This window comes from Tauraco erythrolophus, chromosome 5, assembly GCF_009769465.1.
Source record: "Tauraco erythrolophus isolate bTauEry1 chromosome 5, bTauEry1.pri, whole genome shotgun sequence".
Classification (NCBI taxonomy): Eukaryota; Metazoa; Chordata; class Aves; order Musophagiformes; family Musophagidae; genus Tauraco; species Tauraco erythrolophus.
In genome coordinates this window covers 85,363,226-85,430,250 of record NC_141469.1, presented here as the reverse complement: position 1 = coordinate 85,430,250, position 67,025 = coordinate 85,363,226, and the positions used below count along the sequence as shown (strand labels likewise).

General features: G+C 61.6%; 4 protein-coding genes across 10 annotated transcripts; 1 reads left to right on the top strand and 3 right to left on the bottom strand.

Annotated features, from left to right (window-relative positions):
• Positions 1 to 8,862: 8,862 nt before the first annotated feature.
• LOC147528779 (transcription factor COE3-like) lies at positions 8,863 to 26,813 on the bottom strand. Of its 7 annotated transcripts, XM_086612437.1 has the most exons (17): positions 26,561 to 26,813; positions 25,790 to 25,901; positions 20,971 to 21,127; positions 20,684 to 20,747; positions 20,562 to 20,617; positions 20,139 to 20,212; positions 19,109 to 19,177; positions 15,741 to 15,822; positions 13,152 to 13,269; positions 12,306 to 12,439; positions 12,093 to 12,219; positions 11,414 to 11,502; positions 10,839 to 10,904; positions 10,174 to 10,351; positions 9,912 to 10,094; positions 9,347 to 9,550; positions 9,000 to 9,070 (listed from the first exon to the last, which is right to left on the bottom strand). In XM_086612437.1, exons 1-17 carry the CDS (start codon positions 26,811 to 26,813, stop codon positions 9,000 to 9,002), a joined length of 2,037 nt encoding a protein of 678 aa, XP_086468563.1. The 7 variants fall into 7 exon arrangements, with proteins under 7 accessions (XP_086468564.1, XP_086468566.1, XP_086468567.1 ...); XM_086612438.1 differs by lacking the exons at positions 9,000 to 9,070; positions 26,561 to 26,813 and adding an exon at positions 8,863 to 8,894 and having other exon boundaries at positions 13,125 to 13,269; positions 25,790 to 25,919; XM_086612440.1 differs by lacking the exons at positions 9,000 to 9,070; positions 26,561 to 26,813 and adding an exon at positions 8,863 to 8,894 and having other exon boundaries at positions 9,347 to 9,428; positions 9,904 to 10,094; positions 25,790 to 25,919.
• Positions 26,814 to 29,940: 3,127 nt separating this feature from the next.
• LOC147528778 (RING finger protein 145-like) lies at positions 29,941 to 34,615 on the bottom strand. The gene is made up of 10 exons (XM_086611774.1): positions 34,444 to 34,615; positions 33,466 to 33,574; positions 33,304 to 33,395; positions 32,660 to 32,895; positions 32,104 to 32,279; positions 31,831 to 31,971; positions 31,436 to 31,618; positions 31,037 to 31,184; positions 30,529 to 30,885; positions 29,941 to 30,447 (listed from the first exon to the last, which is right to left on the bottom strand). Exons 1-10 carry the CDS (start codon positions 34,613 to 34,615, stop codon positions 29,941 to 29,943), a joined length of 2,121 nt encoding a protein of 706 aa, XP_086467900.1.
• A 4,814-nt stretch (positions 34,616 to 39,429) lies between these two features.
• LOC147528777 (C-type lectin domain family 4 member F-like) lies at positions 39,430 to 41,106 on the top strand. Its single transcript, XM_086612404.1, has 7 exons — positions 39,430 to 39,496; positions 39,601 to 39,711; positions 39,849 to 39,929; positions 40,193 to 40,249; positions 40,339 to 40,490; positions 40,759 to 40,871; positions 40,950 to 41,106. Exons 1-7 carry the CDS (start codon positions 39,430 to 39,432, stop codon positions 41,104 to 41,106), a joined length of 738 nt encoding a protein of 245 aa, XP_086468530.1.
• A 1,370-nt stretch (positions 41,107 to 42,476) lies between these two features.
• On the bottom strand, positions 42,477 to 43,565 carry AP5S1 (adaptor related protein complex 5 subunit sigma 1). The gene is made up of 2 exons (XM_086612285.1): positions 43,393 to 43,565; positions 42,477 to 43,029 (listed from the first exon to the last, which is right to left on the bottom strand). The coding sequence occupies exons 1-2, from the start codon at positions 43,563 to 43,565 to the stop codon at positions 42,603 to 42,605; spliced, it is 600 nt and encodes a 199-aa protein (XP_086468411.1). The 3' UTR covers positions 42,477 to 42,602.
• Positions 43,566 to 67,025: the final 23,460 nt, after the last annotated feature.

Here is a 67,025-nt window from a genome sequence, read left to right as displayed (position 1 = left end):
CCGCCCAGCAGTGCCACATCCACCCAGCGGTGCCCAGGCGGGTGGCTGAGTGCTTGGGTGCACGGCTGGGTGAGGGGTCCCAGGGCTGGGTGAGGGGTCCCCTTCCTGCCCCCCTGCCTGCAGCACCAGGCCCTTTGCCCCCTGCCCAAAACAGGCACCGTGCCCAGAGGCGAAAGGGAGGAGCTGGCCCTTTTGGGGGGCCTGTGCTGACCACAGGGACCCAGTTGGGGGGTCTGCTCTGCCACCAGCGTGGTGGGGGGTCCTGTGGAGGCCCCATGGCCAGGCTCAGCTCCCAGGACTTTGTGCTGGATGGAGGGGGAGCATCCCACTGTCCCTCACCCATCGCCTCCCACCCACATCCATCCAGGACCCCAGTCCTGAGACAGCCTGGGGACCCAAGACCACCCCCTGCACCTCCGCGGTGCCAGGGCAGCAGCCAGGGACGGGACCCGGCGCTGACAGTTTCTGCCTGGGCACAGTCTGAGCAGGGCCAGCTCCAGAATCGATCCCTCCAACCCCCGTGGGCTCTGCCCATCCTGTCCTGCTCCCCATGGGCGCCCCCCAAAAGCAGCTGTTGCATGGGGTGGGTGGGGGGCAATGGGGGGAGAGTGAGGGGAGCAGTGGGGTCCTGCCCAGGGACAGGCTGAGGGGCTGGGGGGGTGCCCTGTGCCCAGTCTCTGCCCCTCACAGCCCAGCGATGCAGTGGGATGGGGCACGAAACCCCTGGCACTCCGCTCTGTGCCGGCTCTGCTTGAACCTCTAGAATCCTGTGATGGGGAGGACTCCAAAAGGGAGCCCAGGGGACCAGTGGCAGGAGCAGGGGACACCCATGTGGCCTTGGCCATGTGCACCCTCCGGGCACGCACAGCCACTGGCCCCGGGCACACGCACAGCCTGTTCCGGACATGTGCACCGCTGGACATGCACATCCCAGACGTGCACAGCCGTGGGATGTGCACTGGGGGGACGGGGATGTGCACACCTGTCCTGGACGTGCACAACAGATGGCACCAGACCTCTGGTCTCACGCCAACGCGGGGCTGCGGTGGAACCAGTGTCCCCAACACCCCCAGCCACCACCACTCCTGTGCCACCGTGCCACCGCGGCCTCGGCTCCATCAGCAAAGCGGGAATGATTGCACAGGGAAGGGGTGTCCCTGTGCGCCAGCTGCGTGTCCCCCAATGCCATGTCCCGTGGGTGGGCACCCGTGTCTGCTGGGGGTGTGTGTCCTGTGGGTGCGCATGTCCAGGACCAGCACACGTCTCCAAGGATGAAGAAACCCCAGATGGGCTGATCCTGTGCTGGGTCTGAGCCCCATCTCCACGTCCCCAGCCCACGTCCCTGCCTCCAGGGCTCTGGTGCCCTCCCTGAGGGTGCGGTGGGTGGCCCCGTGGCATCCCCAGGGATTTTGGGTTCTAAAGACACCCAAGGGTGGCCCCGAGCAGGCGGGAGGTGCCACCTACCAGCGATGCCCCTGCCACTCAGGACAAGGAGCCTGGGCCTTTCCCATGGTCCCAGGGGAGCCACCTGCGGCACTGCCCCAGGACGGATGGGGACGGCTTTGGTTCGCTTTGCTTCACTTTGACTCACTTTCGCTCACTTTCGCTCACTTTGGCTCACTTTGGCTCACTTTTAAGCCTTTTGAGGAGTCAGGAGGAATCAGGAGCTCCCTGCTGCAGGTCCCCAGCCGGACACCGGCAGGGTCCCCATTTCCCAGGACACCAGCAGGGTCCCCATGTCCCAGGACACCAGTGCTGTCCCCCCAGCCCTGGTTGCTCTGTGGCCCCTGTGACCTCCCGAGAGCCGGCAGCAGCAGGACATGCCGAGTGCGATGCCAGCGGGGGGGATGCCCCGGTGATGGCCGGTCTGTAAGAGGTGGGGGGGTGGGACACAAGCCTGGGGACCCTCCCAAAGGGGCTGTGACCCCACAGCGCTGGCCCCGCTGCTGCCTGGGGCAGCCCCACCGGGCTGGTGACCAAATCCCATCCCGCAAGCGCACCGGGGCGAGCCGGGAGCGAGCGGGATCCAGTGCCAGTAGCATGCCCGCTGCCCTTCTGCCGGCTGCTCCGCAGGTTCCTCTCCTTTGGCCTCACAGCGGCATTCGGCAGCCTCCTGCTCTGCTCCACCTTCCTCATCCTCTTTGTCCCACTCCTGCCCCTCTTCGTGCAGCAGGACCATGTGCTGCCGGCCCTGCTCATCCTGGGGAGAGCCGCGCTCCCTGCTACCATCATCATCCTCATCCGCCTGCTGCCAGCCCTGGCCACCTTCCTCTCCCCGCTCTTCCCGCCCGTCCTCTTCTTCCTCAGCGTCACGCACCTGCTGGTGCCGCTGCCGTCGAGCCCTGCCCCGGATGCCGCCATCGATACAGCCCCCACGTCTGTGCTGTGTCCGGCACTGCCAGCCTGCCCTATGCCCCCTGCTGCCCCCTGGACCCTCGGTGAGGGCAGAGCCACTGGGCAGGCGCGGGGACCGCGGCTCCCGTGCCAGCACTGGCATCGATGGGGCTCTCGGCTCCGGGACGGACGGATCCTCCGCAGAGGCCACGGCAGGGACCACGTCCCCCAGGGAGGGGTCCCAGGGCGCTGCCCAGTCCCTAACTGGAGCAGCTTGTGGGCTGAGCCGTGTCTCATCCGGTCCTGCTTCCTGCTGCCATCCCCCTCCCCTCCTCTCCTCCGCCGCATCCGGGCTGGATCCGCTGCTGGGGGGGTCACCGGAGCCAGACGTGATTCAATCCCACCCTCGGGTGCTCCCTGCTCCTCTCTGCACCGCTCCGAGGGGGCGAGATGAGGCTGTGCCCGCGAGGGTGCAGGATGGGTGCCCCCCACCCGTGCTGCACTGCGCTTCCCTCCCTGCGCACCCTGTGCACCCCGTGCACCCCGTGCATCTTGTGCACCCTGTGCACCCCATGCACCCCATGCATCTTGTGCACTCCACGCACCTCGTGCAGCTTGTGCAGCCTGTGCACCCCATGTAGCCACTGCACCCAGTGCACCCCGTGCAGCCCATGCACCTCCTGCAGCTTTTGCACCCCGTGCAGCCCACGCACCCTGTGCGCCCCATGCAGCCACTGCACCCCGTGCACCCCGTGCATATTGTGCACCCTGTGCAGCCCATGCAGCCCACGCACCTCGTGCAGCTTGTGCAGCCTGTGCACCCACGCACCCCGTGTACCCCATACAGCCCGTACCCCCCACATTCCAGGGCCCAGGGGTTCCCGGGGGGTCACCTTGCAGCGCGGCCTCCTCCCCACTTTGTTGCTGTGAAGTTCCCAGCACAACGACGCTGCAGCCTGATGACCCTCGATAATTGGGGTAAATTAATTTATCCCGGGTGCAGCTTTTCAGCACGTGGCTCGTTCCCTCGTATGAGAGACGAGCGCGCAGCTCCGCAACCACGCTGCTGGTGGTTAGGGCTGTAATGGAGCTGGTGGGGTTGGGGGGGCTGCTGTGGGCAGTACTGGGGGCCACCTGCCTCCCCCCTTGGTCTGCTCATCCTCTGAAGAGATGCCGTGGGGTGGAGGGGGTGTGCGTGTGCCAGGGGCACCCAGGGATGGGCTGTACTGGGGTGTGGGGCTCAGCCACAGGGATGGGGCACCCTGAGGATGGGTGGGGAGACCTGGGATGCTGGTGGCAAATGCAAGGGCTGGTCCATGGGGCTGGTCCATGGCTGCACCCCGCAGCACCCCCACTGGACCAGCCCGTCCTGGGCACCACACGGCCATCCCGAGGCACTGCCCGCTCCCCGGCCCACGGGCCATGTCACTGGCCGCGGCGCTCGCAGCGGTGGCTCGATTGGAGAAGTTGAACGATTAGAAAAGTTTAACGTTTCAAGGGAGTTCATAAAAGTGTGTGCTCCCCCCACCTGCCCCGCTGCAGCAAATGGAGATAAATGGTTTCCATATGGGCCCCATAACGGCACGAGTGCCACCCGCCTCTCCCCTCTGCCCCAGCCCGCAGCAAATAAATTAAAGCAATTACTGCTGCAGCGCGTCTGGCTGTTAATGAGCCGCGAGGAGCGGCTGAGAGCTCCCGACGCGTCCCGAAAGCTGGAAATGTCACCGTCGCTCTTAAATATGGCGCGGCGGAGGCTGCCAGGTGCTGCGGCCCTCTGGGGCCACGGGCTGGCGGCTGGAAGGGAGCGGGGTGCTCCGGGGAAGGGGAGTGGGAGCGGGGTGCTCCGGGGAGTGGGAGTGGGGCGCTCTGGGGAATGGGAGTGGGGTGCTCTGGGGAGTGGGAGTGGGGTGCTCCAGGGAAGGGAAGTGGGGTGCTCCGGGGTGTGAGAGCTGAGCTGGCTGCGTGGGGTGGGTGCTCCCAGGCCGTGCTGGGCATGTTCCCCTCCCAGCATCACCCCCAGCCCCGGGAGCCCCCAGCCTCCTCGGCCCCTCCATGGGAGCCAACTGGACCCCTCGGCTTCAGGGACCCGGAGCCGTGCGGGTTGGGGTGCAGGGCTGGGGTGCGGGTTGGGACACACGGCCAGGGGTGTGGGCATCAGTGCATGGGCAGGGGTGCGGGCAGGGATTCCCGTTGGGGCGCAAGGTTGGGGTGCAGGCAAAGATACAGATTGGGGTGAAGGGCAGCGATGCAGGGCAGGGGGGCAAGGTTGGGGTGTGGGCTGGGGCATGTGGCCAGGGTGCCGGCATGGGTGCATGGGCAGAGGTGCATGGGCAAGGGTGCAGGGCCGGGGGTGCAGGTTGGGGTGCGGGCACCATCCGCGTGCCGCGACAGCCCTCTTGTGGTCCGGTGCAGCCGGGGCCGCTCCCGGGTCCGGGCTGGGGAGGGGACGGGGACCGAGTGTCCCTTGGTGGGGAGGGGGTGTTCAGCTCCAGCTCCTCCGCGCAGCCGGGGGATTTCGGCGGGCACCGGGCACCACCGGGGTCCCCCAGCTCAGCCGCCCCCTTCCCTTTCCCCGCTTGTGCAAGCGGGATGCGTGCAGGGTGCCAGCGTGAGCACGGTGCTCGTGCAAGAGGGATGTGCACGCGAGGCAGCGATGGGAGCACGATGCTCCTGCATGCAGGATGCACGTGCAGGGCCCTGGGGCAAGCATGTTGCTCGTGCCAATGGGATGCGTGTGCAGGGCACGGGTGCAAGCGCAGCGGTGAGTGGGATGTGCGTGTGGGGCGCTGATGCGAGCACGTTGCTCGTGCAGGTGGGGTGCCAATGTAGGGCACGGGTGCGAGTTGTGCAAAGCAGGGTGCGTGTGCAGGGCAGTGTTGCAAACAAGCAGCAGGCACGTGCAAGGCACTAGTGCAAGGATGTGTGCGTGGGGCACTGCTGCAAACGTGAGTGGGGCACAAATGCAAGCGTGCAAGCGGGGGTATGTGCAGAACATGATTGTGAACGTGACTGAGGCGTGCATGCAGGGCACCAGTGTGAGCGTGTGAGCATGCAGAGCACCAGTGCAGTGTGTGAGGTGTGCAGGGTACTATTGCAAGCACCAGGTGGACAGCTGCAGTGTGCGTGTGAAGGGCACGGTTGCAACATCTGAGCGTGCAAGGCACTGTTGTGAGCATCTGATGCGCCGCTGCTGCGTGTGAGCGTGCAGGGGACTGTTGCCAGCGCAGTGTGCTGCTGCAGCGTGCAAGTGTGCAGGGCACCATTGCAAGTGTGCAGGGCACCATTGCAGCGTGCAAGTGTGCAGGGCACCGTTGCAAGTGTGCAGGGCACCGTTGCAGTGTGCGAGCGTGCAAGGCAGTGTGCAAGTGTGCAGGGCACCATTGCAGCATGCAAGTGTGCAGGGCACCGTTGCAGCGTGCGAGCGTGCAGGGCACCACGCGAGCGTGCAGAGCGGTGTTGTAGGTGTCCTTGTTTCCCGTGGGATGCGGAGCGGGTGGCAGCAGCAGCTGGGGCACGGCGGGGTCCCTGCCCGGACCCCCGGCTCCAGCCGCAGGGCCTGACCCCAGTGTCCCCCCGCTTCCGCAGCCTGGGACAAACCTGGGAAAAGGCCCTGGTGGCACGATGTCTCCGAGGGTTTGTGGACAGCCCCGGTGGTGCCAGGGGCATGCAGACCCCCGTTGGGGCAGGATGCCCCACCCTTGCTGGCAGCAGCAATGGGTTCCAGAGGAGAAGCGGGAGGGATCCCCGGTGCCCTGTGGCGAGGGGCCATGGGGGGCACGTCTACCCCCGGCTCCAGCTCTCGCCCTGCGCCGCGGCTCCCTCGAATGCAGCCTGAAGAGCCATCGAGTGCTCGCTCGCCATGAAGTGCCAATTCCGGCACCAGCTGCGCCGCGGCGCTGGGCCAGGCGCCGGGGGTGGCCGTGCTTGCGGCCCCCAGCGGGTCATGGCCCACGAGGGCAGGGGGGCTCTGGGGCAGACCCCTGGCACAGGGCAGCACCTTGTTGCTGCCAGACTCAGGCTGGTCTCGGCAGCAGCCCGTGTCCCGTGGCAATGCGGCATGTTCCCACGGTGCCAAGGTGGCCCCAAACACGTGTCACTTGCCCGGAGCATGCTATGCTGGGTGCCACTGCGCTCCTGCACCCATCGGCTGCTGGAGGGCCCTGGTGGGCAGCGGCTGCCCACCGCGGGCAGGGGCTGCCGGTTCGCCCTCGGCACGGTGCCCGGTGCCGTGGCGGTGCCATGGCTGCCGAATGCTCTCACTCGGCCGGGGCTGCGCGGGTGCCCGCCGCCGTCGTACGCGCAGGCGGCCTCATTAACCTTTCTTGATTAAGGCAATTATTTCCAGCACATTATCCTCTAATCTAAACTCCGCGGCTGCGCTGCTCCAGGGGGGGTGGGAGCTGGCACTCGCAGCCGAAGGGGCCGCGTGCCACGGGGGACACTGGCAGGGTGGGGTGGAGGGTGTCCCCGGAGTCCCCATGAGGGGTCCCCTCCCTGTCTTGTCCCAGACCTGCGGGCAGAGACCTCTGTGCAAAGCAAGGGGGAGGCAAGGGGGGGCCAGGGAGGGTCCTCGGGGTGACCGCGGCTCACGGGTCCCCCTGATGGGTGCAGCCCCCCTGGGGGCTGGAGGAGACCCCCTGGTGGGGCTGGGTGTCCCAGGGGACTGTGGCACTCACCCTCCTGACTGCAAAGCCGGGTCCTGCACCCTGTCGTGGGGTCCCCTGTCCCTGAGGGAGGGACCCCCCCGGCCCAGGGAGGTGGGGGGAGCTGGGTGGGCTGTGGGTGCACCCCGGGAGCCGCTGCCTGCGCCAGGGGTGATAAACCATCGTGGGTGTTAGGGCGGGTGGTCTTAGCGTCGGTGACACAGGTGGGGGCTGTTGGCACGCTGTTCCTGAGCACCCTGGCTCCCCTGGCACCAAAATGGCAGCGGGGAAACCCCAGCACAGCTGGGGGACCCCCAATCCCTGCCTGGCCCTGGGGCTGCCCCGAGGGGTCCCCTCTCCCAGGGGTCACCACCGGTGGGACCCCCCCCCAGCTGCACCCATGGCTGGGGAGTGGGGTCTGCAGCCATGGGGACACCAGTGGGGACAGAGCGGGGGGGACCAAGTGCATCCAGCTGGGGTGGGGTGGGACCACCGCTGGCATCCCGAGCTGCCTGGGGTGGGGGGCAGGAACCCGGGGGGCACAGGGTGGGTGCTGCCAGAACAGGGCAGCCTGGTGCTGGGGACGGTGGGGGGTGGTGGGCGAAGCACCCCCATCCCCTCTCCCCAGGGCTGTACCTGGGACCCCCAGGCGCTCCTGCTGCTGCAGGGCTGGTGCCACCCTCCCCGGGGGTCTCCCCATACACCGCCCCCCCACCCTGCTCACAGACCCCCGGAGCCGGTGCCCTTCTGCAAGGCCGTTTATTTCCATCTCAGTGAGCCCCCCCCGCTCCGAGGGACCCCAGCCCGCTCCGAGGGACCTGTGCCACCGCCGCAGGGGGACCGGGACCCCAGAGAGGGTGTCCCCAAGGGCAGGCGGGGGGCTGCCCCCATCCCTGGGACACCCAGTCACCCTGGACTGGGGACATCGGGCCAGGACCCTGCCCCGAGCGAGGGGCAGCCGGGGGGGGACACGCTGACGCTGAGCAGGGCACGGCGGTGTCACGAGACACGGGGGCACACGGGCCACCCCCGCGGGGGGGAGGCGGGCGGGGGGGTAGGGTTGGGATTTTTTTCCCCTTTCCTTTTATTTACAAAATTCCTGGCGCCTCCCTCCTGGCTGGGAGGATGGGGAAAACCCCGGCAGGGGGTCCCGGGGCTCTCCTGCCCGCCCCGCTGAGCCCCTGCCCGCTGCTAAAAATAATATTAATAATAATATTAATAATAGTAGTGATGATAATGAGAAAGGAGCTGCGGTTGTGTCCTGGGGCAGCCAGCCCCGGTGGTGGATGGGGCCGGGAGCCGTGCCAGCCCCGCACCAGGGGCTTGGGTCGGTGAGCCGGGGCTGCCCAGATCCCCCCAACCCGGGCAGCACCGAGGCCCCGATCCCGCGTGGGGTCACGGGCAGAGATCCGGCCTCGGCCACCCAGCAGCTGCGGGTGGGCGGCTGCAGATGTGGAGCTGCACATCTGGGGAGGGAGCGCTGGCCACGGCGGTGGGAGAGCCGGGAAGTGTGTGTGTGGGGGAACTGGGTCCCACCGGAGCATCCATCCCTCCCGCCTGCCCCCGGCTTCCGCTGCCGCCACCCCGCACCCCCGTGGGGCTCTCCGCGTCCTTCTGAGGCTAAACCCGGAGCTTTCGGGTCATTCCGGGGGGGGTCCCCCCAGGACGCCCCCTCTGCCCCCAGGAGGGGCTGCCCGCCGAGCCGTGCCAAGCCGTGCCAGTGCTGGCCCGGGCCAGGGTCACCTGCTGCGAGGTGGCTGGGCTGGGGGGGCCGCAGGGCAGCGGGGTGGCAGGTCCCACAGCCCCGTGCGCCCCGACTCCGGCGGGACCCCCAGGAGCAGGTCAGAGGGGCTGGGGCTGCCAGACCACCGCTCCGTGTCCCGGCTCACATGGGCGGCATGAGGCGGCCGGGCACGGCTGCAAGAGAAGGCGAGGGGTGGGCACGCCGGGGCTGGGGTGCCCTGCTCCCCCTGCCTGTCCCAGCGGGATGGGGGGGCCGCCGCACCCCGGGACCTACTGTGCTTAGGAATAGGCCAGTCCCTGGAGCGGCCGTGCCGGCGCGTGGAACTTGTCTGAGTCCTCGAAAGCCGGGTCTGGGCGGCGGGATGGAGGGACAGGGAGAGTGAGCCGGGGTGAGGGGGTGGTGGGCACCAGGGGGGGACAGGGACGAGGGTGGCACGGTGCACCCACCCCTGCGGTGCAGCTCCAGCCGTTTCCCGGGGTGCAGGGAGGAGGCTGGAGTCAGGCAGGGGTGCAGGCAGGGATGCAGGCAGGAGTCAGGCAGGGGTGCAGGCAGTGGGTTGGGGACAGGCTGGGGTGGCAAGGGGGGTTCAGGCAGGCGGGGGCAGCCCTGCCCACCCTGGGCTCACCTTGCAGGCCGCCGGCGCTGGCACTGGCGCAGGCGGGCGGTGGGGAGCTCTGCGGCCGCACCACGGGGGCGAAGGCGCTTTTCTGCTTCACGGCCGAGATCATGTTGACGGGGGAGAAGGAGAAGCCCCCGCTGGGGGTGGAGGCGGTGGTGCCCGATGGGAGGGTGATGGAGGAGGCGCCGAGTGGGGGGCTGGCAGGCATGACTGCGGGGAGATGCCCGCTCAGGCCGGGCATCGCTCCCCACCCGGGATGCCACCGCACCTTGGGGATGCTGCGTGGCACCTGGCTTGCAAGGGCTGGGACTGTCCTGGCTCGGGTGGCTGTGTCCCTGCTCCCCCTCGCCCTTGCTGCCAGCTTCGGGGACACCCCAGGGCCAATGGATGATGCTGGGAACACCCCGGGGCTGATGGATGGTGTTGGGAACACCCCAGGGCTGGTGCATGGCATTGGGGGCACTCCGGGGCTGGTGCACAGTGCTGGGGACACCCCGGGACTGGTGCATGGTATTGGGGGCACCCTGGGGCTGGTGCATGGTGTTAGGGACACCCCAGGGCACCGACTCACTGGCGTAGGGGGAGTTGGCGGTGGAGCCGTTGAGGAAGCTGGGAGAGCCGGGCACCCCCAGACCGGCCATGGTGCCCCCACCATAGCCATTGATGCCGGCGGTGCCGCTGTAGCTGCTCTGCTGCGGCGTGGAGCTGGGCACGTAGCCCCGTGGCGAGACGCTGCCCGTGTTTCGGGAGTAGCCTGCGGGCGACAGGGGCCGGGGTGGCACAGGGTGGCCGGGGCCCCCCCCTCCCGCCGCCTGGCGTGGCCCCTGGCCCACCTTGCTCGGTTCCCTGTGGCGAGTCGCCGATGCTGACGGGCAGCTGCCCGCCGAAGGAGTTCACCCCCATGATGGCGGCGGGGCCGTGGGTGCCCGCCAGCGAGGAGAGCTGGCCGGGGTTCCGGGGCACGCTGTACAGCGCCTCGGCGATGTCCGCTGCTCGCTTCAGGATGATGTCCTGTGACGGGGCGGGGGGGGACATGGGGATGGCGTCACCCCACGGCACACAGAGCCCAGGGTGACCCCGTGGCTGTGCCGGGCAGCGCCGGGGCAGGGGGTGGCTGAGACCCCCCCAGCTCATGTCACCTCCCAGGGCACAGCCCCGAGCGCTCCCGGGGTGCAGGATGGGCTGTGATGGCAGCGCTGGGGCGGGGGGGGGCCGGGACCCCCCAGCTCGTGCCATGGGCTGGGAAGGACGTGGGAACAAAGGCGGCTCTGGAGCTGCGGCTCCCCTGTCCCTGCAGGTGGGGGGCTCGGGGGGGTCCGCAGCGCTGACTCAGCGCCCGAGGAATCCTGATGTGAAGCAGATGTGGGGCCGGCGGCTCCGGCGGCCCCGCTGCAGCGCGGCGGGCGCGGGGTGCACCCCCCGCCCAGCGGCAGGTGGGGGGCCAGGGCGGGCGGGGGGCCGAGGTGGGGCAGGGGGACACGGGGGGAATCCGTGGTACCTGGTTGCTGTGGGGCATCCCGTAGAGAGCTTCCACCAGGTCGGCCGCCCGCTTCAGCAGGACCTCCTGGGCAGGGGCCAGGGCTCAGGGGGGCCGCAGACCCCCAGCCCCGTCTGCATGTGGGGGTACACGCAGGGACCCCACCCCACCACGGCCCCACAGCCCAGCCCAGCACCCCACAGCAGACCCACAGGGCTGGGAGCCAGGGGGGTCCCATTGTGTCCCCCCATGGCCCCCCCTGTGTCCCTCCATGTGCCTCCCCCCATGGCCCTCCTATGGCCCCCCTATATCCCCCCATGGCCCCCCATGTCCCCCCCTGCCCTGGGCTCTGCCGGGGGGCACACCCCCCCCATGGCCCCCCCGCACACAGAGGGAGCTGGGGGCTGGGGACGGAGGTGAGCCCACGGGCTGCACCCAGCACCAGGGGGGCACGGGGGCTCTGCGTCCCCCTCCCTATCCCTTAGTGCTCTGGCACTGCCAGGGCAGACCCCAGGGTCTGGGTGGGTGTCACTGGGCATGGGAGGGAGCATGGCACAGCCCCCCTTCCACCTCAACCCCCGGGGGGGGGTCCCTACCTTGGGCAGGCGCTCGGGGTCCCCGGGGTGCCGGGGGATGACCTTCTGCAGCCGCTGGAACCCGTAGTCGATGGTGGGCTCGTTCAGCGCTGCCGAGAGAGAGGGGCTCAGTGCTGCCCGGCCTCCACTCCATCCACATGGGGAAACTGAGGCACGGACCATGGGGCGCCAGGGTGTAGTGGAGGGGGAACCCCACATTCCGCAGGGACACCCCAGCTGTCCCTCCATCCCCCACCCATGCCAACTGCCCCCTGCCCCCTAACCCAGCCCTCTCCTGCCCCAAACCCTTGCCTCGCGCCCGTCCCCCGGCCCTAACTCTGCAGCAGAGCAGCCGAGGCGGGTCCCAGGCAGGGCAGGGCTGTCCCCAGGGTCTGGGCCCCTTCCCAGGGGTCTGCATGCCTTTTCCTAGGGGTCTGCACCCCCTTGCCCGGGGATCTGCATCCCTTTCCCAGGGGTCTACACCCCTTCCTGAGGGTCTGTGCCCCCTTTTCCCGGGGTCTGTGCCCCTTCCTGAGGGTCTGCCCCCTTTCCCAGGGGTCTGTGCCCCTTCCTGGGCATCTGCACCCTCTTTCCCAAGGGTCTGCACCCCTTTTCCCAGGAGTCTGTGCTCCTTCCCAGGTGCCTGCACCCCCTTTCTCGGGTGCCTGCACCCCCTTCCCGGGGGTCCCCTTCCCCTCACCGGTGTAGACGAAGCGTCCCGGGGCGCCCTTGCAGAACTGCTTGGACTTGTAGGAGAGGGTCACCTCCACCACGCCGGGGATGTGCCGCGGGGGGGTCTGCACCCGGATGGCGTGAGGTGTGATGAGCTGCAGGGTGAGATGTGTCTCAGCCTGCGGCTGGAGGTCACACCAGCACCCCCCCACCCCCACGCCCCCTCCCCGCACCCCCCTACCTCGCTCCACACCAGCACGGTGCCAAAGACCACCTGCAGCCCGTCGAAGAAGTTGTCGCCGATGACGATGACGGTGGCACCGCCGGTGGTCCAGCCCTCGCTGGGGCTGATGGCTTTGATGCAGGGGGTGGCTGCTTCGGGCGGGGGGGGGAGAGACAGGGCAGCAGTGAGTGGGGGGGCGCGGGGGGCGGGAGTGGGGGGCGCCGGGGCCGGGGCCGGGGGTGCGAGGCTGGGGGAGAGAAGGCAGAGAGGGAGAGCAGAGGCAGAGTGAGAACCAGGCGGCGGCGGGGGCCGGGGGACAGACACGGGCGGCCACGGACACACGGACACACGGATAGATGCCAGGTGGGAACAGGGGGCAGGGGGGGCTGCACGGGGAGAGATGGGGACAGTGGGGGAGAGCACGCGTAGGGGACGGACGGACAGAGAGCAAAGAGGACAGACAGATGGATGGGGCACGTGTGCGTCGGACAGAGGGACACGGCCAGCCGTGGCAGGCGGATGGACAGACAGAGCAGCCGGGAGGGCAGGATGGCCTCGATGTGCTGGACGGACAGACGGACGGAGGGAGGGAGGGAGGGACAGACAGAAAAGGCGGGTGGGCGTGCGGCGGGCAGACGGAGAGGCCGGGTGCGTGCGCGGGGCGGACGGACAGACGTACATGGCAGAAACGCAGGGCTGGGTGCTGGGCGCTGGGCACCGACACGTCCCCCTCGGGGGTCCCGGCACAGTGATACAGCCTGTGGGGCTGCCCTGGCACAGCTGGGGACACCGCAGCACCCGCTGGCACGGCAGTGCACATGTGCCAGGGCAGGGCACACTCGTGGGCACACGTGTGGCACTCACCTTCGGAGGGGTCGAGGCGCCGTGCCCGCCGCCCGTGCTTGGAGTTGTTGTGGACGAACATGTTGTCGGACACGGCCAGGACGTGGCCGTCCACGTTCACCGTCGTCGACACCACCACCTGCGGGACCACTGCCGCGTCGGCTCAGGGCCACCGGCCCCGTGGCCACCGCAGGGGACGGGGCACACGCGTGTCCTTCCCGCGGGCACCCCGCAGGGTCCTCCCCCCATGCCATGGATGCATCACCCCACAGTGGGGTCCTCACCCCCTCCTGCTCGTCTCTAGTGTCCCCCCACCCCTCCGAGCATCCCGGGATTGTCACAGGTGCCCTCCGGACCCTCCGTGCCCTGGCAGTGACATGCCATGGCCCCCCTGTGCACACGTGTGCACGCGTGTGCACGTGCCCGGGGGGGGTGTGTGCGTCTGCACGCGGGAGCACTTGTGTGCACACGTGTGCGTGCGTAGCTCCGTGCGTGCACACGCGTGTGCCCCCCCAGTCCTGTAGCCCCGCAGGACCCCAGCCCTGGCCCGTCACCATGCCACCAGCCGGGGGGACCCCGGGGGACACCCCAGCCCACCCCCTGCCCCTGCACCCCGCTTCCCCCCCCCCCTCCGGCGTGGACTTGGCTGCTCTCCCGGAGCTGCTCGGCGCTATGCAAATTGGATAGGTCGTTAATCATGTAAAAATGTCACAATTATCATATCTTCACGAGAGGCCCTAATGAAGGCGCCCGTGCTGGGTGGGGGACGAGCCGGACCCCCCCTCTGCTCCGCTCCCCAACCTCCAGCTGCTGCGGGAAGAGCTGGGCTGGGGCAGGGGACGTGGCGGGGTGCGGGGGGCGAGGGGGGCGGGGGGCTGCAGGGGGGTTCCAGAGCACTTGGGGTCGGCGAGTGAGGGTGTGCCAAGGGGGCGAGGGGAGCGGGGGGCTGCCAAGGGGGCGAGGGGAGCGGGGGGCTGCAAGTGAGGGTTTGCAAAAGGAGGGAAGGGGATTTGGGGCTTGCAAAGGGAGCGATGGGAATTGGGGTTTGCAAGTGAGGGTTTGCAAAAAGAAGCAAGGGGATTTGGGGTTTGCAAAGGGGTCGAGGGGAATTAGGGTTTGCAAAGAGGTTCAAGGGAAATTGGGGTTTGCAAAGGGGTTGGGGGGAATTGGGGTTTGCAAAAGGAGGGAAGGGGATTTGGGGCTTGCAAAGGGTGCGATGGGAATCGGGGTGTGCAAAGGGGCCAAGGGAAATTATGGTCTGCAAGTTAGGGATTGCAAAGGGGGTGAAGGGAATTGGGGTTTGCAAGTGACAGTTTGCAAAAAGAAGCAAGGGGATTTGGGGTTTGCAAAAGGGGTCAATGGGAATTAGGGTTTGCAAAGAGGTTCAAGGGAAATTGGGGTTTGCAAAGGGGTCAAGGGGAATTGGGGTTTGCAAGTTAGGGTTTGCAAAAAGAAGCAAGGGGATTTGGGGTTTGCAAAGGGGTCGAGGGGAATTGGGGTTTGCAAAGGGGGTGATGGGAATTAGGGTTTGCGAGATGGGGATTGCTGAGGGGTTGAGGGGAATTGGGGTTTGGAAATGAGGGTTTGCAAAGGGGGTGAGGGGAACTGGGGTCTCCAAGTTAGGGTTTGCAAAAGGAGGGAAGTGGATTTGGGGTTTGCAAAGGGTGCAATGGGAATTGGGGTGTGCAAAGGGGCCAAGGGAAATTATGGTCTGCAAGTTAGGGATTGCAAAGGGGGCGAAGGGAATTGGGGTTTGCAAGTGAGAGTTTGCAAAAAGAAGCAAGGGATTTGGGGTTTGCAAAGGGGTCGATGGGAATTAGGGTTTACAAAGAGGTTCAAGGGAAATTGGGGTTTGCAAAGGGGTCGAGGGGAATTGGGGTTTGCAAGTTAGGGTTTGCAAAAGGAGTCGAGAGGAATTAGGGTTTGCAAGTTGGGGATTGCTAAGGGGTCAAGGGGAATTGGGGTTTGGAAATGAGGGTTTGCAAAGGGGGTGAGGGGAACTGGAGTCTGCAAGTTAGGGTTTGCAAAAGGAGGGAAGGGGATTTGGGGTTTGCAAAAGGGGCGATGGGAAACAGGGTTTGTAAAAGGGCCAAGGGAATTCGGGTGTGCAAGTGAGGGTTTGCAAAGGGGGCAAAGGGAATTGGGGTTTGCAGGTTAGGGTTTGCAAAGAGGGTGAGGGAAAATGGGGATTGCAAAGGGGGCCAGAGAAAATAGGGTTTGCAAGTTAAGGATTGCAAAAGGGGTCGAGGGGAATTAGGGTTTGCAAAGGAGGTGAGGGGAATTGGGGTCTGCAAAGGGGTTGAGGGGAATTAGGTCTCACAAGTTAGGTTTTGCAAAGAGGATGAGGGGATTTGAGGTTTGCAAACAGGTTCAAGGGAAATTTGGGGTTGCAAAGGGGTTCAAGAGGAACTAGGGTGTGCAAAGGGGTCGAGGTGAATTGGGGTTTGCAAAGGGCCGAAGGGAAATCAGGGTTTCCAAAGGGGTCGAGGGGAATTAGGGACTCGATTCCCCGAATGGGGAATCGAGTCCCTAATTCCCCTCGACCCCTTTGGGAAAATAAATGAGGTCTCCAACCCCGTCCAACCGTGGTGGTGGGATCCCAGTGCTCACCTGGAAGCGCCGCATATCCCGGGGGTTCCCCGCGTTCTTCAGGCAGTTTTGGTTGCATTTGAGGAAAAACTTGAGGAAAAACCTGGGATGGAAGGCAAGAAGGCAGCGGTCGGTGCTGGCAAACCTGGAGTGGGGCAGGGGGGGTCCCCAGGGTGTCTCCCCCCCACTGCATCACGCTGTGCCAGGTCATTGCACCGTGGCAGATCGCCACGCTGTGCCGGCTCACTGCACTGGTGCCGGTCACTGCACAGTGCCAGGTCACTGCCATGCCAAGGCACTACACCATGGTAAGTCCTCGAGCTGTGCCGGGTCACCCCACCATGCCAGGGCACTGCACCAAGAGTGTGCCATCCTCTCTCCCCCATCCCACTGTGCCATCCTGTCCTCCCCCCCACTGTCCCATCTTGTCCCAAATCCCACTGTGCCATCCTGACCCCATCCCTCTGTGCCACCTTGTCCCCATCCCACTGTGTCATCCTGTTCTCCATCCCAATGTGCCATCCTGCCCCCCTAGCGTCATCCTGTTCCCATCCGACTGTGCCATCCTGTCCTCACCACTCCGTCCCATCCTGTCCCCAATCCCACTGTGCCATCCTGCCCTCCCCATCCCAAAGAGCCATCCTGTCTCTGCACTGTCCCATCCTGTCCCCAGTCCACTCTCTCATCCTATTCCCCATCCCAGTGTGCCATCCTGTCACCCTCACCTGTGCCGTCCTGCCCCCCCCCATCCCAGTGTGCCATCCTGCTTCCCCCACGCCATCCTGTCCCCATCCCACTGTCCCACCCTGTTCCCCATCCCTCTGTGCCATCCTGCCCCATCCGGTCTCGGCAGCCTGTCCTGGCACCTCGTCTGAGCATCCAGCCCTGGCACTTATCCGACATGCCAGACCAGCACCCGCCTTCGTACTGCACCCCAGCCCCCCCCCCCCAGCCGCCCCAGCCCCCTCCCTGAGGGCTTCAGAAGGGCTGGGGAGGGGAACACGGGCGACAGGAGGGTGGGGAGGGGACGCAGGTGCCCAGTGGGAAGGGTCCCACGGCCCTGTTAGCTGCCGGTGGAGGCTGGAGGGGAGACGGGACCCCCGGGGACAGTGGGACCCCCGGGACATGGGCACCCCGGGACCCGGGCACCCGGGACCACTCGAGGCAGGCGTGGTGCCAGGAGCAGCGGGCACAGCCTCGCTGGTCCCAACCTTCCTCCAGCCCCATCCCGGCGGGGTCGGGCCGGGGGGGCACACAGCCCCTGGGACCATTGGGGCTCCCCCAGGATCCTCTGCGCACCCTGCGGGACCCCCGAGCAGAGAGGGCACCCGCAGACCGTGCCCCCCACCCGGGGGAGGGTCCTGCCCTCGGCCAGCGCCGGGACACACGGAGATGGGCTCCCGCACCGGCGCTGCCCCCGGGACACGGTTTTCCCGAGCAAGGGCAGGAAGAGGGGGGGACCCCCCCGTGTCCCCCCATCGCCCGCCGCCTGGCAGGTGGTAATCAGGGGCAGGAAGGAGCTGGAAAACGGCAGGAAAACGCCCCCCACCCCCCCCCGCCACGAGATTGACAGGGGCGGCGTGGGGCTGGGGGGGACCCCCCGACCCTCCCCGACCCCCCCGGCCCCGGCTCCGCGCTGCCGGGGGGCGGGGGGTGATGCCGAAGCCCAGGTCGGCCGCGTCCCCCCCCCAGCCGCAGCCGCGCATATGGGCCCGGGAGTTAAAAATACAGGCGCGGCGCATCCATTAGCATCCCTAATGCGCATCCCTAATGCACCGCGCGCCCAGTTAATATGCAAATTCCCGGCGCTGCTGCCGAACACCTTCTGTTCCGAGCGCATAAATTTGAATTTGCAATTAGAATAATCTTGTATAATTAATGAAAAGCGTCAATTTTAGCTCCTAAGTAATTTGATTAACATGTTGATAGGGCACTTATCTGGCTCTCTAAACCAGTGGGGCTGGGCGTCGGGCTGGGGAGCGGGGCTGGGGGGGGCCGGGGGGGGGGTGGCGGGCGGGGGGCTGCGGCCTCGCCTGGCCCCGGGTGACCCCCGAGGGCCCTGGGGACGGAGGAGGGCGGGGGGGGGGAACGGGGGAAGCCCCCCGAGGGTGGTGGCAGCCCGGGGGTGTCACCTCTTTGGGGCACGGCCCGAGGGGTCCCTGGGGAGGAGGGGGCTGGGGTGGGGGACCCTTCCCCTGGGGTCCCCCCCCCCATCGGCACTGAGGCTGGGCTCGGCCCCAGCCCCCAGCACAGGGGGGTGACAGGGCACTCCGGGACCCCCAAAAAAGCATCAGCGCGGGTGCAGCCCCCGGGACACCCACGGGACGGGGGGACACCGGGACGCCATCAGCGGGGGGGTTTGTCTTGGCCAGGCCACAATAGCAGCTGCATCCCAGGGCTGTGCCGGAGTTCCGGGGGCCGTGATCCCCACAGCTGGCCGGGGCACAGCTGGCCGGGGTGGGGGCGGGGGGGCAGCGCAGCTGGTTGGCCCTGGCAGCGTGGGGGGGGGTCAGAGATGGGGGGTGTGAGCAGGGGCTGTGCAGCCCCCGTCCCCAGGGACCCTCCAGCATCCCGGGCACTCGGCGCAGGGGGAAGCTGCTCACAGGGACCCCCCAGGACCAAGGGACCCCACTTGCAGGCAGGGTGAGGTGAGGAGGGGGCACAGCGCCAGGCAGCCCCCATCCTCCCTGACACGTCCCCCTGGCCCCAGTGCTGAAGTGACCCCCTAAACCCCCCAGCACCCCCAAAGAGCCTGGACTTCGCTTGGCACCACCGGGGAGGTGCCACTGTGCCGGGAGACGCACGAGGACGCCAGCACAGGGACAGAAAGATGGGGATACGATACGCTGGGTGGAGGGACAGGAGGACAGACAGACAGACGCTCGGTGCCAGGAAGATGCGATGCCCGTGCCCATGCCAGCTGCCCGCGCCAGGCTGGGCTTTCGGCACACTGTGCCATGGGTGCCGGTGCAGCGGGGAGGCCAGCTGTGTCCCTCACCACGAGCCACACGTCCAGCCTGCGCCGCGGCCACGTGCCAGGAGACACCGCACAGCACCGGGGCACCCCTGCGGCACGCGGCCCTGGCACGGCAGCGGGGCTGCCACGCGCTCCCCGTCGCCCGCTGAAGTGGCCGGATGCCGCCCGTATTATTTATTTGTTGGGTGCGCCTGGGAAGCGCCGCGCCGACGGCAGCCGGCGCTTTCCCCATCTGTCGCGGTTGGCCGTCACCGCCGCGTGCCGGACTGGGGACACCGCGCGCCCTCCCGGCCCCCGCGCGCTGCTCCCCCAGCTCGTTAGCACTAATGAGGCAACGCTCGCACCCGGGCCCCAGCCCTGGGGACCCCCCGGCCCGGCTCCCTGGGGGACCCCACGCCCGGAGCCGCGGTACCTGTCGATGATGACGGGGTCGGAGGGGGTCTCGTTGCGGTTCCCGCAGCTCTTCTTGTCGCAGCAGCGGCTGAGCACGGCCGGGGAGAGGAGCCGGAGTGAGGGGAGCCGGGGGGGGGCCAGCCCCACGCCCCCCAACCCCGGGGGAGAACCTGTCAGAGCCCCGTTTCGCACCCCCGTGCCCCCCACCATCACGCTGCCCTGTGCTGTGGAGTGGGGGGGTCCTGCCCCACGGCGGGATGGGGTTGGGGGGCAGAGGTGCGGAGCGGACAGGTGGGGTGCTGGGGGGACCCCAGGACAGCGACATCGGCTGTGTGATGCCAGGGAATGGGGGGGCCACGGCAGAGAGGGCACCCCTGGGGTACCCCCCCTACCCACCCCGCGCCATAGGGCTGGGCTCTGATTTGGGGTTCTCTGGGGCTGGGGGTGCACCCCAGCCCTGCGAAACAGCGAGCCAAGGCGGGGGGGCTCTGACCCGGGGGTGCCGCAGCCCCGCGCCGTCCCTCGGGGGCTCCACGGCACCCCCGGGACCACGGCAGGGCCGGGCTCGTGCCGCCTGCGGCCGACAAACACGGCGCTGCCAGCCCCAGGGAGTGTGGCAGAGAGGGGGGGCCCGGCCCTGGCATCGTTAGCGCGACTCCCGGAGATCAATTAGCCGCGCTGGCACGGAGCGCTAATTTGCACAAACACCGAGCGCGAGGGTGGTAAACAAGAGCGGCGGTAATGGGGCACGGGGGACCCCACGCCGGCAGCACGCAGCTGGGCCAGGCGGTGCCCGTGGCCCGCCTCGGCACTCCGGGTGCCACTGGACCCCTGCCAAACCCCCCTCATCACTGGACCCCCATGGGACCCCTGCCACACCCCCATAGCTGGACTCCTGCCAGACCTCCCATGGCCAGACCTTCATGGGACCCCTGCCAGACCCCCACTGCCAGACCCCCGTGGGATGCCCGCCAGACCCCCTCCACGGCCAGACCCCCATGGAACCCACGGCCAGACCCCCATGGGACCACCACGGGACCCCCACCTACCTGCACATGATCTCGTGGGTGAGGAGGACCCGGCACATCTCTGGGTTCTTGTCCTGCCCCTCGTAAATGATGGCCTTGGGGGGGGGAGAGAGCGCGCAGGGGGGTGCCACCGCCTCCTGGCACCCTGCCCGTCCCCTGCCACCCCTCCAGCCTGTCCCTGACCCATGAACCCCCCCCGGTGACCCCAGCCAGGCTGGGGGACCCCGATGGCAGCCGGGGTGGGAGAGGGGCTGGGCAGGGACCGCTCACGGGTGCAGACCACCGAGGGGTCGCGTGGGTGCCTGTGCACACACGTGTGTGCCCGTGCATGCGCACACGTGTGCCGGGGGCCCTGGGGGCTTGGTGGCCGATGGGATCGGGGGCTGCGGTGCCAGGGGTGCCAGGGGTGCTGGCCCAGCCAAGCCGCCATCCCCACGGCGTTACCTGCTTGGACATGGAGTCGATGAGGCGCACGTAAAGGTCCTGCTCGGTCCGGAGCCCTGCGGCGAGAGGGGAGGGGGTCATTCCTGCCCCTGCCCCCCCGGCCCCCCGGCCCCGGCACCCACCGTTGCTGTACAGCAGCTGGAGCCGGTAGTGGATCCCGTTGTTGGTTTTCTCGCCGTTCTGCTCCTGGGGGGAGGACGGTTGGGGGGGGGGGACATCACGGTCCCCTCTCGGCGCAGCCCTCTGGCAACTCCCCACACGTGCAATGAGTTTGCGGGAGGTCTCAGCCTCCGCGGCGCAGGCTCCCGCGCCCCTCCGAGAGCGGGGGGGTGGCCGGGCAGAGTGGCCCCATCCCTGCCACACACCCCCACCCCCCCCCACCCCAAAAGCCCGGCCCCGGGGGTCTCACCCGCTCCTTCTCCACGAAGTCGATGAAGGAGGTGCGCTCGATCTCCACGGGCTGGCCCTGCCGGTCGTACATGGCCAGGACGAAGTGGAAGAAGTTGGATTTCCGCAGGTTGGAGGGCGGCTGCTTCTCAAAGTGGGCTCGGGCCAGGCCCACCCCGCTGCCGGCAGGAGGGGGAGGCGGGGGGGTGAGCATGGGGCAGCCGCCGGGACCCCCGGCATCCCCTCCCCGCCCGCCCCATCACCAGGGGACAGGCTCGGCTGGAGCTGCCCAACTGCCCCGTGGCCGGCGGTGGTGCCCCCTGGCACTCAGGGATGCTATGGACCAGGATGGGGGGAGCACCCAGGACCCCCACCCTACCCTGCGGCCAGGACACGGCCATGCCTTGTGTGTCCCAGCTGCTCCCAGAGCTCCTCCGGGGGGGACGTGAGGCCGAAGGTGGGGGGACGGTCCCCAGGGCAGCCCCGGGGGGCAAAGCCAGCCCAGCCCCCGGGTCCCCCAGGGTGGGGGGCACACGGGGGTGCTCACACGTGCATCGTACGCTCACACGGACGTGCACACACGCGTGTGTGCACATGGGGGGTCCCTGGCAGAGCTGGGGGGGTCACACGTTGTTGGGACAGTGGCAGCACAGGGGAGGGTGGCAGAGCCGTCCCCAGGGACGATGGCTCCAGCACCGAGGTGCCGCTCACTCCGACCCCGAGCGGTGACAGTGCCGGTGCTGCCGGGGCAGCGCGGTGCCGGTGTGGGGGCCCTGGAGCGGGAGCAGCCCCAGCGCGGCACTGGCGGGGTGAGGGGGCCAAGATAAACACGGTGGTGTAAAAAGTTCCCCCTTTTTATGATTGAAACCATATCGGGCAACGAGGGGGGGGCGGGGGGTGTGTGGGGGGGTGAGTTTGGCTCCTCCTGTGCCGAACTCAGGGGGCTTAAGCTGCTGGATCAGTTCCCACGCTGCGCTGGGGACAGCCCCTGCACCCCACGGGGACCCCACGGACCTTGCGGACCCCCCAGCATGGAGCAGGACCCCGCAGCCCCCCAGGTTGCAGACCCCACTGGTGGAGGGGCAGCCAGTCAGCACTGGGGGGGCGACACACAAACGTGCAGGGGGGGACCCAGCACCCCCAGCCCTGCTCCTGAAAGCCCATCCAGGGGCACAATTTGTGGGGTGATGGGCTGGGTGTGCCCCCCCCCCCCACTGCTGGCCCGAGAGGATGCCCGCTGCAGGGTCCCTCCGCCACCACCCCCCTGACCCCCACCATCTGGCCATGGACACAGCACATGGGTGGGGGTCAGGGTGGGGGCACCCCTCCACCTGTAGCTGGAGGATGGAGCGGGTCCCTGAGCCCTGCCCCTGCAGAGCCCCCAGCCCTGTGGGACCCCCTACCCGCACCCTGCCGGGGGGTCCTTCGCTCCTGCGTGGTCGAGACCCCCCGCCCCCTCCCTCCTCCTACCAACCGCCCAGGGCCCACCCTTGTGCCCAGGGGCATCGCCGGCTGTGCGGGGACATGGGGACCCCTGCCAGGGTCCCACACAAGCCACAGCCACCAGTGTCTCCTCCAAACAGGGGAAGAAAAGGGGGCTCAGCCCCTCTCCCAGCACCCTGCTCCCGTGGCCAGTCCCTGCAGCACCCAGGAGCCTGGGGCAGAGCCAGCGCAGGGTGGGCGAGGACCCTAGGCACCTCCACTGCCTTTAATGACTCCCCTTGGGCTGTAATTGCCCCCTGGCATTGCCCTCAGCCCCAGCCTGACCTCAGCTACGGGCACTGGCCAAGGCCAAGGAGCCCAGTGCAAATGGGTTTGTTCCCAGAGCCCATCCCCATGGCATCAGGCCCTGCAGCACGGGGCACTGAGCTCCCCCCAGCCCCCACGGTCTCACCGGGCCCCATCCTGGAGTGCCCAGCCTGGACACCACTCAGCTCTCTGAGCGACAGGGACCCCCGATGCCACAGGGACCCCACTGTCCCCCAGCAGCATCCCCGGCCCTGCCGTGCCAGAGCCCGGCCATGGGGCTCCCAGCCCACGGGAAGGTGCCATGGACCCAGCAGGGCGGCCACTGCGAGCCAGCACCCCCCAGCCCCCCATTTCCCCTCCGTCCCCCAAAGCTTCGGCCCTAAAGTGCTGGTGGGGGCCAATGGGGCTGCCAGCCCGAGCGGGTAATGGCTGCACCTCCGCTGCCAGCGGTGCCGAGCGCCCGGCGCTCCCAGAGCCGAGCCCGGCTGCCATTAATTATTAAAGGCAATCAGAGCATTTCCTAGCAGAGCAGCCCAGCGAGCGGCTCTTACAGGAAAGCAGCATCTTCCCTTGGCGGGGCCGCCGGGCACCGGGGGCACCGCGCAATTACGCAGCCGCGGCTCCCCGGTGGCACCGCACCCCACCCGGGAAGCCGAGACCCGGCCTGGGCTCACCCCACGGCTCCCATCCTGCTGTGCCCCCCCGGGACACGGCTGGGGTCAAGCGAGGGGTCTTCGTGGGTGCTGGCGTTGGCAGGGTGGTGGTAGGAGCACCCCTCCAGCCGGGGGTCTGAGAGGGGCACGGGGTGAGGCAGGCTGGGCGATGAGCACCCCACGAGCATGTCCACACGCGTGTCGCCACTGGCACGCGTGGCACACACCCAGCTGCCGGGCACTGTGGTGGGACAGGGAGAAGGGGGTCCGGAGGGCACCGCAGGGGTGGGCAGGGGGTCTGCGACCCCGTCCTGGCACACGGGGCGTGTGGCATGCAGGACCCCCTTGGCACACGGAGACACGTGGGCAGCCACGTCCCTGCCAGAGCCGCTGCGGGGGTCCCAGCCCTGTGTGCGTCTCCCCCGGCCCCCGGCGCTGCCGGAGCCAGGGATGGTGGGAGGGGGCTGGATTTCACCCCCCTTTCCCGCAGCCCCGCTCCGGGCACAGGGAAGTTTCTGGGCACACAGCAGCGAACCCAGCACCCTCCTGCACCCTGGCTCGGACACCACAGCCCCCCGCCCTGGCACTGCCACCCCCCAGCTCCTGGGGCCGGGTGGGACCCTCGGTCCGATCTCTCTCCGGGGGCTCCAGGCTGAGCCGCGGCCGTGGCCGGGGCGGCTTTGCCGGGGTGGCAGGGGGGATCGCTGCAGTTTTCCTGGAGTATCCGCAAACACGGCGGCTTGGGGGGGGACCCCGGGGAGCCCCCAGGGCTTCGGCCGTGGGGCGCAGCCACAGCCCCGTGGAGCCGGCGGCGGGGCTGACCCCGTGCTGGGGACCCCAGGCACAACTGGGCGGTCTTGTCCATGGAGCGGGTCGGTGCTGGAAGTGCCGGGGATGTCCCGTGCAGAGGGGAGACCCTCCTCCCCCCAGCCAGACTCCCAAACCCACTGTCCCTGGCCAGGCAGAGGGTGTGGGGCACCCTGGCTGACCCGGGTCCCCGGGCCATGGGGCACCGGGGCTGAGTCACAGCATCGCCTGTGCCCCCGGACGAAGCTGCAGTACGCCCCAAGCACAGCCCACCCCCCCACCACTGGCACGCACTGGGGGGGTGGCAGGAGCTGGGGTGCTGGGGGCAGTGGTGAAGGTGGCCCCCCAACCCCAGCCGGGACCCCACCGGGCACAGTGTGGGGAGAGAGCAGGGACTGGGGTGCATGGAGCACCCCAGGGTGGGTAGGGGATGGGGACAGGGCGCACAGACCCCCAGCGGGGACAGGGATGGGGCCAGCTGGGGCGTGGGAGGGCATGGGGCTGTGGTGTGCCTGGCAAGGCAGGCTGCCCGAGCGGCTACAGCCGTCCCTCGCCCCGGCCGATGTCACCAGCCCTGCCCGGGAGACAGGGATGGCATCGCTGCCAGCCCTGCCTTTGCCCTTGGTGACTTTTCCCAGCAGAGCTGGGGCTCACGGTGCAGGTCCCAGCCCCGGGGGATGCACAGCATGGCATGGCACGGCACGGCATGGCACGGCACAAGCCCCTCTCAGTTCCAGCAGCAGCTTCTGCCCCGCTGCCAGCACCCACTGGCCCTCCCTACACAGGGCAACAGGTCTGGCACACACGGGTGCCAGGGGGCTCAGGGTGCCCCAGGTACCCAGGGGTGCTGAAGCCCCCGGCATGCCCGCAGTATGCAGGGGAAGGGGTTACCTGGAGGCCCAAGGAGCCCAGGGCATCTGGGGCACCTGGAGTGCCTGATGTATCCGGTGGGTATGAGGGAACCTGGGGTGCTGAGGATGTGGGGTGTCCGGGGTGCCAGGGGTATCAGGGTGCTGAGGATGTGGGGTGCCTGGGGCATGCAGGGTGCCTGCGGTGCCCACGACAGACGGGATGCCCACCGTGCCCAGGATGCCCACAGCACCTGGCATGCCTGTGGAGCCCGTGGTACCTGGGATGCTTGTGGTGCCAGGGATGCCCACAGTGCCCGGGACGCCTGTGGTGCCCAGGATGCCCACAGCTCCTGGGATGCCTGCAGAGCCTGGGATGCTCATGGTGGCAGGCATGCCCACAGCACCTGGGATGCCTGTGGAGCCCAGGATGCCCACAGTGCCTGGGATGCTCATGAAGCCTGGGACGTCCGTGGAGTCTGGGATGCTTGCAGTGCCCAGGATGCCTGCAGAGCCCAGGATGCCTGCAGTGCCCAGGATGCTCATGGAGCCCGGCAGTGCCTAGGATGCCCATGGAGCCCGGGATGCTCATGAAGCCTGGGATGCCCATGGAGCCCAGGATGCCTGCAGTGCCCAGGATGCTCACAGAGCCCGTGATGCTCACGAAGCCCGGGATGCCCGTGGAGCCCGGGATGCCTGCAGTGCCTGAGATGCTCACGGAGCCCGGGATGCCCGCGGAACTCGAGATGCCCACAGTGCCCAGGATGCCCGCGGAGCCCCTTACCTCTGTGCCGCCGTGCTGGCGTCCAGGATACCGGTGCCCTGCAGCCAGCGGACGGAGGGCAGCCCGGCGGGCAGCGGCTCCTCCTTCATGGGCAGCCCCCCCGGGGCAGCGCCTCCTGCACGGAGAACATGGCAGGGGCTCAGCGGCCGCCCCCAACTTTCCTGCCCCGGGCCCGGCGGCGGAGCTCAGAGCCGGGCAGGTGCCGGGGCCGCCGTCCCGGCCGCCGGGGAAGCGGCATCTGCGGCGGGTGGCCGGGCGGGAGCGGGGGGAGGCGCGGGGGGGGCGGGAGGCGGAGGCAGGCGGAGGCAGGGCCGGAGAAGTTGGAGACGGAGGCGACCAGCAGCCAAGTGCGGGGACCGGGAGGGGAAGGGGCGGGGGGGGGGCGGGGGGGAGGGATGGGGAAGGCAGGGGAGGAGTGGAGGAGGGAGGGAGGGAGGAAGGCTTAGAGGAGTGGAGGGAGGGATGGGGAAGGCAAAGGAGGAGTGGAAGGAGGGATGGAGGGAGGGAGGGAGGGAGGGATGGAGGGAGGGAGGCTTAGAAGAGCAGAGGGAGGGATGGAGGGAGCAGAGGAGGAGTGGAGGGAGGGATGGAGGAAGGCTTAGAGGAGCAGAGGGAGGGATGGAGGGAGGGATGGAGGAGCGGAGGGAGGGATGGAGGAAGGCTGAGAGGAGGAGTGGAGGGATGGAGGGGGGAGGAGGCCGGAGAGGGGCGCGGAGGGGGCAGGCGCGGCCCGGGATGGGGCGGGGGCGGCCGGCGGCGGGGGCTCGTTACCGGGCGGGCGGCGGCGGGCGCGGCGCGGGGGCGGCGGCGGCGGCGGCGGCAGCGGCGGCAGCGGCAGCAGCAGCAGGAGCGGACGGGCGGGGGGATCGGGGGGCGTCGGGGGCCCGGGGGGGCCGGAGGCTCCGGGGGGGCCGCCTCCCCGCCGCCGCCCCGCGCCCCGGCCCCGCCGCCCCGCCGCCGCCACCAGCACCATCAGCACCAGCACCCGCCGCCGCGGCCCCGCCGCCCCGCCGGCCCGGGCCATGCCGCCGCCGCCTCCCCGGGGAGGCAGGGCCGGAGCCGCCGGGGGAGGCGGGGGCCGCGGCCGGGCAGGCTGACATCATTCCGGGGAGGAGCGGTCCCTCCCCGCGCCGGCGGAGGGGCTCCGCGGCCAGCGCCGCACCGGCCGCGCCGGGGGAGGGGGCGGCGGGGACCGGGCACCCCGCGGGCGGCCGGGACGGGATGCACCGGAGAGTCCCTGCGGTCCCCGGGGCGGCCGCCCTGCCCGCCGCCCCCAGAGCCCCTCGGCAGGGCCCGGGGGTGCCCCGGAGGAAACCCCGCTACATCCCCCGAGACCCCCTGGGCAGACCCCAGAAAGGTCCTGGAGCTTCCTCAGGGCGACCCACACGGGGGGGGCCGGGGTACCCCAGAGGAGACCCCGCTGTGTCCCCTGAGATGCCCTGGAGAGACCCCGGGGGGTACCCTGGGGAGAGCCCAAACGGGGCAGCGGGACCCCAAGGCAGACCCCAAGACGCCCTGCACAGACCCCAACAGGCCCTGGGGAGCCCCCCCTGCATCGTGAGGTGCCTCGGAGAGACCCCAGACAAGCCAGCGTGACCCCTCTGCATCCCCCCCCACCCCAGCCAGGCCTCAGGGCATCCCCTGCAGACCCCCCCAAGCCCCTCACAACCCCTGCGAGCCCGGGCAGACCCTTGTGCCCTCCCGTGTACCTGGCGCATCCCGACAGGCTCCTGCCTCCCCCGAGGTGCAGCAGTGGTCATGTTTGGGTCCCCTGCACCCCCAGGGTCCCCCACATTGACCCCAACAGGCCCCTCAGAGTGACCCTAAAGAGCCACCAAGCACCCCAAAAACCCCAGCGTGACTAACCAGGCCCCTTGAGATGCCCCAAACTGGACCCTGGTGCTCCAGAGACCCCCCAGGGTGACCCTAAAATCACCCCAGTACCCCACTTAAACCCTCTGTGGGGCACAGCCAGCAGCGTCTCAGTCCCCCATGTCACCGTGCCCACAGCAGACCCACGGCAAAGGGGGCTCGTCCCCATCCCCTCCCCACTGTGCAGCCCTGCCAGGCAGGGTGTGGGCAGGGTATGGGCAGGGAAGGGGGTACCAGCCTTCCACGACTGCCTCCAGCCCCCGCATCACCACTGGGCTGGGGGCTAGAGAGGTGGTGGGCAGCACCCAAGGGTGCAGAGACCCCAGGGGCAGCATGGAGACACCCATCCCAGCCCCTCCTGGGGTGTCCCCAGCACCCAACGGGGCAGGCTGGGAGCCCCAGCGGGTGCATGTAGCCCAGGGGACCCTCACCCATGGGGAACGGCCCCAAAGGCGGCTGAGGAGCCAGGGCTTTGCTTGATCCCGTGCCAGGGAACCAGCGCTGCCAGCCTGGGGGCAGGCGAGGGGGGTCCGGGGGAGTCGAGGCCTCCAGCAGCCGAAGGGGCCGGGAATCCCAAACCTCGACCGGCTCTGGCTCTCCCCGAGACAGAAACTGGGCATCCGTTTATCCATGCCCGCACCCAGCCCGGTGTCTCTGTCTATCCCAGCCTCCTTCTTGCTGTCTATGCCCCTGTCCGTCCCCATGTCCATCCGTCCTGCCCAGATACCCCAGGGATGGGCACCACTGAAGGGGTCCCCAGCTCCTGCTGTAAAACCGGAGCAGGGGGTCAGTGGGGGGACCTGCTCCCTGCCCCCCCCATCTCCCATTTCCAGGCAGTGCCAGGCTGGGCCGTGGGTCCCTCCGCTGGGACCAGCCCCGCAGGGAGCCGTGTTCCCTGGCACGGCTCCGGTAATGGGCCCTAATGGAGGCAGCGGGGCCGGGCACCGGGGGGGGGGTGGCAGCACCGTGGGGGCTGCCCCCACTCGTGGCAGGCGGTGAGGGGGGTGCTCGGGGCGCCTTGCTCTGGGCACCCCACGGCAAACCCTCGTGGGGCCGAGCAGTGGGGTGGGGGCTGCTGCACCCCCTGCCCAGGGGCACCCACAGGGATCCCCCCCCACACTTACTGTGGGCAGAGGGGCACTGGGGAGGGGGCCAGGGGGTGGCAGGAGGAAGGAGGTGGGGGAGGGGGGGGGCCAGGGGGTCTCACCCCCTGCTTGCTGGCCCCCAGATGGGTTTTACGGACGGGCATCTCCCTCCCTCCGGCTAATGGGCTGCGGGCCCATGGGAGCCCCATCAGGGTAAGTGCAGGGTGGGGCGGAGCTGGAAGGGGGGAGCCCATTTACCGCCTCCCCAGGGACCCCCCCGGCCCTGGGACCCCCCTTCCTCTGCAGGCAGCACCGGTGCTGCCCGGAGGGCTGGGTCCCCCCCATGGTGGGCAGCTGGGGACCCCCACGCAGCCAGGATCTGCCCCAAAGGCTCCCGTCCCGTGGGGTGGGGGGGGGGGCAGGATGGGGACCCAGGGCAGGGCTGAGCCCCCTCCCCATGCCCAGTGTCACCTGGGCTGGAGCGGGACCCCCAGGTTCTGTCCTGGCATGGGGACGGGCATGGGGAAAGGGGTTTGGCAGCAGAGCTGGGAAAGGCCACCACCCATGCCATGCTGTGCCAGACCGACACCACGCTGTGCCAGACCCATGCCATGCTGTGCCAGATCCACGTCGCGCTGTGCTGGACCCACACCAAACCCACGCCATGCTGTGCCAGACCCACACCACACTGTGCAAGACCCACACCACGTTGTGCCGGACCCACACCACGCTGTGCGAGACCCATGCCACCCTACACCAGCTCCACACCGAGTTCAGGCCATCCCCCACCCAGGACCACTCCAAACCCCCCCAAACCCCCGACACCCACGCCAAGCCGCCCGGCACGTGCCACCCATGCCATCTAGTGGTGTAAGGCCAGAAGGCAGCCGGGCACCCACAGGGCACCCATGGGGTGCCCACCCTTCCCATGCCCGTGGGAGAGCACTGTATCACTCCAGGGCCACACTGGACATGGCGCTGTGCTGGCACAGGGCACCGTCCTGGCACAGGGTGGGTGAGATGCACAGCCCCGGCCCTTGGGCGCAGCCGCTTCAGCTCCGGCTTTATTGCAAAATGAGTCCGTGGGGATGCGGGCACTCGGGGACACTGGTGCCACATGGGGTCCCGGCCCCGCTCACTGCCCACATGGCCCCCGCAGAGGGACCCTGGCACCAGGGAGGGCAGTTGGCGGTGCTAGGAGGGGTGGTGGCCGCTGTGGCAGTCCCCGCCGTCCCTTGTGCCAAGCTCGGAGCAGGCAAAAGGGTCCGGGCTGGCGGGCGATGGGGACGAATGCTGCGTGTCCTGGACACTGGGGTCCCCGTGGGGCTGTGGGACGGTGCCCGTTTCTCGTTCCTGGGGGGCGGAAGTGTGGGCATGAGCAGGGTGGTGAGGGCTGAGGTCCCCAGCCCCATCGTCCTGGGGAGTCCCGCTGTGTCCCTGGCATGGCACCACGCTGGGCAGCCCGTCCTCCCGGGGCCGAGCCAGGGCTGGATTCGTGGTGGCTTCTCCGTCCTCTGGCACCTCGTCCCCACTAGCTGGCACCAGCCCAGCCGCCGTCCCAACACCAGGATCCTCCTCGGCAGCTGCCAGGGTGACTTGCTGGTGGCACATGGGGCACGTGTCCTGCACGTAGAGCCACTTGCGCAGGCAGGCGGCGTGGAAGAAGTGGCTGCAAGGGGTGACGACGGCCACCTGCATGTCCTGTGGGCAGGGAGAGGACGTCACCCCGCGGGCAAGGGACCCCCGGTGCCGCAGAGGTGCCAGCGAGGGGAGGGGGCTGACCTGGAAGCAGATGGCACAGACGTCGTTGTGTGCCCGCAGCTGCCCGCCCGTGGCCCGGGGCAGGGAGCTGATCTTCTTGGCAGCCTCGCGGCGCAGCAGGAAGCTCCTCCAGCCCGACTGGGCGCGCAGCCAGACGTTGAAGTAGGAGTGGATGATGATGACGGAGGCGCCCATCCAGCTCCACTCGCCGAAGAGGGACTCCCAGGTGCCGTAGCCCACCACGCAGACGGCCACCAGGAACTCCAGCACCCGGCTCACCGCGTTCACCCAGTAGATGATCTCGTCCATCCGCTCCAGCGGCGCGTCCTGGAGCAGCTCCACCATGAAGAGGGTGTAGATGAAGAGGGTGCCCATCACCTGGCGAGAGGCGGGACGGTGCCTCGTTGACGGCACAGCGCGAACCCCACCCGGCGTCCCCGGATCAGGGTCGTGGGCACGGGATGGGCAGGGATGCCCACCCTGGGGGTCCAGCAAGACCCCGGGCGAGGGGAAGCGGGAGCCGTGGTACCTGCAGAGAGGTGAGCATGCAGCTGGAGACGAGGATGAGCAGCCAGAAATCCAGCTGGAAGAAGTGGGCGATCTTGTAGGCCATGAAGCAAGGGAAAACCAGCAAGAAGAGGCACATGCTGATGCCACGGAAATGCTTCCAGGGGCTCCTAGGGGAGGCACAGCTCAGCGGGGCCGTGCCCGCCCCAGGGGCAGCACCCACCCCCCCGGGACCCCCTGCTCCAGCCCCCTCCTCGCGCTGATTCTGCCCCAAAACAAGCAGTGAGGACACGAGGCAGAGGGAGGACACGGGACCCAGTCTGGCTCTCCCCCGCCGTGGGGTGGGGAGGAACCCCCCGCTCCTCCCTGCTGCCCCCTGGCACGGGGGGCCCGATCCTGCTGCCCTTCCTTCCCTCGGTACCTGTTGCGGGAGGCTCCGAGCGCCAGCACGACGGGATCAGCTATCTCGATCATGGACTGCAGTGTGGAGGTCACCACGATGAAGAGGATGATGCTGAGGAGGAAGGTCCGCTGGAGGACCTGCAGGTCGAGCAGCCCCGTCTGCAGCGCCAGCAGCAGCAGCGTCACGCCCTCCGTCACCCCCCTGCCAGGAGCGGGGCATGAGGCCGGCGGCTGCGGGCACGTGCCGCGTGGCACCGCATGTCGTGCCCCAGTCAACCCTCGGCAACGCGCCCTGGACCCCGGACCCCTCGCGACACCCCCGTCTTCCTGCTGGGCTCCTGCGGGCAAACTGGGTGGGGAGGAGGGTGCCAGCCTGCACCCCCAGCCCGCCCGTGCCCGCCGCTGCGGGCTCACCTGTGCATGACGTTGCCGTTCTGGAAGGCGCTGAAGCCCAGCAGGTAGAACTTGCAGAGGCTGAGGATGCCCAGGGCGAGGTAGGAGACGGTGAAGGTGAGGCCAACGAGGGAGTAGGGCGTGCTGCAGCACTCAGCCGCGCTGCCATGGAGCCCCGGGTCAACGCGGGGGGCCAGCGGGCACCGGGCAGCCCAAACCGCAGCCTCAGCCCCTCCTCATCCTCCTGCAGCCCCGCCGGAGGAAGGCTGAGCTCCTGCGTGCCCCGGTCCCTACCTGCTGAGGAGGAGGAAGAGGAGGCCCTGCTGGGCCACCGGGCTGCCGGAGGAGGTGAGGAAGGAGGAGAGCCGGAGGGAGAAGAGCGCCAGCCAGAAGACGAGGAAGAGGAGCGGGACGGCCAGCCGGCTCCATAGGGACACCCCCAGTGCCACCAGCTGGGACATCTCCAGCGCCTGTGGGGAGGGGACGCTCAGCGGGGCTGCCCCCCGTCCTGCCCCACACCTGAGGGGCACAGAGGGCACAGGGGGCCCGGCCGTGCCAGGGGACAGCCCCACAGCCCACCCTGCATCAAGCCGGGCTTGGCATGGGACCCTCCGTCCCGCAGCCCCCCACCCCACAGCCCCCTGGCCTGCACCCCCTATTCTGCAGCCCCCCACCCTGCAGAACCCCATCCTGCAGCCCCCCTGTCCCACAGCCCCCCATTCTGCTACACTCCACCCCATAGCCCCCCACTCTGCAGCCCACTGCCCCACAGCCACCCTATGCCACAGCCCCCCCACCCTGCAGAACCCCATCCCGAAGCCCCCCCATCCCGCAGCCCCGTCCCCCTCACCCGTGCGACCTCACGGCAGGCGGCAGCTGCCAGCTGGAAGGGGACGAGGACGTGGGAGCCGAGGACATAGAGCACCTGGAGCGCGGTGAGGGCGGCGGCGGCAGTGCCCAGGAGGGGCAGGGCATGGAGCGGGAGGCCGCCGAGGCGTGCCAGCACGGGCAGCAGCGGGGCACCGAACAGCCACGGCCGCCGGCTCCCGGTCAGCAGCGAGCAGAGGGCACAGAGGCAGAGCTGGCCTGCGCGGGGCACCGGGGCGCCTGGGCACACAGGAGGGCGCGGGACCCCTGTGCCTGCTCCCCAGCTCCCCTGGCACAGCCACCTCGCACCGGCACCGCTCCAGGTGGGCACCAGGTGTGCGTGGGGGACACCTCGCAGCCAAACCCCGCTGCTGCCCTCGCCCTGCCATAAGCGGCACCCCCAGACCACCCACCCCCTTCCCCTGTGTGCACCAGGGTGGCGGGGGCAGAGGAACCCCCCAGGGCGCACATCCATCCCCCCGCTCCACGCCAAGTGGTGGGTGTGATCTGGCACAATCGTGCCACCAGCACCCACAGCGGGTCAGCACAGGAGCCCATCACCCTGCTCAGTGCCACCCCCCGTGCCCGGCAGGGGACACCTCGGGGGGTGGGACCCCCCTGGCTCACCTGCGAGGACGGTGGCGAAGCGGCTGAGCGCCGCGGCGTCGCTGTACACGGTGCCCTCGAAGCCGTACTCCAGCTCCTGGCGGACGTAGTTCCTGCAGGGAGAGAGGCTGAGACCCCAGCCCCCGCCCTGGCACGGCCCCCCCTGGACCCCCCCGGGCTCACCTGGCTGCCGTGTGCCCCACGGCGAGCAGCAGCGCGGTGAGGAGGTGCAGGTAGAGCTTCACCAGCGACCGCACTGGCAGCACCAGCACCACCACGCACAGCACGTGGCCTGTGGCGGGGGGACAGGGGGGGTGAGACGGTCCCACTGTGCCCCCCGCCCGGCCGAGACCCCCCCCTCCAGCCAGGCAGTCCCTGCTGGTGACACGGGTGACACAGCTGTGACCATGCGTGGCATCGGGGCGATGTGGGCGCAATGGGGTCATGTGAGTGGCACCTCCAGCCCTGGGGGCCCGCAGCTGCCCCCCCACCAGGGGACAGTGCCAGGGACATGGTGCCTGCTGGCTGGGGACAGCCCCACGCTGAGCGGGCATCCGCAAGGGCCGGGACGGTGAGACCTTAACATGGACAGGGTTGGGGTGTCCCCTCGTGTCCCCAGCCTGGCCTGGGTGCCTCCATTGTGGCCATCCCTTGGGATGTACCCCCATGCCCAGGCCATGCCATGAGGTGCCCCTCGTGTCCCCAACCTGCCCATCCCCTGGAGTGTCCCCTCATGTCCCAATCTGTCCATCCCGGGGGTGTCCCCCGTGTCCCAGTCTGTCCATCCCAGGGGTGTCCCTCGTGTCCCAACCTGCCCACCCCAGGTTGTCCCTCATGCCCCCAACCTGTCCATCCCAGGGGTGTCCCTCCTTTCCCAGTCTGTCCATCCCAGGGGTGTCCCAACCTGTCCATGCTGGAGTGTCCCTCGTGTCCCAACCTGTCCATCCCAGGGGTGTCCCTCGTGTCCCAGTCTGTCCATCCCAGGGGTGTCCCAACCTGTCCATGCTGGAGTGTCCCCCGTGTCCCAGTCTGTCCATCCCAGGGGTGTCCCAACCTGCCCACCCTGGGTTGTCCCCCATGTCCCCAACCTGTCCATCCCAGGGGTGTCCCCCGTGTCCCAACCCACCCACCCCGGGTGTCCCCCCCCGGCCCAGCCCTCACCCAGGCAGTAGGCGCCGCGGAGCGCGGGGGCGCGGAGGAGCGGTGGGGGCTCCCCGCGGCGGGGCCGCAGGAGGTCGCCGATGGCCGCCGCGTCCCGGCGGTACAGCAGCTCCAGCAGCGCCAGCCCCGGCACCCGCAGCGCCACGTTGGCCACCGCCTCCAGCCGCGCCATGGCCGCGGCGCGGGGGGGTCCCCGCGTCCCGCCGCCCGCACCGGGGGGACCCCCCGGCGCTGCCCCCGCCGCCTCCCCCGGCCCGGCAGGGGGCGCCCGCGCGGCTCCCAGCAGAGGCCCGTCAGGCCCGGCCGCCTCCCGCCGGGGCCCGGCCGCCTCCCGCCGGGGCGAGCCCCGCTCCCGCCGCCGCCGCCGTTCCGGTCCCTCCGCCACTTTCGCTTTCTCCCGCCCCGCCCCTACGCCCAACGCGTAGCGGAGAGGCCTTACGCCAGGGTGCTGCGCTGACGCCGCGGCCGCCATCTTAAAAGAGGGCGCAGCGTTTTCTCCCCTATGCGTTCCACCATCTTGGATAAGGGCAACGCGGGGAGGACGCGGCCATAGTGGAAGGGGGCGCGGCCCTACGCGGTGACGTTGCTCTCGCCGCCCCGCCCGACGCCGCGTCAGCCATCTTGGGTGCGGGCAGGCGCTGAGGGCAGGCTGCGGCCGCCATTTCGGTAGGGGAAGGGGGGGGCTGCGGGGGGACAGTGGCGTCCCCGGCCCCCAGGGGGTCAGCTGGGACCTTCGGGGAGTGTCTGGGGCCCTCAAGGGCCGCCTGAGACCCTTTGGGATCGGGGGGGTCCCCTGGGGTCACCCGGGGTGAGGGGGGGTCCGTCGGGGTCGGCTGGGGCTGGGGGGACCCCTGGGAATATCTGGGATTATGGGGGTCATTTGGGGTTGGGGGGACTACCTGGGAATATCTGGGATTATGGTGGCCATGTGGGGCTGGGGGGAACCCCTGGGAATATCCGCGATTATGGGGATCATGTGAGGCTGGGGGGAACCCTGGGAATATCTGGGATTATGGGCGTCATGTGGGGCCGGGGGGAACCCCTGGGAATATCTGGGATTATGGGGGTCATAATCCCAGCGGGGTGCAGGGTCCCCTGGATGGGAGTGTGCTGCTGTTTGGCTTTGGCCTCCGGGAGCGGGTGAGACACCCACAGGAGGCCAGGCTGGGGTAGATTAGACTGCACTGGATGGGATGGGATTGGATTGGATTGGATTAGATTAGATTAGAAATGGAAATATATTCAGCAGAAGGAGGAAAGGATGGGTAGAGAGATGGAAGGAAGGAGGGATGGATGGAAGAAGGGATGGAGGGAAGGAAGGAGGGATGGATGGATAGAAGGAGGGATAGAAGGAGGGATGGAAGAAGGGATGGCGGGATAGATGGATAGAAGGATGGAGGGATAGAGGGATGGATGGAAGGAAGGATGGATGGAAGAATGGATAGAGAGGTGGATGGAGAGATGGATGGAAGGAGGGATGTATGGAGGGGTGGAGGGATGGATGGAGAGATGGAAGGAGGGGTGTATGGAGGAAGGGATGGAGGGATGGACGGAAGGAGGGATGGATGGATGGATGTGTGCGGGGATGGCTGGAGGGACGGCTGGCTGAGCACAGGGGTGCTGTGGGATGCGGGTGATGTTCCTGGCCGAGCCCCAGGACAAGGTTTGCTCCTCCGGCCCCTCGTCGGAACGCGCTGAGTCGGTGCGGGGTGGCTGGGCCAGAGGCGGGTGCGGGCAGTGGGGGCGCAGGGAAGGTTTGGGCAAACCCCGCAGGGTGTCCTTCGCGTCCCAGTTTGGGACTGGGAAAAGCCCTGGGCATCTCCTGCTGACAGGAGCCATCTCCGGCCGTAATTCCCGCCTCTCCCAGCAGAGCCCAGGTGTTTGGTGGGGATGTGTGTGGAGATGCTCGTGCTGGCATCCTCCTCCTGGCCATGGAACGCTGTGGCTCTGCCAGCCCGCGGAGGGAGAAGCTGCCCCTGGTTGTCACCCTGGAGCTGCTCCTGCCTTCATGCCTGCTTGGAGCTGCCAGTGCTCCCCGGCAGGGACCGTCCCTCCCCTGCCCGCTCCCCGATGTCACTAAATAACGTCACGATATCACGGTGGGATCACGATAAGGTCTCTTGATGTCATCACGAGACCTCTCTCCATTATTTTTCAACAGGCTTGGGAGTCTGGAGAGTTCCCAGTCGGCTGGAAGCTGGCAAACGTTGTCCCAGTTTTCAAGAAGGAAGATCCCAGTAATTACAACTGGTTGGTCTCACGTCAGTGCCTGGGAAAATGATGGAGAAGGTTATTCTGGGAATGACTGGGAGCCACTTGAGAGGCAGCGCAGCCGCCGGGCACGGCCACCGCGGGTTCACACGGAGAAGTCCTGCTCAACCAACTTAATTCCCTTTTAGGACAAGGTCACCCGTCCTGGGAAGGGGAAGCTGGTAGGTGTGGGGTTTTGGGGATTTTATTGAGGCTTTTGATGCCCTCCCAGTATCCTTCCGGACAAAGTGCCAGTGCCCTCCTAGACAGATCCATCGCATGCCGGGTGAGGCTGGCTGATGGGTCAGGCTCCGAGAGTCCTGGAAAACGGGGTGACACGGGGCTGGATACAGGAATTGAATGCATGTTAAGTAAGTTTCCCGATGATCCCGAACTGGGAGACCCGCTCGGGGGAAGAGAGGCCTCACAGCGGGATCTGGATAGAGTGGAGAGTTGGGCAACCACCAACTGGGTGATGTTCGACTGGAGCAAATGCCGGATTCACCAGCCAGACTGGGGCAAGCCTGGTTGTACGGACAAACTGGATGATGACCTGGGGAAGCGGTGACGACACCAAGGCTGGGAGGGTTCGAGCATCTGGAGGATGCTCTTGGTCATACGGAGAATGTCTCTGGTGGGAAGGGATGCGCCAGGATGATGGAGCCCAGTTCCCTGCTCCTCGCAGTGTGACGGGCGCGCTGAGCCTGTGGCTCCGTGATTCACCGCTTGTGCAACCCGCGGATGAGCCGGCTTCCTTCCTCCTCCCCGGCTCTTTCGTCTTCCTCCGGCACCATCCGGCCTCTTGGTGACGGCTGTTGGGGAACGGCCGCCCTGACTCACCCCGTTTCACAACACCGCAAACCCCGGCCGCATCCTCTCGTCTCCCGAGGTCCCGGAACGGGCCAGTGCCTCCATCCAATGCCGCTGGTGGATGTGGTTTGAAAAACTTTATACAAATTCAGGTGGGAAGCAAAGGATTTAAGGCATTGATGGTCCATATTCTCATCCCTGGAGTGTTCCAGGCCAGGTTGGATGAGGCTTTGGGCAACCTGGTGTAGTGGAGGGTGTCCCTGCCCATGGCAGGGGGTTTGGAACTGGATGATCTCTGAGGTCCCTTCCAACCCAAACCATTCCATGACTCTATGATTCTATATCCACATTAGACAGGAACGATGGATGTGTTGGCAGAAAAGCAAAGTGCAGCCCAGTAAATTAAATATTATTATTATGCCGGTGTGCGGAACCACGGAACATCTCCAGTTGGGAGGGACCCATAAAGATCCACAAGGATCCAGTCCGACCCCCCGCTCCTCGCAGGACCACCTGAAACTGAACCAATGACTAAAACTAAACCATCATCCGGACGCTCCTTGAACGCTGACGGACGGTGCCGTGACCGCTTCCCTGGGGAGCCCGTTCCACCAACCACCCGCTTGGTGGAACCTTTTCCTGATGTCCAACGTTGCTGATGTTCCAGAGAACCCTTATGGAGTGGGAAGCCCATCCGGGAATGGCGGAGCAGAGCTACACCGCAGCCGGTGGCGGCCAAGCCGGGGGTCCGTGCCCTGGGGAGAGCAGGGAGGAGGAGGATGAAGGTCTGCCCACTGCAGGGCCACTGGCGCAGCCCCGGGGTCAGATTGGTGCCTGATGGGCACGGGGGGGGGGGTGCTGGGCGGAAATGCGCCCCTGGGCTTTTTGGCAATTTCTCCGTTTGCTGGAAAAACGTTGGTTTTGCACTTTTGAAGTTATTTCCAGTGTCTGTGTCAAACACGTGGTGGTTTGGACTGAAAAGGGGCAAAGAAAACCACCAAAGCCAGAAGTCCTGAAATACCACATCCTGGTGTGTCCAGAGGCGAGCCTGGGCATCCGGGGCCCCGTGCCACGGGTGGTGCCGGGTGCACCACCGCAGCGCCAGGGGTGGGAGCTGGGTGGCCCCAAGCAGAGCCCACGGCCCCAGGCGTGCACTTCCCCTTTGGCATTCACCTCCTGCCGGGAACTCCAGCCCACCTGGTGCTGCCGGGAGGTGCCCGTCGGAGTGCCCAGCACCATGTGGGCACATGTGGTTTGTCCCGGTGCTGGACGGCAGCTCCCTGCTCCTGACCCAGCATGGATCCTGCTGGGAATAACGTCTGTCCTGGGTGCCCGTCCTCACACTCCCCACGGGGCTTTCCAGCCGGGCACAGAGCACGTCACCGGTGTCATAGCGATGGTGGTGGTGGTGGTGATGGTGGTGACAACAGCCCTTCTCCCTGCTGAGAAGGGCACACTGCCAGCCTGGTTTGAAGGCTGCCTGCCCTCCTGCCAGAGGAGGAGGACGAGGGCTGGGAGCCCCTGCACCGTGCCGGGCACACCGGGCTGGGTGCATCCTCCTCCTCACTGGGACCAGGGAGCCTGTGCCTGAGGGTGGGAAACTCAAATCGCATTTGAGCCGCGTTTTGCGGAAGGGGCAGGGGAAGGGAGAGGGGCAGGGGCAGGGCACGGGCTGGCCGTGGGGTGGGGGTCAGGGTGCCCCCAGTCCGGGGCTGGGCCGTGTGCCCTGCGCAGGGCTCGCCCCCGGGTGATGCCGCTCGGGGCGGGGGGACCCGGGTGATGCCGCTCGGGGCGGGGGGACGCGGGTGACGCCCCGGCAGGAACCGGCACCCACCAGCGGCCGCGGGTGCCAGGCTGCTCGGTTCCCGCTGCCCTCGCCAGCGTGTGCCGAGGCTCCGGCAGGCAGCGGCTCCGTTACCGGGCGGGATGGCGGCGGCCGCGCCGCACCTGTACGAGAGCCTGCAGATCCGCTACCCGCCCAGCCCCGCTCCCGGTGAGCCCTGCCCGGCTGGCACCTGCCCGAGCCCCTTCCTTCCTCTCCGGCAGCGCCGGGCACCCCGGGGGGGGCTCACGGCACCTCCGGCTCCTCTCCCGCAGCACCGGCACCCGGCTCCCGTCCGGCCGCGTCCCGCTGGGCGCTGAGCACCGTCCTGGGCACGGGGGTGGTCCTGGTGCTGGGGGCTGCCCTGGCAGCGCTCATCATCCTGCGTGAGTGCCGGCGGGGGGTCGCGGGGACGCCCGGGCAGGGCTGGCAGCGGGCAGGGGTCGGCGGGCAGGGCTGGCAGCGGGCGGGGGTCCGTGGGCAGGGCTGGCACGGCGCTGACCTGCCGCCCTGCCCTGCCCAGACGTGCAGGGCCAGGCAGAGCTGCGGGTAGCGCGGGCAGAGCTGGCGGCAGCCAGGGCCCCTCTGCTGCCGGGCCCCGACGGTGAGTGGGACCCTGGGGCTGCCCCGGGTACCCCAGCCCTTGCCCCCCCAGCCCCTGCCCCCCATTTCCTTTCCCCCAGCTCCTGCTCCCCAGCCCCAGCTCTTCCCCCAGCCCCTGTCCCCAGTTCCTGCCCCCCAGTTCCTGCCCCCCAGCCCCTGCCCCCAAACCCCTGTCCCCATTTCCTGCCCCCCGCCCCCTGCCCACAGCCCCTGCCCAGGGGGTGGTCAGGCCGTTGCCAGTTCCTCTCCCCAACCCCGTGGCAGGTTCCTGGAGCCCCGGTGAGAGCCCGGCAGCGGCGCAGAGGCGGACGGAGCAGCTCGGTAACGTGCTGAAGGGTTTTGGGAAGGGGGGTGGGTGGTGGTGACCCCGGTCCCTGGGCCCCCCGGCCCCACGGCTGCCCGCTCGGCAGGCCGGTGGCTGCAGGGGCTGGCGCTGGGCTGGCGGTACCACGGCGGCAGGATCTACTACTTCTCGGCGGATCGGAAGCCGTGGCGGGAGGCGGAGGCCGCGTGCCGCGCCGCGCACTCGCACCTCACCTCCATCACCGGCCCCGAGGAGCAGGTGGGTGCGCGGGGCTGCGGCGACCATCACCGCCCCCTCTGCCTGCCCTGCTGCTGCCTGCGCCCATGCACCCTCCTGCCCACCCCTCCTGCCTGTGCATCCCCCTGCCCATGCCCCCTCGTGCCCACACACCTGCCTGCACTCACCCCCTCCTGCCCACATCCCCTCCTGCCCACTCCTCCTCCTGCCCAAGTCCCCTCCTGCGCTTGCCCCCTCCTGCCCCTGCCTGTGCCCCTCTCCTGCCCGCGCCCCCTGCCCTGTCCCGCAGGACTACCTGGCACGGGAGGCGAGGGCAGGATCATACTGGATCGGGCTGGCGGCCACGGGCCCCGGGGGCTCCTGGCGCTGGGTGGACGGGGCTGCCTACTCGCAGGCTCAGAGGTGAGCTGGGCTTGGGGGGCAGGAGGGGGAGCCTGGCACCCCCGGGACCCCCCCACTGACCCTGCTCTGCCCTGGCAGTTTCTGGGCGCCGGGGCAGCCCGACAACACGGACCACGGGCAGTGGGGCCAGGAGGGCTGTGCCCAGATCCACCCCAACGGCAACGGCCTCTGGAACGACCATAACTGCAACTTCTCCTTCCCCTGGATCTGCGAGAGGGACCTGAGCAAGCCCTGACGCCCCGCTGCCAGACCCGCTGCCGGATCCACTGCTGGACCGCTCGCCCCGTGCATGGGTGCCAGCTGAGCCCCCCAGGGACCCCCAACCCCCCCGAAGCAGGGCAGCTCCCAGGCGAGTGCCCGTGCCGCGACGCTGCCGCCATCGCCAGAGCCCAACGCTGCCCCCCGCACCCGGAGCCCTTTGCTGAGCTCCCATTAAACTGCTCCCACTGCACCTCCTCCGGCTGCCTCTCGCCCTCCCCGCGGGGGTTGGCTCCATCACCCCCACAGCCTCCAGCACACTGTGAGGTCCCCCCCAGCCCTTCTGCCCTGCCCTGCCCACCTTGGGCACCTTTGCTGGCATCAACCACGGTGCCGCATCTCTCGTGTCACGGGAGTCCCGTGAGTGCTGCGGGAGGGACGGATCCGTCCCCTCGCCCTGTGAGCGTGGTGGGAGGGGGTGCTGGGACCCCGCTGTGCCTGCGGCCCCCACTGGCGTGCCGGGCCAGATCCCACCCAGCATCACGGCCAGAGACCTGCCACAGCTGGAGCCTGGCGCCGCTGATGCCCAGCACCGCTCGCCAGGTGCTTCAGCTTTACCAGTGCATTTATGGGGGGCAGCGTTTTGGAGTCTGGCCCCCCAGCAGCCCCTCTGCAGGGCTGGGCAGGACCGACTGGGGTTACGCAGCCCCCAGCCCGTCCCTGGCACGATGGCGATGGCAGGAGAGCCGGGCACAATGGCTCCTGGCTTCCCGGCCCTCCTGGCACCCCGCTCGCTGCTGCGCCCAGCTGAACCGGGCAGGCGGGTGCCAGCTCCTGCCACCTCGTGAGGCCTCACATGTGTCCCCCCTGCCCCGAGCGGCACCATCTGGGAACAACCACCCCCCGTGCCGGGCACATGGCCACGTCCTGCCCCACTGCCTCTTCTTTAATCCTCCACCCCAGTGATCCCGACGCACCAGGGCTGGTTGCACCCCCGCAGCCGCCCTGTCCCCCGTGGGGTCCCTCCTGTCCGAAGGTGACGGACCCCCCGTCCCCAGCCATCCTGTCCCACAGCAGATGGCACCTGCGCTGCCCACGGCCGCTGCTCCTCTGCTGGGGAACCCCCACCCGACCCAAAGCACCCGGGGGGTGCAGAGGGGACCCCCTGGCACCCCTCTCTCCTCCAGGCTGGTGGGTGGGAGCTTTGCCGAACCCCCCCGGGGAGAACCACCTCATTTTCAACGCCCGTATCCTGCCCCGTGCCCTGTGCACACGGAGCGGTGCAGGAGCGCGGCACCATCCCAGCTCCAGGTGGGTTTTTACGGGGACAGCTCCCAGTGCTCCCAGCCCTCCCGCCACAGCATCGGTGGGGGATAAATGGATTAAAAACCTGCTTTTTGCTGGCCCGTCCCTCTTTATTCCGGAGCTGGTTGTCCTGTCCATCCCACCGGGGCTCGGCGACCATCTCGCATCCCTCCCTTGTCTCTCCCCCCGGAATACTGGGGGGTGCCGGGCAGGGATGCCGGTTGCAGCTCAGCGGGCCGTTTTGACGCCCACCTCCCGGTCCATCGCCTGGAGGAACCGTTCATTGAGGAAAAGCATCTGGCCATGGGGCAGGAGCCGGTCGAGGAGGCCATCGGCGGCGTCGGGTCGGAGCAGGACGTCGGCGCCGGAGCCCAGGAGGCGCAGGTCGGCAAGCAGGCGGGGGGCCAGGCGGCGCAGGGTGATTTCGGCCAGCGAGAGGTTCTCCTGGGGGTCGCAAACCAAGGCGAAGGCGACGGCCATGACGGATAACCAGGCCACCGTCACCCGTTCGGGGAAGGGGTCCCCGGGGGGCAACTGGAAAAGCCCCCCTGGGGCGTCTTGCAGTGACAGCGGCTCGTCGGGGAGCTGGGGGAGCTGGGGGGAGGACGGGCGCCCCGAGGACGACTGAAGCAGCTGGCACTGGGATGCCACTTGCCTGGCAGAGAAAGAGAGGGGGACAGGGCTCGGCGGGAACCCCGGGGCCGTGGTCCCACGGCCCCGGGGGTCCCGTCGTGCCCTGTCCCCCAGCTCTGCGGGTCCCAGAGCCCCCCCCCAGGAAAGGGGGAACCCACCGACAGGGGGCGCCACCGCCCTGGGGGTCCTGCAAAGCTCAGGAGCTCCCCCCCCAAAACGGGGTCTCATGTCTGTAGGGGTCCCAGGGAGAAAGAGGGGGGTGCCACAGCCCTGGGGGGGGGGACACTCCCGGTCCCGGGGTCCCACCGGGCCCCAGTATCCCCAGGAAGGGGGTCCCGTTGGAGGGGGTCCCGTTGGTGGTGGTGGTGGGGGGGGGGGGGTTTACCTGGCCACGGCCAGAAGCTGCTCCTTGCGGCGGAGGCGCTGCCGGGCGGGCCCCTCGGGGGCGGCGGGGGTCCTGGGGGGGGTCCCGAAGGTGCGAGCGTACAGCACGCGGCAGGGGGCGGGGCCGGGGGTCCCGGCGGGGCCCGGCGCCAGCAGCACGAAGGCGCGCACCATGGCAACGCCGCCCTGTCACGTGTGCGGCGCGGGGGCGGAGCCGGCCCGTCGCCCCGGCCGGTTGCCATTGGTCGGCGGAGCGTGCCGAAGGCAGCGGTTGGTTGATGGGGAAGAGAGCGGTGGCGGGGATTGGTGAGAGGCGGGAGAGGGCGGGGAAGTTTGGCGCCCACCCGCTGCGCGTGAGAGCGCCGGGTCGTCATTGGGTAAGGCTCCGAGGGCGGAGCGCTGATTGGCGGATAGGGGCTGGTAGGCGGGGCACAGGGAGGAAGTGCGGGCTGGGAGGAGCGGCAGGGCCTGGGGGGGGACAGCATGGCGGCGGCGGGGCAAGGGGGGTGTCAGGGCCTGGGGCGGGGGGTACAGGGCCGGGGGGGGCACCGGATCACCCCAGGGCACCCCTCCCGCCCCGTCCCTCCTCCTGCCCTGCGTACGACCCCGGAGCATATAGCCATGCAGGGCACCCAGCAGAGGAGCGCTGGGGGCGGCCGGGTTTTGGGCTGGGAGGTGTCGCCTGATGGCAGCCCCGGGGGGGGGGGCGCTGCAGGGGTCCCCCGGAGCCGTCGGAAGTCCTGGAGGCGGCTGTAGAGCTCTCTCTTGCTGCGCTCGCCCGCCCAGGCGCGGCTCTTCGGGCAGAACTTGCGCAGGTCCTCGCTGAAGTCCTCGTGGTGCGGGGGGCGACAGTCCCGCGGCTCGCGGTGTGTCTGGGCACCCACGGCCCCATCAGCACCCGCAGCGCAGCCCCCGGCCCGCACCCACCCATGGACCCCGCAGCGCGGCCCCTGCCCCCCCAGGTGCCATCCTCACGGAGGGTGCTCAGCGCCAGACCCCTCCGTGCCCGCCGCGGGCACGGTTTGGGGAGGGGAGAGGGTGTTTCTCCCCACCCCCCCCATCCCCAGCCCTTGCTCTCCTGCCAGGGACCCCCTCCCGCTGGGGGGCAAAGCTGGGGGCTCGCCTGGCACTGGGGGAGAACTCCCGGTACCCCGCTGGGGCGGAGCGCGGGGCGCTGGAGGTGGGTGCTCGTTAGCGGCTCGGCCCTTCTCCCTGCGGGACCGGAGGTGACGGGAGGGGCTGCGGCGGGGATCGGCACCGGGCCGGGACGGGGGGTCCGCGCGCGGCGGGCGGCGGGACCCGGGGGGGGCGGTGGGGCCGGAGGGGCGGGGCCTGGGGGGCGGGGCCCGGCGCCAGCAGCACGAAGGCGCGCACCATGGCAACGCCGCCCTGTCACGCGTGCGGCGCGGGGGCGGAGCCGGCCCGCCCCTCGGCCGGTTACTATTGGTCGGCGGAGCGTGCCGAAGGCAGCGGTTGGTTGATGGGGAAGAGAGCGGCGGCGGGGATTGGTGAGCGGCGGGAGAGGGCGGGGAAGTTTGGCGCCCACCCGGTGCGCGTGAGCGCGCCGCGTCGTGATGGGTGACTCGGTGCTGGAGCAGCCGGCGGCTCGGCGGGAGCTCGGAGCGCCGGGGTGGGATGGGGATGGGGATGGGATGGGGATGGGGACTGGGATGGGATGGGGATGGGATGGGGATGGGATGGGGATGAGATGGGGATGGGGATGGGGATGGGGATGGGGATGGGGATGAGATGGGGATGGGGATGGGGATGAGATGGGGATGGGGATGGGGATGGGGATGGGGATGGGGATGGGGATGGGATGGGGATGGGGATGGGGATGGGATGGGGAGGGGATGGGGATGGGGATGAGATGGGGATGGGGATGAGATGGGGATGGGGATGGGATGGGGATGGGATGGGGATGGGATGGGATGGGGATGGGGATGGGGATGAGATGGGGATGGGGATGGGGACTGGGATGGGATGGGGATGGGATGGGGATGGGGATGGGGATGGGGACTGGGATGGGGATGGGATGGGGATGAGATGGGGATGGGGATGGGATGGGGATGAGATGGGGATGGGGATGGGGATGGGGATGGGGATGGGGATGGGGATGGGATGGGAATGGGATGGGGATGGGGATGGGATGGGGATGAGATGGGGATGGGGACAGGGACGGGGATGGGATGGGATGAGATGGGGATAGGGATGGATGGGGATGGGGAAGGGAATGGGAATGGCACTGGCACTGCAGCCAGTGGCGGCTGAGCCAGGGGTCCATGCCCTGGGGAGGGCGGGGAGGAAGAGGAGGATGAAGGAATGGAGGAATCATACACACAGTTCCAGTTGGGGTCTGACCTTGATGATTTAAGCCTGTGTTCTTGATGAAGTTGGGAAACACCGATAAAGAGGATAAAAAGGAAAAGGGAGTGTGAGCAGCTGGCATTCAGCTTAGCAGACAGAAAATGATGCTTTTTTAGGCAGAGCCAATAGCAAAGCTAAAACAGGCGCGTGCACTGCTGGTTGTAACCCATCATAACTAAGCAGAGGGCGCGTGGGCACCTCGTGGCTGGAAAAATGATCTGTAAAAGCTGCTTATAAATTGTAATAAACGTGTCTGGGATCACATCTACGGAGTCCGTGCGTTAACCCGCCGCACTGGCGGTGACTGGGGGCAGCTGCAGGAGGGGTGAGTGGAGGCGGCGGGATGGCACAGGGACACACAGCACCACTGCACGGCACTTGCAAGGCAGCACCCAAGTCCTTTCCTGCTGGAGAGCCTACCCTAAAGACTCCTCCGTTCTGTGTCAGCATGGTTGCATGTGTTCTTGCAGCCCGGTAAGCTGTGTTCATACCATGGCAGTGCCTTACATGTCCCAGAGTTATTTGAGGCTGCAGTGCTGGGCGCTACTAGGGAGAGAAATCGTCTGGAATTCTTTTTGAGAACAAATTCCAAACCGTGCAGCTCTGGGGCAGCAGGGGCAAACCTGCTGTTAGAGAGGGGGTCTCCCTGTGGGTTCACTACACATGCTCCCCAGAACAGATTTTGAGGAGGGGATTGTGGATCTCTTGACATCCAGAGTTTGCAGTGCCAGCGTGAGATTTGCCCATGGATCTTTTACAGCAGGCTCAAGTTTTTATTTATGTGAAGTTAGGGACCTAACAAAAAGCGTGCTTCGAAATCACGAGTGCCATCGTATGGCAACGCTCTCTTCTCATTCCCTTAAGGCGGATGCTGTCCCAGTCAATGGAAGGGCCGTATGGTAGCACAGCCCAAACACATGTACCAGCTTCAAAAGCTCCCAGCCAAGGCACTGAGGAGGAGGGAGAGACCTTACAGCTACTGGCAAATCTGTATCTTTCTTTCCAAGACAGTATGTCAGACTTAGGAATAAAATAATCCAACTACCACTGCCCAGCTCCTACCACAGACCCTTCGAATAAAGACAGCTGAATGCTCTGCTCTCCCATGCGTTCCCAAGGATTGCACTCAGCTTAATTCCACCAGACAAAATGTAAATGGCACTGGTGATACAGGCCTCATGCTGGGCAACTACGCGGAAATGACTCGGCAGCACTTGTTTAAAAGGGCGTCTAAAGCAAAAAGGAAAGGAAGGTGTACTGGTTTCAACTGGGACAGAGCTAGTTCTTTTTAGCAGACAGAGTCATAGAATCATGGAATGGTTTGGGTTGGAAGGGACCTCAAAGATCATCCAGTTCCAACCTCCCTGCCATGGGCAGGGACACCCTCCACTACACCAGGTTGCCCAAAGAAGAGCTCCGTGTTTTGGATTTAGTCTGGGATTCGTTATGAGAAGAACACTGGCAGCGCGCTGGTGTTTGTAGTTGGCACTGAGACCTCCAGGAGTTTCCAGCTGCCATGTTCTTGCCAGCGTGCAGGGGCACAACGGGATGGGGGGGAGCATGGCCGGGATGGGGGGTCCACAACTGCCCTTGTGATTTGTACTTAGACTCAGGATCGAGGCCAAAGTGGCCAGTAAGGATTCCATGTCATGCAGCGTCATGCCCAGTATAAAAGTGAGGGCTGACCAGAACGAAGGGCTTTTGCTTTTCCGGGGGCTTTCACTCTCGGGCTCGCGGAGTGCCATCTCTCTCTCACTTTCATTTCGGGTCTCTTGCTTGTCCGGGATTGCGGTGTCGGGACCTATCTGTTTCGGGATCGTTACTCCGGGCTGGGACAGGCCTTGGCCACCGAGTGGTGAGCGACTGCGCTGTGCACCACGTGTTTGTGTATGTGTTTGTCTTTGTGCAGCAAAGCTGGAGAGGGGCTTTTTACAAGGGCATGTAGTGACAGGACATGGGGAAATGGCTTTAACCTGAAAGAGGGCAGATTTCGATGGGATCTAAGGAAGAAATTTTTCACTCAGAGGGTGGTGAGGCACTGGAACAGGTTGCCCAGAGAAGATGTGGTTGCCCCATCCCTGGCAGTGTTCAAGGCCAGGTTGGATGGGGCTTTGGGCAACCTGGTGTAGTGGAGGGTGTCCCTGCCCATGGCAGGGGGGTTGGAACTGGATGGTCTTTGAGGTCCCTTCCAACCCAACCCATTCTGTGATTCTATATAGATATATCTCTCAAGATATTATTATTGGTGGTATTATATTGTTCTTATCTCAACTGATTTCCCTTTTTGCCTTTCATTCTCTTCCCCTCCCTGGGGGTGGGGAAGCAGCCGTGCAGCCTGAACCTCGACAGAAGGGACTCTTCAGACAGAGCAAGCCTGTCCTCCAGGTAGCAGCAGCAAGGTCCTATCCAGTCTTACCAGTACAGGAGTGTCCATTCCAGCACACCTGCTGCTTTTTTCCTGCAATTACTGCCTGAAGTCACCCTGTCGTTGTGCAAAGGAGAACAGGGGTGTGCTATTGCTGCTGTCAACCCCACCATGCTTCTTGTGGCATTTACGTGGTACGTTTGGTATCTCCGCAGCAGTCAAGGGCAGAGACACACAGCTGCAGGCAATGCTTCCCAGAAACTGCCTTCTAAAGCAAGCATGGGTCACCCCCAGCAGCAAATATGAGTCCTCAATCCCTCGATAAAATCCCACAGGAAACCTGTGACAGACCAAGGATCTGAATCTGTGCTCCTCAAACTGGTCATCTTCACATGTAAGACCTTCCTTCTTCGCACATCCTCCTTTACCCCACAGAAGCTGGAAAAGAGGATGCTAAACACACCACTGGAATTTAGGCAGTTTTTGAAAGACATGTCTAAGTTACTATGAGAAAAAACACAAGTGGAGCTCCCAAACTCGTCTGTCCAACAGATGGCAACAGCGTTAGAAATTTATCACGCTGTTTCATTAGTAAATGGAAAGGCATTTGGATGGCAATCCCATAATCAGCATTTCACAAGCCCTAGAAATAGTCATAAGCTTTCGGAGAGCAGCTGGCTTTGCAGCGTAACTGAGAACAGAGGTGTTTAGATTGTCCACCCAAAAACGAGAATACTGTCACTGACTTTTTAACAGGGACTTCGATGACAAGTCACTAGGCCTTTCAAAACGGACCTTCATTCGGAGACAGATTCCATTTGCATTCTTTCCTGATATCCCTGAAGGAGGTGGTACCTCTGGAACGATGTAATTTAGCTTTGTCTCTGGAAAAAAGTACTTATCTTTAAAAAAAAAAAAAAAATTTGCTTTTAAAGCCATTTTGTGGCCAGAAAGCCTGCTATCTCATCCCAAAGACAGAATTTTTATCTGTCTACACTTTTATTTAAATTTGTGCCTGGAACTATGAAGCACCTGTAGCTCATTCAAAGTACTTAAGTGTGGGCAGCAGGGCGAGGGAGGGGATTCTGCCCCTCTGCTCTGCTCCCGTGAGACCCCACCTGGAATACTGCGTTCAGCTCTGGGGTCCCCAGCACAAGAAGGACATGGAGCTGCTGGAGCGGGGCCAGAGGAGGCCACGGAGATGATGCGAGGGCTGGAGCACCTCTGCTCTGGAGACAGGCTGAGAGAGTTGGGGCTGTTCAGCCTGCAGAAGAGAAGGCTCCGGGGAGACCTTCCAGCACCTCCCAGTACCTAAAGGGGCTACAGGAAAGCTGGAGAGGGGCTTTGGACAAGGGTGTGTAGTGATAGGACACGGGGCAATGGATGTAAACTGAAAGAGGGGAGATTTCGATGGGATCTAAGGAAGAAATTTTTCCCTCTGAGGGTGGCGAGGCACTGGCACAGGTTGCCCAGAGAAGCTGTGGCTGCCCCATCCCTGGCAGTGTTCAAGGCCAGGTTGGACGAGGCTTTGGGCAACCTGGTGTAGTGGAGGGTGTCCCTGCCCATGGCAGGGGGGTTGGAACTGGATGATCTCTGAGGTCCCTTCCAGCCCAAACCATTCTGTGATTCTACTTCATTCCTTCCGATATATTGCATTTTTCTTCCACAATCCCTGATTGGCAGGGCATAAATAATGGTTCCCTTTCATTTAACTTTTTATTATTTAATTTCAGCGAAAGCTTGCATTGCATTTTTATCTTTTTTTTTTTTTTTGGTGGGTGTTGTTGTTTCGTGCTTTTTTTTGGGTGGAGGGGCGGAGGTAATGTTTACAAAACAATTGTGGTTTTCAGAATTTTCCTCAGAAAAAGTGAAAAATGTTCATTCCTGGTCTGAAACCAGCAGGTGGAGCCGTATCAGCTTCCTATGCAGCAGAATTGGTTCTGAGGGCTGGAAGCATCTCCATCACGCACACATTTTTCAGCTGGACAGAAAACGCCTGGCTTTTCCTGCAGAGAGCCCTCAACCATAGCTCCCCATTATCACCACAGCTGCATTTAGCTGTGGCAGAAAGGTGTTTCAGCAGGAAACAGGCTAGGTATTCCGCAGCGACACGTCTGTCCGACGCCTCTGCGTGACCTCAGCTAGAAGCATGATGCCAGGGCTGAATACCCATCTGGCACCAAATCGTGCGGGCATCCTGTCGGGGTTTAAAAGGCAGGGAGAGATGAGGCTTTGTGCACACTGCTGCTCTCTGCCAGCACCCTGCTCTACAGCATCACACACGCAGAGCCAAGATCCCTGGGATACACGCGGGAGAATTTTCTGAGGAGCAGGGCAAAAATTCCCACTTCCACCTTCCTCCAGAAGGACCTGGAGTCCGGCCACAAGCTCATTCCGTTCAGGCCCATAATAAGTTCTCAGATCATAGTTGCTTCTGCTTTGGCCTGAAGGCTATCAGTGGTCCCACCAGCCTGGCCTTGACTTCTCAGTCCAACTCCACTCATGTCCCTGGAGCTCACAGAAATTTGCCTAAAGTCCGGTGGGTAGAGCAGGAGCATCTCACAGTGCAGTGAGACAGGTGAGTCTCTGCCACAGGGTGACACTGAGTTCAAGATTCAAAGAGAAAATAGGTTTTTTAAGGGAACCTGAGCTAAAGCCTTTGATGCTACTCGGAGTTTCGGAAGGGACAGAAAACTCTGGTTTAAGGCATAAACTCTGTTCTCTCAGCACAGCAATCGTATGATCCCTTCAGCAGCACAGGCAGGGTTTCTTCAAATAACCTCTGAAGGGGATAAAATTAGTGGTCAGGCAATTGGGCTAGATGATCTAGTTGTAGATTCCTTCCAACTATTCTATTCTATTCTATTCTATTCTATTCTATTCTATTCTATTCTATTCTATTCTATTCTATTCTATTCTATTCGATTCGATTCGATTCGATTCGATTCGATTCTATTCTACAAGGGCATGCAGTGATAGGACAAGGGGCAATGCATTTAAGCTGAAAGAGGGGAGATTTAGGTTAGATATAAGAAAGAAATTCTTTACATTGAGGGTGCTGAGGCACTGCACCAGGTTGCCCAGAGAAGCTGTGGCTGCCCCATCCCTGGAAGTGTTCAAGGCCAGGTTGGATGAGGCTTTGGGCAACCTGGTGTAGTGGAGGGTGTCCCTGCCCATGGCAGGGGGGTTGGAACTAGATGATCTTTGAGGTCCCTTCCAACCCAAACCATTCTATGATTCTATTCTATTCCATTCCATTCCATTTTAAAATGCTGCTCTTTGCTTAGCCTGGATCAGATGCAAGGCCCATGTAAGGCACTGTCCTACCTGCCCGTTCCTATGATGTGCTGCGTGATCGCAGAGGTCTGCTTTTCTGCATGTAGCAGTAAAACAAAGACCTTTCTCCTGAAGTTAATCACAAAATTCCTGTGTATTGTGGTGAAATATATTAAGCTCTGCAAGGATTTTGTGACACTAGATAAAAATCTGCACCAGTTAAACCCCGAAGCTGTGAGCCAACCAGCCCCACAACGGCGAGCTTACCTACACATTGGTGTGCTGGATCCCAGCACCCAGAAAACGTGCTCATGTTTCTGTTCCTCAGACACACGATAATTTAATATTTTGGACAATATGTCAGTGCTAAATCAAATATTTTCCTCTGACTGTGCCGCAGGGCATGTTGCTGATTGACAGGCAGCAAGACAGATACACCTTTCCGTTCCTACCGGTGACCTGTGACTTTTCATTTGTGCATGATTAAGGAATAAAAAGCAGCTGATTTATCTAGTTAATGTCAAAATACAACAGGATAAAGTTCCGTTAGGAACTTGTGATTTCAAACTCCAATCTTAGGGAAAGATGTGGATAATGAAAAAGGTAGAATGAAAATAGCCATGCAAATCGTTGGCTCTGGACCGTCTGTGTAATCAGGAGGGATAAGGAGGATCAATAGGAATTGTTGTCTCCATTTTAACAGGTTACTTCTTGGGAAAACATGGTAAAATATCAGGCCCCCAGCAACAGCTGCGTTTCCAGCAAGGTTTGGAGTGACAATCTGTGCTGTGTGTAAAGCATATGTGTGGAGTTTGGGGTGCCTATAGAAGTACTAGTCGCTACTGGTTTTATAACCTGAACAAACCATCACCATCATAAACCATCATAAATCATTGATTTCACTCCAGCCGTGCAACCCATTTCGGGGGAGTAATGCCAGCTGCTAGAAGTCTGACTTCGCTGCCAGAAATTGCTGCCACAGCATCCGGCTGCATCTGAATGCAGGGGAGTAAGGGCAGCAGTGGCAACGTGGAAGTCACCTGAGGTTTTCCCCGGATGCCAACTCGGTGCCATCAGACTGCTCGCAGCCTGACAGGCACTCCGAATTGCTGGCGACATCCCCTGCTTCCTCAGCAGTCCATGGTTGCTCCAGTACTGAAGATTGATGCAATGCTTGCTTCTCCAAGCACCAGCGTCCCTGGGAGACCTGGGCTCATCGGTTCAGCTTCTTCCACCTGGTTTGAATGAACCAGGAAGGAAGCTGGAAAGCACAAGAGGGACATGTGGTGCTGCTAGACCCTGTCCACACTGTCTGAGCACTGCCTGCACCAGCGTTCCAGCAGTTTCACTGTTAGCCTCATCAGTGGGGATGATTACACTAATTCCTTAGGCTCTTATTTTTTCTCCAAAAATAAGGACTTTTTTTTTTTTCCTTCTCCAAAAATAAGGACTGAAGCAACAAGAGGATTGTAGATTCTCTGCATTTATCACATGCAGGCCTGAAAAATTGCTTCAACTGAAAGACAATATTGTTATCTAGTCCAGATTTTCTTGCATGGTAGCAAACAGGGGACAGATTACTGTTCTTTTTAAGAGCAGCCGTGGATTTCAGCGGACACATGATCAGGCCAAGCTAATACCTGTGTTGACTACGTTCTGAGTAGACTTAAATAATCTCTGTACCTCACCTGAGCTGAAAGCATTCCACTTAATTCCTGAGAAGTTCCTCCAACGCGTAAACAACAAAGAAAACGCTGGTGCTTTGCTGGTTGGATAGGCTAATTCATCCTTTCACATGGATAAGACCACACTTGGGAGCAAACCTCTTGCAGAGGACCAGAAAGATGGAATGTTTAGTCATAAGATAATAATTTGAGTATTCTGCAGTTTTCAGGTACTTTTTACTTCCTTCTCTCATCATGTCCATGAATAATAACAAAGAACACACTTCCAGATATCTTCCTCTGGCTCTGCTATACAAGCCAAAGTGCAGATGCTCTCACCACCCAACAGCAGATTTAGAATTGGTGGAAAATTAAGGGGCAAGAGTGAAGAAGTGGCTTACTGTCTTGGAGTTCTGGTCCATCTGTATCATGTGCATGTTCCTCCTCTCCACTGTGAGCTGAGCCTGAGGTGTAAGACATGCACAGTCCTTCTCTTTTTCAAATGGATGCTGCCTCACTTACAGTGTCACACCTGTGGATTTCCAGCGTGCCTAGAAAAAATATGACTTTCATCAGGAAGGTCTCACATAATTTGTATTTCCTGGATCTAAGTCCAAGCTTGAACACGCACATCCAGGCACGAACATGCTGCAGTAGGGTGCCTGTGACGTACAGGCTTGGTCCTACGCAAAGAGTCAACCAGTGACGGGGGGAAGCCTACCACTGCTGCCCAGGAATGAGTGTGGACAGAATCACAGAATGGTTTGGGTTGGAAGGGACCTCAAAGATCATCTAGTTCCAACCCCCCTGCCACGGGCAGGGACACCCTCCACTACACCAGGTTGCCCAAAGCCTCATCCAACCTGGCCTTGAACACTTCCAGGGATGGGGCATCTACAACTTCTCTGGGCAACCTGTGCCAGTGCCTCATCCTGGATGAGGGAGTGGAGGTTTGCTTTGCATGCTGCCCTTCCTTGTTGAAGCTGCTCGGTGGCCTCTCTTGCAGGTCATCACTGCAGTTAACAGAAACACAGAGGCTCCACACTAGTCAGGACCGCCCCGTGCTTAGAAGCACGTTAACTTTAACCTAACTAGTTTTTGTGGAGTGCTGAGCTGTACAACCCGTTATGACTTTAATGGCAGTGTCTGCTGAAGCCCATGATTTCATCGTCACTCCTGTGTGGACAATTTGAAATTAAGTCAGTACTGTCATGCTTGAAGGGCTCTACAAACCATTCTGAAGTGGAGTTCAGGCATCCCCCATAGTGGGAGCAATTTAAATAATGGATAGCTTTCAGGAAGCAGGTTTTGGGTAGTTCTCCAGCCTATCTTGTGGCCTTCAGCAGGCTGCTGACAAAGCCATGTCAGTGCCTGCTCTAGTCTGACTCTAAGTGTGGGTCCTAGTGAAAGCATAAGGCCCATGACGGTGTTATTTTTTTTTGATTTTTCCCATTCCCACTGGCCAGCATCCCCTAGTCCTATCTGCCACTACATACTGTGATCGATCAACAGCATTTGCCAAAGTATATCGTTAGTAGATTTTTCTGCGAGAGACAGAGACAAGTCGTGTATTTTTAAGCACGCAAAATTCACAAGCACACGGTTATTTCATAGATTTCATAGATTTCATAGATTTTAGGTTGGAAAAGACCTTAGAGATCATCGAGTCCAACCATCCCTAATCCCCATTAAACCATATCCCTAAGTAGATCATCCACCCTATTCTTAAACACATCCAGGGATGGGGACTCAACCACCTGAGTTGAGTCCTGTAAGATTTGACCTCCTGTAAGATGCTGCTGTTAAACCCAGTTCTGCATCGTGGCTAACGCCGTTCGACAGAGTCTGGTTCGTTACGAAGATGGGCCTTTCAAATCCAGATCTTCTCCAGCTCTGCTCAAACCGTGACATTCTCACAAAGCAAACACAGAGAATTCTCTTCTGGTTCTCGTTAACGATAACGAAAATGAAGAGCGTTCCCCTTAGAATCAACTCCAGAGACAGCACTGGACGTGACACTGAAATGAGGTGACCAAACTTCCGTCAGGATCTCCAGTACAGGTAGCTGTGGGGTGGTGGGATGGAATAGCTGTTCTTTGAGATGTTGGTACAATCCAGCAGAAGCTATTGCTGGATGAAAAGTCTGTATTACATGGCCTTGGACAAAAGTAATACATTAATGATGGCAGAACTGTTTATCTACCCATTAAGCGTCAACTCCGCCTGCTACCCAGCCTTTGTCACCTGATGACAATGCAGACTTCATAAGGTAGAAAGACCAAAGCGTAGCACTTCCTAAGGGATTTACTTTTGCCTGTATTTTTTATCCCTGTTATACAGCGATTTGGAACTACATCTGTTCATATTTGCCACTTGCATTTGTTAAACATAACAAATAACTGGTTTTAGTCATCTTAAAAAATAACACCATAAGAAACAGGAACCTGGATAGACAAAAAAAAAGGCTAGAAAAATAGATTAACCAAAAAAAAAAAAAAAAAAAAGTATCGTCCCAGGTAGCTAAAAACAAATCCTGTAAGCTATAAATTTTATCATAGAATTGAATATTGACATGTAACAGATGGAGGAGATGAATCTTAAGCACAGACATTTAGTAAAGAAGAAGTTATTTCAGCAGAAATCAGGGATTTATAAACCTCTGGTCATAAGTTGCACACTAAACAAGAGCAGCAAAGAGAAAAGGATATTAATGACCAGCTGGGGGAAATGGGGTTACTGTAACTCACCCTTGAAAGTGTATATGAGAAACTGTAATAAGCAACTGCTTTTCTAACTATCTGCATTTTAGACAAATAATAATAATAAAAAAGCATGGATGCATATTTTTGCATGCATAAAATATTTGTATGTAAATGTGGTTGTTGAAAAAAGAACCAGTAATGTTCTCTGGCTTTGCATATCTTTGTTAGTAGGTGCTTTGATTTTGGAGAGTTTCCTCTGAAAAATTTCTAATACTCTTCACTGTGCTGGCTCAGAAGAGCTGGAATTTTAAAAGGAAGGTTAAGCGTGTGGTGGCAGCGTTGCAAAATTATGGACGTGCCTCTTTTCCCCTGTGTGAAGTCCCACTGCAATGGTATTTGCCCCTTGTGCCCCCGAGAGGCTGCCAGGCAGGCTCGTACCATTCTCCTTATTTTCGAGTGGAGATGCTGAGGCAGAAGAAGGGGAAAAAATTCCTCTAAATTTTCCTGGCTGCTTGCACAGCGATGGGCACAGGAGGCTGGCAGGTTTCCTGAATCTCCCATGACAGCGAACCTTGCTTGCCTCCCAAATCCCAACAGCAGTCTGTTTGTGGCGCTGCAACTCCTCCGGTGGAAACGAAAGAGCTCCGAGCTGGAATTTGCCTTGATGAGGACCAGAGAAAATGGTCCTGCTTTGCCCTCAGGTGGAGCCTGTTTGAAGCCGATGGCTTTGGTGCTGGCAGGAGCAGCTGTGCTTGCTCCACTAATTTGATAACGAGGTCTGTGAGCCCGTAGTATGGATGCCTTTCCCAAATCAAGGAGATCTTTCCTGCACCCACCTCCTGCTCCTTTGCTCCTTCAGGTCCTGCGGACTCGCAGGATGTTGAGATCTAACCGTGGCAAAGAAAGATGCTCCTCTCCAAGGAACAAAACTGCAAAGGCAACGAGGAATAGTTTAACCTCCTACGAAGATGGGATGGACAGAAGGAAATAAAACAACTACACATAAAATGTGATATGTAAACAAGTTCCCCCTCCTCCATCCCTTTCCTATCCTCCTCCCTGACCCCAATTTGTGTGCATGTAGGGCAAAAGGTGTAACGAAAGGAAAATTGCCCCACTGTTTGGAGCTTACTGGCTGCTGGATGCAGTTATCCTCTTAAATAATTAGTGCACGCTGTTCATCTGGCTTTCAAATTTATTTTTCCCCAGGTTCCGGGGACTTCTGCACAGCCAGTCTCTCTGGAGTAGGACGTAGAAAAGGCCTTGCTGAACTTCACGAGGTTCCCACAGGGGGAACATCTGAGTAACAACTTCTGAAGTATCTTCCAGGGCTATTTTCACCACAAAAAATAAAATTTAACTCTATTTCGGATTTGGCTCTTTTTGTTAAGAACTGGAGGGAAGATAGTGGAAGACTTTTCCACCCCAAAGAACACGCAGTTTCAGAAAAAAAAACCCCCAAATCAAGAGAAGACAGGCACAATAGATAAACGAGTGCATAAAAGTAGACAGAGAAAGGGAAACTTCAGTAAAATGTGAAAGAGGTCTAGAGGGTCTCATCTTGTATATTGGTTGGAAAAAACGTTACTACTTAGAATAATTTTGAACAAGTGGTGCTGGAGCCATCCTAGCTGGAGTGTCCCAGCACTATTAATAAAATTTATAAAGAGAGGCTCTAAAAATAGAGGACTATACAGTAAGCCCAGTTGGATTACATGAGAATTTTCACGTTTTGGCTTCAGTACAGCCCAAGGATTCATCCAGTGCCATAGGCCATTGGCTTTTCCTGCGTGTTTTTGGAAATTACTTATGTTCAGAAGCATACACAGCAGCCTGCTGGCAGTTTTTATGAAAATATGGAGCTTTCTGGTGCAAAGTTCCCGTGAAGGTGTCGAGGAAGCGGCCAATACGGCTCTGTATGAAGGTTTGAGGAGAAGTGAAGAACAAAGGAAATAAAATTTTTGGTTGGTGCAGAGAAATATTTAATGAAGCATCATGTCTCTTAAAAAGGCTTCTACTGGCTGCCATAAAGACAGGAGAAGTCCTCTAGAAATTGATGAAATAGCTTGCCTATAAGGTGATGTTTCCTCCGAGCTCTTGGTTACTTACAGGTGACTTAAACTCTTAAGTGTATGTAAGTCTAGTTTTTATTCTTGTACCCTATCTGATGTAATTGTGAATGTGTTAAACACTTGCAAAGTATCTAATCTAATGTTACTGATTCAATAGTTTCTTCTAGTTATCTTTTTAACATTCAAATAATCCAATTAGCTCTAAATAGATAGTCTTGGAATTGAACACTTTTTCTAGTTGTATAAAAAGGATAAATTTAAGTGTCTGGTCCCTTTCTCCAAGGGACGGTGTTTTATAAACTTTGCATATATCTCTCCTGAGTTGTCTCCAACTGAAATGTCTTAATTTCTATTTTTTTTCCCAGTACTTTTTCATCTGTATGTTTTCAAGGCACTACGTCAACTTGGTTCATCAGTTCTAAAAGGAAGTAACGTTTGCTGTTCACTCTTTAAACATTTCAAAAACTTACAGCAGATGGCCAGGAGATAACAGCATGCCACGTGGGGATGGCATCACTGTGCTGGGTTTACAGGAGGGGCTGCAGAAATGGCCCCTGTAAGTAGCTGTGAAAAGCTTAATGTGCTGGGTTTATGCGATGGGTTTGGTGGCACAGGAGGGGCTGTGGAAATGGCCCAAGTAAGTAGCTGTGAAAAGCTTCCCCAGCTCCAAAATGGGTCAGACTGGCTTCAGACCAGGTCAGACCTCCCCCCACCATCCCCTCAGGCCAGGGACAAGCCCATCAGCACCTCTGTGAATGCCCTATTTAAGATGGGGACAAAGGAGCCCCGGGGAGGCTGGACCTACACTGAAGAGAGAGGAGGCAGGGGCTGGACCCTGGCCTCCTGGGTGGGCAGCTGCCCAACTGGGCTGCTGCTACCAAGGTTTGTTGGGCCCGACATGGCTGCAGCAGAGAGAGGACTAAGACCTGAGAGAAACAGCCACGCAGACACCAAGGACAGTGAAGATGGAATGGGAGGAGGTGTGCTGGAGCTGAGATTCCCCTGCAACCTGTGGTGAGATGGCAGACGGCCCCCCTGCCGCCCGTGGAGATGAACGGTGGAGCAGAGACCCACTGGCAACCCGTGGAGGACCCCACGCTGGAGCAGAGATGTCTGCCTGAAGGAGGTCACAAGAAGAATGGCCTGAAGAATGGTCTCCGTGAGCTGCTGGAGGCTGACGACGAGGCGCAGAGGCATCTGAAGCCCATGGAGAACCCCATGCCAGAGTGGGTGGCAGCTCCCTAAGAAGCTGTGATCTGTGGGGAAGCAGCTCGTGCCAGAGCCATCCGATGGGTCAGGATCGCATCCTGTGGGAAGGCATCATGTTGGAGAAGTCTGTGGACTGTCCCGTGAGGAGGGGAGCCACTGGTGCAGGAGAAAAGAGTGTGAGGAGTCTTCCTCCTTTGAGAAAGGAGCAGCAGAAACAGCGTGTGATGAACTGACCTGCAACCCCCCATTCCCTGTTCCTCTGCGCTGCTGGAGGAGAAGGTAGAGCTGGAAAGAAGAGAGGGATGGGGGGAAGGTGATTTTGAGATCTGGCTTCGTTTCTTGTTATCCTCTCTGAATGAGCCGTTAACAAATTAAATTGTTTTGTCCCCAAACTGGGAGTGTTTTGCCTGGGACCACGGTCGGTGGGTGATCCCTCCCTGTTCTTATCTCGACCCCTGTTAGATTTTTCTCCTGTCCACCTCACTGAGGGAGAGGAGTGAGCCAGCAACCTTGTGGTGGCTGAGCTGCTGCTGGGCTAAACCACGACAATCACCAACATGCTTCCATTTTCTCATGTATAACCACCACCTCAGATGTCCCACACAGCGTCAGGAAAGGGAAGAGCGTCATCTGATTTTATCGAGCCTGTTTGTTTCATTCTAGCTTGCGTCTCTCGGTCTTCAAAGCATTAGCTTGATAGCTTAGTGTACACAGATGCTTAGATATTTGTGTTATTTGTACTTATCTTTTTTCTTTTTCCTAAAAAGATACAAAAATTGTAGCTGTATGAGTGTCTGGGTTTGGCTGGGATAGAGTTAACCTTCCACAGGAAAGCTGGGAGGGGGCACGGCTCAGGCAACCCACAGGAATTAGGCAGGGGACTATCTGACACCATACAGCTCATGCCTGGAGAGCATATCTTGAGGGAAGAGCTTTTTGGCATCTTGGCCGATGGCGAGCGGGCCGGGCCGCGCGGGGTTCCGGCTTCCGCGGTCGAGCGTGGTGAGCCTTCGTACCGCTCCTCCTGTGCTGCTCTCTTCTCATCAATGTTATCGCTGCTACTACTCTGCTCATTTTTTTGCACTGTTCTATTAAATTGTCCTTATCCCAACCCACGTGTTTTACTCTGTTTCTTCCCATTTTCTCCTCCCATCCCGCCGACGGGGAGGAGCGAGCGAGCGGCGGCGTGGTCGCTGAGCTGTGGTAAACCACAACAACGGGTTAATTCATCAGCGCTCTCTCCTCATCTGTTTGGAAAGGTCAATATTCTGGTCTCAGTCTGGAGAACTCATTCCACTCAAACCAGAACAAAAGTCTTGAGCAGAGTCCAGGCACAAGGACGAAGATGATCCGAGGGCTGGAGCACCTCTGCCATGGAGACAGGCTGGGAGAGTTGGGGCTGTTCAGCCTGGAGAAGAGAAGGCTCCGGGGAGACCTTCCAGCACCTCCCAGTACCTAACGGGGCTACAGGAAAGCTGGAGAGGGGCTTTTTACAAGGGCGTGTGGTGATAGGACAAGGGGCAATGGCTTTAAACTGAAAGAGGGCAGATTTAGGTTAGATATAAGAAAGAAATTCTTTACATTGAGGATGATGAGGTACTGGAACAGGTTGCCCAGAGAAGCTGTGGCTGCCCCATCCCTGGCAGTGTTCAAGGCCAGGCTGGATGAGGCTTTGGGCAACCTGGTGTAGTGGAGGGTGTCCCTGCCCATAGCAGGGGGGTTGGAACTGGATGATCTTTAAGGTCCCTTCCAACCCAAACCGTTCCATGATTCTATGATTCTATGATATTAAACTCAAAGCATCACTACTCATTTCAGAAGAGGAGATCAAACTCTTTAACCTAAAAGTTCTTCAGGATTGTGTGAGTAACTAAATTGTACCCAGAGATTTTCTTTTAATTAGCTTTGCCTGGTTAGAAAGAATAGTCAAGGTGCTTTATTATTGCATTATGATATTAACCAGATTTTGAAATACATACCATATAAAAATGTGGCGTCACAATTTGCCCTCGTATTCCAAGACCAGCCTGAGTAGGACGTTTCCCCTTTTGATTAAAGTTGGAGTAGGAGGTTAAGACATGGCGTTCCGCTGTTTCAAAGCCTTGGGTCTGGAGATCTTCAGCTTTCTGCCCTTCTCATTTGCAAGTTTGACTCCAGGAGCTCCGCTTTTATGCGGTACATGTTTTATAACATCTGAAATTTTCTTATTTGAACACTACCCAGAATTCCTGGCATAAAGCAGAACTGGAACCCAGATTACTGGGGGAGAGTTAAAAAAAGTCATTTTATCATCTCACTTTTTATGAAACGTATCAAACAGGAGTGACACTGAATGCAGAGATCTTTTTTCCTCTGCGGTGGCTCTTAGGCATTCATTGGAAAAGCCCTTTCCAACATTTCATAGCAGAGAGTTGGAAAAAGGACCTGGCAGCCCAGGACAGAACTGCAGACAGGAAAAACTTCAGAAATGTCTCCATTTCCAAGAGTCTTCGAAAGCAAAGTTTGAGAGTTCAGTTCCTCTGCTGAAGGGAAAAGAGGCTGTACTGCTGAAGTGGGAATGGCTTTCTCCCTGCTGCTTGTGTCCTCTCTCAGTTCTGGCAGTCTCCTCTTCCTCAGGCTGAAGAAGGACCAATGCTGCAAGTGCCTGCTGGGTTCTGCTTATGCAATTTTTGAACCATTCCGATTCCGAGGGAGGATTTCTTCTCCCTCATTTTAGTCATATGAGAAAATGAAGCATCTCATCTAAGCTGCTACCCTAACTTCTCAGCACAGTCCAGGACAAGACACAATCATCTCTGCTGAGTCTCCTCACCTGTCTTGGGGTCTCAGAGCACTTCTCCATTCCCTGCTTAAACCTGCTCTTCCTCCTGCTAGCCAGGACCAACAGTGATGTCGTGCCTTGACATTGTCCAGCCCATCCTCAGCAATTAAACCAGTGCCTGCCTGCAACATGGCACCGACAGCAGTGTCTCCCTTGGTTCGTCCTTGCAGCACTTGCAAGCCTGGGGGAGAAACTGAGGAAAGGCTCTTAAAAGACAGATGCTTGTCTGTGAATCCCGGGGAAGAAACCTGAGACTTCCCTTGGCACGTCCCAGGCCTTAAAACCCCTGAACTTTGAATTTCCTGCAATATCAATCTACACCTGTGGCAGACCTCCCTGTCCATTTCTTCCTGTGGTTTTTCCTGTAATCTTGTTAATCCTGATGTTCTGCCGAAAAAAGGTGTATGTGATCACGATGCATGTGATCACAATGCATGTGATCATCCATTCCCGAGCTTAATAGCCCTTAATCCATAAAATAGTCTGCACCCCTGCATTCTCTAACTGCCTTTGCTGCTGGATAGATATTATCTATCATAGCCTTTGGATACTTTTTTTTTTTTAAGCCAGTTTCATGTCTAAGAGTTGAAAATTAACAGTTAAAAGCGTATAAGAGACAAGCATTTCCCCTTTATTCTTCCATGACAGGTCTGAGGTCTCTCCCACCCGAGAAACTTATTTGAGGCAAGAGATGAGGCAGGAATCTGGGAACAGGGCCCAATACTAGCTCTTGCAAAGAGGCTCGTTCATCTTTTGCTTTCTGCTATGCTCAGGAGGCAAGAAACCCCACAATGTACTCTCTAGTGGAAAAGATTACTGTTCCAACTAGACTTCCACTACCTCTTCCAGCAAAAAGAGGAGCTACAGAATTATACCAGCCCCTCGCCCAGCAACCAAACTTCTCCTGCTTGCAGGTCCCCAGAGCGTGACCTGCCCTTGGAGATGTGGTTGCTGCACATCCTCAGCTGGAGATGCAATAGTCAGACACGTATGGGAAGCAAACGTGGTACCGAATGTTTCAGCCAGAGGAAAGTGCAAGGGCAGTCCCTTGTCTCGTCCTTCCGTGATAAAATTAACTGGCCAGATTGCAACGGTGAGCTTGCCCCTAATGTTTGCACATTAGCAACATAAAAGATATCCAGATAAAGTGCTTGTAGGTTCGTTTCCAGCACGAACACGGGTGTCTGACAGCATTATCAGCACTGTTTATATGACTATAAAATAGCTTTATAGTGATACAATTACTAACGCTGAGCTTATGTAGCATAAATGGTAGTACTGATTGTACCACTATAAACCTAACTTCATCGTGACATAAACGAGCAATATTTGTGTCATCATATTTTATGACAACAGGTAATCTCAGGCCTGAGAGTATAACACAAAGTCCTGCATGCTTTAGTTTCACACCTAAAATACAATTAAAAAGTGCATCCTAATTCATTCTTATGACGCTCAGCCCTGCACTAATTTTCATTCACCTTGAGCTGCAGGGGTATTTTCGCTTCTTTGGCCATAAAATAATTGCAAGTACCCCGTCTCCAAAATTGTGTTCCTACAGCATTGGTGGGTTATGAGTGGTCCCAGTGATGGTTGCACCAGCAGGGCTAATGGATGTGAGCTGATAGCTGGCACAAGCCAGGGCAGACTCTCTGCTTACACTTCTTCCATTGCCTCCTTCCTCTCCTATTTCAGGCCATGCCTTTTATCCCAAGGGAGAAGATGACAAATGAAAGACTGATCAGATGCAAATCAAATTTAAATTCATTTCACCATTTTGCCTCATTCGCTTCATAGCTGACACATAAATGACTTTGAAAGAGTGTTTGCCTGCCATTCCCAGAGTAGCACTCGCTAGCAAAAGGCAAGAAAATAGATCTCCGATATTACGTTGTGTTCCTTGAAAAACGATTGTGTGACCATCAATTACTGGAGTGGATGCCTGTCCTGAGCTGATGTTTTATGCCCACTGGTTAACTATGGAGTTTAAATGTCCCCTTCTGGGCTTTTTGTATGAATTTCATCACTACTTGTAATGCATCCCGATCCAAAGGATTCATGACAGCAACTCCTTCTCTGTTCCTTCCCCTTCAGCTGTAGTTAGCTTCATGGGAAAACACCTTCTCAGGACTTTCACCTACTTCCTTGCTTCTCCATCATACCACTACTCCTAGAACCTTCATTTTGGCCCACATGCATGACGTCATTTAAGTCAACAGAAGGAACTCCAGTTCCTCAGGTAACAATGAATTGGGTCTCATAACCATGGATCTTCATGTAAGAAGGTCTCACTAAGTAGGCAGCACCCTATAGCAGCCTGAATATCAGTATAGTCTAAAAGTTGAAACAATCCTGAGACTCCAAGTCTAGGAGCAACCAACACTTTTTTTTTTTTTCTTTTAGCTGCAATGCAAATCTGTCAAGCATTCATATTTTTGTCACAAAAATGGTACCACTGTAGTGAACTGGTGGCAAAATACTCCAATGCAACCTCTAAGAAGCCCTGAGGGAATGTACTCATCCATCTGTAAGCCTGAGGATGTAATCTATTTGAACACAATTGGTGTTCTGTGTATCCAGCGCACCGGACAATGTCTAAGTGCATGCAGCAAGTTCTCCCACTCTCTCATGTTTCAGCACTACGTAGACAAGGACACGTGCTAACTGTTAGGAAGGTGGGAGCAAATATGGCATCATATGTAAATGAAGTAAAGTTTTGCTCTCCTCAGAAATAGGTGAGGATGCTGGCAATTCCATGGTAGTACCACATGGGCACTCTGAATTCAGACACGAATTCCAAGAGCTGCTTTCAGTTATCTTCTGAAATATCCTGAGTCCTTTTGGGGGAGCCCAAGCCATTTAATTCCAGCTTCCAGTCACTTCTGTGGCTATTTCATACAGGAACATGAACCACCAGTGGAGAGGCCTCTGTTTTGGAAGCAATTAAGACTTTTTGGCAACCCGTAGAGAAGGACTGGGAGATGACTGCTAATGTCATGCATTCATTCAATGGGCATGCCAAAACCTGAAAAGAACTGTCTAGAACAACGAGGACATTTTGTTCTACTTATCCATCTCATCCATGGTGTACCTTTTACATACCTTTAGCATCCCGAGAATATCTGTGTTCGTTGTTCTCCACGGTCCCCGTCTTTCCCAACACACTGCATGAAGAGTCAGGGGTCAAAAAAGGGAGTTCTCTGTAGTAACTACATGGAAAAAGGAGATAGAGGAGCTGGAAACAGGGAAGCTGACAGAGGAGAAGTAGCATCTTCACTAGTCCAGTTTCTAAAAACTCCCTTCTGCTGATCATTAAAGCAAATTTTAGCTCTATAAGTTCATCTCTGAAAAGAGGTCCTGCCAATCCAGCATCATTTCCAGCAGCTATTTCAGGTTCTCGTGGACTGACCAACGAGCAGATTCCTTCCTCATTCCACACAGATTAATGCAGGCAACCAGTTCTACCTGTTTTTTCGTTATACAACAGCATCTCCTACTCCTCTGATTTTTCCCTTCACACTTCTTTTAGGAAATGAAGAATCAAGAAGGTCATATAAGGCTGCCTGACATCAACAAATATCTGTTCTGCACACAACTCACAAAACCCGAGGCAAGTTTGTTCTGCATCTCATTACTAGGAAAACTCATAAAGCCTGAAGAAAAGGTAACTTTTCGAATTATGTTATCTTCCAGGAACTGTAGCCTAGCTTAAGGAGAAACTTCATAGCTACAATGAAAGACACAGATAATCCCAGCTTAAGTAGAATAAAACAAAATCAAAGATCTTATCTAAATTAGACATTGGAGACACTGTTGTGGTTTAGCCCGGCCAGCAGCTGAACATCACACGGCTGCTCCCTCGCTCTCCCCTGCCCCAGGGAAATGGGGAAGAGAATTAAAGGATAAAAAGGAAGGAGACTCATGGGTTAAGATAAGAACATTTTTAATAATAATAATAAAAAAAATTAAAGTCGTAATGATAAAATAATAATATATTGATATCTCTATATAACAATATATACAAACAAGTGATGCACAGTGTGACTGCTCACCACCTGGTGACCAATGTCTGTCCTGTCCCTGCAAGTGGCCCAGAAACAGATAAGTCCTGGATGAGCTCGAGCCCCGAAAAGAGAACGAGAGGGAGAAAGAACTCCAAGAGTCCGAGAGAGTGAGCCCTTGGAAGAGAGTTCCCAGAAGAGCAAGAAGCACTTCCTCCCAGTCAACTCTCATCTCTATACTGGCCCTGACACTGCATGATATGGAATACTCCATTGGCCAGTTTATCCCTCAATCCTAAGTCAAAGATCAAATCGTAAGGGGAGTCATGGACCCTTTGGGCCAGCTGTGCTCCCCCCAGTTGGTTGTGCTCCTGCACACTGGCAAAACATGAGAAGCTGAAAAGTCCTGGCTGTCTCAGCGCCAACTACAAACACCAGTGCGCTATCAACGTTCTTCTCATAACGAATCCCAGACTAAATCCAAAACACAGAGCTCTTCTGGCTGCTAAAAATACAAACTAACCCTCTCCCAGCCAAAACCAGGACAGACACTCATCATGTTGCATAAACAGAATTTAAATAACCTTTTAGATGATCCTTTCCTATATCTGTGAGGTTTCCTGGCATTCTTTTGTGGAAGCAGCTTCATCTTGCAGTATCTAAGCATGATCAGCGCCATCTCTTCATGCATACACTCCATGGAAAGGAAACTAACTCCAGTTGTTCCCTGTCGATATATAATTCTAAAAACTCCACTGGTAGGAGTACCTTGGTCACTTATTCAATGTTTTCATGGTGGGCTTTAGTTTTATTCTTCTTGTTATGAGAGTTATTAAAAGCTTTTAAACATTTTCTGGCTTCCTGGAGGGTAATGAATTATCTGTGCTTGCAAACTAATCAAGGATAATAGTCTTTCTAGAACACTTAGGCAGACTGTAAGGAGGTAACTAGGGAAATACAGATGATTACTGCTACACTGACATGGAATAGAATCATGGATTCATAGAATGGTTTGGGTTGGAAGCGATCTTTAAGATCATCTAGTTCCAATCCCCCTGCCATGGGCAAGAACATCTTCCACTAGAGCAGGTGGCTCAAAGCCTCATCCAACCTGGCCTTGAACACTTCCAAGGATGGGACATCTACAACTTCTCTGG

Excerpts from the sequence above, each read along its gene's own strand:
- LOC147528778 (XM_086611774.1), bottom strand. The coding sequence starts at position 34,615 with ATGGCGCGGCTGGAGGCGGTGGCCAACGTGGCGCTGCGGGTGCCGGGG. Across the intron at positions 32,896-33,303 it reads CTTCGCCACCGTCCTCGCAG|GCCAGCTCTGCCTCTGTGCC; the intron begins GTGAGCCAGGGG and ends TGCCCCGCGCAG. Across the intron at positions 30,448-30,528 it reads TCTGTGCCATCTGCTTCCAG|GACATGCAGGTGGCCGTCGT; the intron begins GTCAGCCCCCTC and ends CCCTGCCCACAG.
- LOC147528779 (XM_086612437.1), bottom strand. The coding sequence starts at position 26,813 with ATGGCCCGGGCCGGCGGGGCGGCGGGGCCGCGGCGGCGGGTGCTGGTG. Across the intron at positions 21,128-25,789 it reads GCCAGCACGGCGGCACAGAG|CGGGGTGGGCCTGGCCCGAG; the intron begins GTAAGGGGCTCC and ends TCCTGCCGGCAG. Across the intron at positions 10,095-10,173 it reads GCCACAGGGAACCGAGCAAG|GCTACTCCCGAAACACGGGC; the intron begins GTGGGCCAGGGG and ends TGTCGCCCGCAG.
- LOC147528777 (XM_086612404.1), top strand. The coding sequence starts at position 39,430 with ATGGCGGCGGCCGCGCCGCACCTGTACGAGAGCCTGCAGATCCGCTAC. Across the intron at positions 40,250-40,338 it reads GAGGCGGACGGAGCAGCTCG|GCCGGTGGCTGCAGGGGCTG; the intron begins GTAACGTGCTGA and ends CCCGCTCGGCAG. Across the intron at positions 40,491-40,758 it reads TCACCGGCCCCGAGGAGCAG|GACTACCTGGCACGGGAGGC; the intron begins GTGGGTGCGCGG and ends CCTGTCCCGCAG.
- AP5S1 (XM_086612285.1), bottom strand. The coding sequence starts at position 43,565 with ATGGTGCGCGCCTTCGTGCTGCTGGCGCCGGGCCCCGCCGGGACCCCC. Across the intron at positions 43,030-43,392 it reads CAGCTTCTGGCCGTGGCCAG|GCAAGTGGCATCCCAGTGCC; the intron begins GTAAACCCCCCC and ends TTTCTCTGCCAG.